At 38.2% G+C, this 72,089-nt stretch overlaps 1 protein-coding gene across 1 annotated transcript; it reads right to left on the bottom strand.

The window, feature by feature from the left end:
* Positions 1 to 49,815: 49,815 nt before the first annotated feature.
* Positions 49,816 to 52,859, bottom strand: LOC128648059 (kinesin-like protein KIF17). The gene is given in 1 exon segment (XM_053700740.1): positions 49,816 to 52,859. A coding segment is annotated over 1 exon segment (2,430 nt). The 5' UTR covers positions 52,817 to 52,859; the 3' UTR covers positions 49,816 to 50,386.
* Between the last annotated feature and the right edge of the window lie 19,230 nt (positions 52,860 to 72,089).

Raw genomic sequence — 72,089 nt, 5'->3', positions numbered from 1 at the left:
GGCACTAAAAACTACTGCTGTATTTCACCTCCAAATATGGACCCCACTGAGATCCAGAATGAATTTAACAATATCCATAAAAAACTGGATTATTTGGCTCGTGGGTTAACAGAAGTGCAAGCAGAAACTACCACTTTAAGAGCTTTAATAAAAGACTGTTTAACCCCTAAACCACCTGAGATACCAGAACCACAGGTTCAACCCCCTACACCCTTTACTGGCAAAAGATCCACTTTTAGGGATTTCAAAAATGCTTGCAATTTATCTCTCTCAAACCTCGCACATATCATACAGAAAGAATAAAAGTTTGTACAACGATTTCATACCTCTCAGGAGAACCCCGAACCTGGGCAAACAGGTTTTTTGAATCTAATAACCCAATTCTAGATTCCCTACAGGATTTTTTCTCAGCCATGTCTGATTTGTATGAGGACACCCACACCCAGATAATAGCAGAAACCAAACTTCGTTCCCTAAAACAGGGAAAACGAACCGTGGAGGAATATACCACAGACTTTCAGATGTGGGCAACCGATTCCCAATGGAATGAGGTCAGTCTCCATAACCAGTTCTGATTGGGATTATCGGAAACATTAAAAGATGAACTTTTCCGACTTGACATGGTTGAAAGCCTATCTGGTTTAATAAAGTTAAGCACTACGCTGGACAGAAGAATCAGAGAAAGAAAGCCTGAAAAGGGAAATTTTTATACCAATCCAAAACATTACTATACCTCCAGCCTACATCAAGAGAAAAGTACAATAAGTTCCACACCCATGGAAATAGGAGCAATTAGGGGTCCGCTAACCCCTGAAGAAAAAACGAGACAGCGCTTGTCAAATCTGTGCCTATACTGCGCAAATAAAGACCATGCTGTATCTGTTGGATAAACAAAAAAGGGGTAAGAGTTTAGATCATATACACAGTGACAACAAAGCAAACCAATTAACTACTTCTCGCTCTTTACAGTGGGATCAAAACAACCTTCAGACTAAAGCACTTATTGACTCAGGGGCTTCAGGGGTGTACATTAACACTGATTATGTTGTAGCTAATAAAATACCCACAGTGTGCAAACAAAGACCTGTGTATGTTAAATTAATTGATGGATCTTTAGTACAGAGAGGTCCTATAACACACCACACCATACCACTATTGATTTCAACCACCACCGGTCATACAGAATATTTATCTTTTGATATAATACCAATTGCCATGCATACAATAATATTAGGATACACATGGTTAAAGACACACAACCCCTCTATAGACTGGTCACTCCACAAGATTTCACTAAATTCAAAATATTGCCAAAACACATGCTACCCTCATTGTGTCATAGCAAATATTCAAACAATACCAGAGGTTTATCAGGATTTGGTGGATGTGTTTAATTTAAAGGAGGCTGACAATCTTCCTCCTCATAGGATATTTGACTGCCCTATAGATATTATCCCTGGCTCTCAAATACCTCATGGAAGAATCTATCCCATGTCTCAAAAAGAACTTAAAGACTTACGTATATATTTAGATGAAAATTTAAAAAAAGGTTTCATCACACATTCTACCTCACCCGCAGCCGCTGGCATATTTTTTGTCAAAAACAAAGATGGCACATTAAGGCCAATTATTGACTATAGAGCACTAAATAGTATAACAGTAAAAAATCGTTATCCTTTACCCTTAATTCCCGAATTATTGGAAAGACTCACTGACGCCACCATTTTCACAAAACTTGATATGAAAGGTGCCTATAATTTAATCAGAATAAAGGAAGGGGATGAGTGGAAGACCATGTTCCGAACTAGATACGGTTTCTACCAATATAATGTGATGCCTTTCGGCCTATGTAATGCCCCGGCAACCTTTCAGCATTTTATTAATGAAATATTCCATGATTTGACTGACATATGTCATCATATATTTAGACAATATTTTGATTTACTCCAAAACCCTATCTGACCATGAAAAACATTTTCGTTGGGTCCTTACAAGACTCCAAGAACATAAATTATACGCTAAACAAGAAAAGTGCATTTTCCATGCTAACCAAATAAAATTCTTAGGTTACATTATAACACCCAATAAGATTCAAATGGATCCTGATAAGATTACCACTATCTTAGACTGGCCGACACCAACAACAGTAAGGGCATTACAGAGGTTTCTAGGATTCGCAAACTTTTACAGAAAGTTTATTGACAATTTCTCTTCCATAGTAAAACCCCTCACACAGTTAACAAGCAGTAAAACCAAATACATATGTACAGATGAGACTCATAAAGCTTTTTTTACACTAAAGAAACATTTCACTACTGCATCAGTACTAACTCTACCAGATTACCAACTACCTTTTGTTTTAGAGGTTGATGCCTCCAATTCTGGGATAGGTGCTGTTTTGTCCCAACACAACAAACATACAAATCTCCTTCATCCCATAGCTTTTTACTCTATAACCTATTTACCTGCTGAAAGAAACTACAGTATAGGTGATAAAGAATTATTAGCTATAAAAAAATCATTGGAACATTGGAGACACCTGCTAGAGGGCACTAAAGAGCCCTTTTTGATCTATACTGATCATAAAAATTTAGAGTACCTTAAGAAAAACAAGACTCTCTCAGCTCGCCAAGTCCGCTGGTCATTATTTTTGGACCGTTTTAATTTCCACTTAACATATAAGCCAGGCACCTTTAATATTAAAGCAGACACTTTATCTAGACAACATGACAATCAATCAAATATTAATGTACCAACTCCGATAATAGCAGAGAATAAGATAATAGCAACACTCACTACATTTGAAACAGAAGTGTTAACCGCTCTCACTAATGACACTAACATACCGATATCATGCACTAAGGATCCGTTAACCGGATTATTTTATCACAAAGATAAATTATATATTACAAAACCCATTAGAAAAAAATTCTATCATATACTCATGATAATGTCTTGTCAGGACATACAGGCATACAGAAAATGATTGAACTTACAAAGAGGTATTTTTGGTGGCCACAAATGGAACAATCCATTAATGACTATGTTTCATATTGTGATGTTTGTGTACGTAATAAACTAGAACACAAAAAACCAATTGGTCTATTAGCATCTATACCAATACCTGATAAACCCTGGACGACCATCTCAATGGATTTCATTGTTAATCTACCCAAGTCACAACGATACAATACAATATTTGTTGAGGTAGATCATCTAACTAAACTTGCTCATTTCACCCCGTTAAAAGCCCTACCCTCAGCATTGATTACAGCTAGGACCTTTATAGATTCTATAGTGTGCCTTCATGGGTTGCCCAAAATCATAATCTCTGACCGCGGAACCCAGTTTACTTCCACTTTCTGGCGATCCTTATGCAAGCTTTTGAAAATTGATACTAAGTATTCAACTGCATTTCATCCTCAAACCAATGGATTAACAGAGAGGCTAAATCAGACATTGGAACAATACCTCAGGTGTTATATAACTCATTTACAGGATGATTGGGTCACTTATTTACCGATGGCTGAATTCTCCTACAACAACTCTATCTCATCATCCCCAAAAATGACACCGTTCTATGCAACATATGGTTATCACCCGATATCCATCACTCTATTGAACACTACAGTTAATTCCCCAAGTGCTACAGATTATTTCTAATCTTTACATCAGAGACTGGACATTTTAAAAACCGATCTTACTGAGGCAAAGGATAGACAAAATCACTATTATGATCAAAAACACAGACAAACACCTGAATATAAAATCGGGGATCTTATTCTTCTCTCCACTAAACAACTCAAATTACAACTGCCAAGTAAAAAACTGGCTAATCAGTTTATAGATCCATTCCCCATTAATAAAGTCATAAATGCGAATGCAGTTAGACTGACCTTACCAAAGGATTTTAGAATACATAGCTCATTTCATGTTTCTTTGTTGAAGCCGTATAAGTCTGATCCCCAAAGACAGACCCAGGACCCACCACCCTCAGTACTTCTCGATAATCAGGAAGAATTTGAAGTGGAGAAGATACTTGACTCCCGTTTGCGATGGCGTCGTTTGGAGTATCTCATTAAATGGAAGGGTTATGGTCCGGAGGAGAACTCCTGGCAACTTCACTCGGAGGTTCATGCTCCTGATCTACTGAGACATTTTCATCGCACGTATCCTCTTAAGCCTCACCTGGGATCTCCAGGGGTGGTCCCTTGAGGGGGGGGGATGTGAAATACCTTTAAGGTATATCCCTCCCACCTATTTCCTCTCCTTATAAAAGCTCGATCTGGACACCTTCTAGCTGCCTGATAATTGTTGTTGAAATATTAGTTTAATCCTATTCTGGTTTATCTAGCCTTTTCTCCCTTGATTCAGGTCCTAAACTCTAAGTCTCTCTCTCAGGAATAAGCCTCCTCATTTGCTGATCGACACTCGCTACTTTGGATCTCATACCTATTTGCTTTCCAACCTGCTGAATTTACTCATCGCGGTATCCGTGACCGCAAATCACCCAGCGCTTAGCAGAGACAAGCCATCACCGGAAGTGAGTCACACTCACACGGACTGCTCCGACACACACGCTCCAAGACGGTCTGTAGGTTCACTGGCATTAAGGTCTGTTCTCAGCTTGCCTTAGGATTGCCAAGGGTAAGCTCTTTTCTTTGCACCAAATCTCATCACAGTATTTAATTTCATAGCAGCAATCAGATCTGACAGCTTGATTCTATCGGAAGGGACTTGTAAATACTTATTGTAAATATCGGCTAAACTTTTAAGTGTGTGAGTGTGTGAAGAAGGCTGATTGTTTGTACTTCAGCAAGGTATTACTGAAACTATTGCAACTTCTCAATTAATATCATCCTCACGATACTGGGGCTCTCTTATTTAACATTACGGCAGTTAGAGCTGTAAAACCTACCTATACTAAAACCTTTTTAAAGGTACAGGCCTCACAATTGGTCTAACTACCTTAACACATTTAACAGTCCAAAATCAGCTCACTGTCAGTCTTACTCTTAGTTGGAGACCCATCCATAAGGGGAGACTTTGCAAAAGAGCAACAAATAACTAAAGAGACACATTTTAAACACTTATAAATTAAGGTGTAACAGGATAGGAGAATGTATAACTCACCTGTTTAATAGTGTAAAGAAAAATTGTTATGTTGTGCGGTGGTAACGCCACCAACAAACTCTGCTCCTAACCCCTTCCCCCAAACAAGAGGGTGTGTATAGTTGTGGACAATCCTAGACTAGCATGGGCCCCGTCTGACATATGGGGGGTTCTTAATGTTAAGACTTGCAGCATATTATTGTGTAATTCTGTGCACATCTTTATATTCCCACACAGATGTATTCCTATGATGTTATTATATGGAGTTAACCAAAGATAGGTATTTCATGTTATGTTTTAATTATTTGTACTGTATATATCCATATGCCTGTTTTATATGTATACATTTTATGTTGTTGATGTCTTGTTACCCTGGTGATCAAATGAAATGGACGCTCACACACAGCTGTAATAAAAGTTCAATTTTAAGACTGACCTTCTTGTTCCTTTGTTCAGTTAAATCACAATATAATTGTCCTTTTTGGTCACTTATAAAATTGAACTTTTATTGATATAAATTAAAATAATAAAGAACCCATATAAAAACACAAATCTAAAATATCAAACTGTCAATTAAAATTAATTGACTTATAATACATAGTAATAATAATTCACTGGTAGGCCTAAATGAGTATAATATACAGGGAGTGCAGAATTATTAGGCAAATGAGTATTTTGACCACATCATCCTCTTTATGCATGTTGTCTTACTCCAAGCTGTATAGGCTCAAAAGCCTACTACCAATTAAGCATATTAGGTGATGTGCATCTCTGTAATGAGAAGGGGTGTGGTCTAATGGCATCAACACCCTATATCAGGCAACTTCCTTTCCTTTGGCAAAATGGGTCAAAAGAAGGACTTGACAGGCTCAGAAAAGTAAAAAATAGTGAGATACCTTGCAGAGGGATGCAGCACTCTTAAAATTGCAAAGCTTCTGAAGCGTGATCATCGAACAATCAAGCGTTTCATTCAAAATAGTCAACAGGGTCGCAAGAAGCGTGTGGAAAAACCAAGGCGCAAAATAACTGCCCATGAACTGAGAAAAGTCAAGCGTGCAGCTGCCAAGATGCCACTTGCCACCAGTTTGGCCATATTTCAGAGCTGCAACATCACTGGAGTGCCCAAAAGCACAAGGTGTGCAATACTCAGAGACATGGCCAAGGTAAGAAAGGCTGAAAGACGACCACCACTGAACAAGACACACAAGCTGAAACGTCAAGACTGGGCCAAGAAATATCTCAAGACTGATTTTTCTAAGGTTTTATGGACTGATGAAATGAGAGTGAGTCTTGATGGGCCAGATGGATGGGCCCGTGGCTGGATTGGTAAAGGGCAGAGAGCTCCAGTCCGACTCAGACGCCAGCAAGGTGGAGGTGGAGTACTGGTTTGGGCTGGTATCATCAAAGATGAGCTTGTGGGGCCTTTTCGGGTTGAGGATGGAGTCAAGCTCAACTCCCAGTCCTGCTGCCAGTTTCTGGAAGACACCTTCTTCAAGCAGTGGTACAGGAAGAAGTCTGCATCCTTCTAGAAAAACATGATTTTCATGCAGGACAATGCTCCATCACACGCGTCCAAGTACTCCACAGTGTGGCTGGCAAGAAAGGATATAAAAGAAGAAAATCTAATGACATGGCCTCCTTGTTGACCTGATCTGAACCCCATTGAGAACCTGTGGTCCATCATCAAATGTGAGATTTACAAGGAGGGAAAACAGTACACCTCTCTGAACAGTGTCTGGGAGGCTGTGGTTGCTGCTGCACGCAATATGGTGAACAGATAAAAACACTGACAGAATCCATGGATGGCAGGCTTTTGAGTGTCCTTGCAAAGAAAGGTGGCTATATTGGTCACTGATTTGTTTTTGTTTTGTTTTTGAATGTCAGAAATGTATATTTGTGAATGTTGAGATGTTATATTGGTTTCACTGGTAAAAATAAATAATTGAAATGGGTATATATTTGTTTTTTGTTAAGTTGCCTAATAATTATGCACAGTAATAGTCACCTGCACACACAGATATCCCCCTAAAATAGCTATAACTAAAAACAAACTAAAAACTACTTCCAAAACTATTCAGCTTTGATATTAATGAGTTTTTTTTGTTCATTGAGAACATGGTTGTTGTTCAATAATAAAATTAATCCTCAAAAATACAACTTGCCTAATAATTCTGCACTCCCTGTATGATGGAACATAAAATAGTTGATGACATAGGTCTTAACTGTAAGTAGACACTGGTCTCGAGCAGTAATACCTAGGATTGGGATTCTATGAGGAGCATATATATCTGCTCTCAATACAGTAGTGTTATAAGGGCAGAGATATGTTCTAATATAGATGCGTAATATGCAAAAAAGTACCCACTGTTGTTCTATATTCTCAGTATGGTAAAGAGGAGGTGATTGCAGAGAGGACAATATAATGGTATGTATTAAGCAGTAGTAAAAAACGAATGCGGTAGTATTATTATCTATAATGCTGTCTTCTTAGGCACAGAAGTACTTGCTGCAGGATGTACAATACTAGCAATGTATAATAAAGGTATATAGGCTATTAGTTGCTTAAAGATTAAGCGGTTACGCTAGTGTCAAGGACACTGCTCGCTGCTGCTCAGAGTGGCAGGTGAGATCAATAGCAAGTGAAATGGTTAGAGATGCTACCCTCAGATATATACGTATGTTATGATAGAAAACAAGTGTAATAATATTTTTCATGCGTTTTATCATTAGCGATTTCACATGTAGGTGTCTCACTGCCCGTCACAGAAATAATGTTGACTGTATATGTAAATTTGCTTTCTATATGGCAATGTGTTGCCAAATATATCTATAATATCAAGTATCACTCAGTCTGCTTTTAACCAAGCTTTTAACATAATACATTAGATGGTAGAATACCATATGACAATGTTAAATTCTGGGGGTTAAACGGTAATTCGCTAGTGTCAATGACACTGCCCGTTGTAAATTGGAGATTGTGATGTAACAATTATACCAGTTATATTTGATGTGGCTATGCCACCATTTCTTAATGATGTAAACAATAACCCTGAGTAATGCCAGTTACATCCCAGTTATATATAGTGTGGCTATGCCACCAAGATAATTATACTAGGCACTTCTCCGGTTTCTAAGATTGCTAGAAGCACATGAAGATTTGCTAATTAAAACAAGGAAGCTAGATTCTCACTCCCCTAACATGTTTCACTGAACTGCTTTTTTAAAGGTGGAGCCGCCGCCTTCTTGCTCACTTTTTATAGGGTAAGGGTCGGCAGACGTCTTACAGGTTGGATGAATAGGATTGGCCGCACAGCGGCGTGGGGGGGGGGGGGGGTTGTTATACATCACACTGATTGCTGATTGGTTCAAAATGTGTGTGTGGGGGGTGTATACTACGATTGTGTTATCTATATCAACAGTTCCGAATTTCTTAAGCTTTATGATCAGGAAAAGTATATTGTACAAGTGTGATCTTTACTGTGGATATAAAGGAATGACTAATTGTAGTATGTTGGAATATTTTACCTTATGTATAAAGTTATATACTTCATTATTTGATACTTGGAGTATGCTGCTTTCTACAAGGGAGGCATATTACTAAAGGGTAATCTTTCCTATAAATTAGGAGACGTAATATAAATGATGGATAGGTTGTCATATGTTCTATGACTATGGGAGGTTAGTTGGGATGTTATTATATACATATTATTATTAGATGGTTGTGGGAGAGTACGTTGCATAAAGTTAATATGGATAGAAAGACAAATTAAATGGTAAAAAAAATTAAACATCAAATGAAAGAATGGTAATGGAAGAAAAAAAATGTAAAGAGTGTTGTGTCATTAATAACTGTTGCCTAGTGATTCAATGTGTAAAAACATGTGGAGAATGCTAAGTCTCCTGCTGAGTGGTGGTGACACTTTATGAAATGGGTAGTAAGTTATATCCAGTTGGGATATAAGTGAAATACAGGCAGTGTGGTTGGCGTGACATACAGGTATAGTGATTACGAATACATATTTATAATGGCGTGACATACAGGCATAGTGATTACAAATACATGTTTGTAATGTACATAAACTAAGTGCTCATAACAGAGACTATCTCAGTGGGTGATAATGAGTGAATATTTCTAAACAAGAAACCACAAACAAAAGTGGATAATTATACTAATGGAGATAAAATAAAATAAACCTTCTATTTCCCATATAGGCTTATCTTGCTTAATTTTTAATGATAACCTCTATTTTTGAAGGGGATAAACCCTAAATATATTGATCATAAAAAGCAGAAGTAGTTGTTTTGTTCGTTCATTCCTCTAGGGTATACAGAGTTAATAAGATAAATCTACTTGCATTCTGCTTGAAGTAGTGCTTTTTCTAGGTTTCCACCTCTAATACCTAGACTTATTTTCTCTACCCCCATGCATTGGAGATTATTAGGATTGGATTGATGATGTTAAAGAAAATGGGAGGCCACAGAGGTAATATTTTTGCCATTTTCTTTATCTGTGACTGCATTTTTAATATTTCTTATGTGCTCTTGCAGTTTCACCCGTAATTTTCTACTTGCCATTCCTACGTAGATTTTGGGGTATTTGCACTTGAGAACATAAATTACTCCTTCGGTCTAACAGCTGATGTCATTTTGAAATTTGTGCTGTTTATTGAATCGGTCACAGACTGTTTTGGTTTTAATTATATGTGGGCACATGGAACATGTCCCACATAGGAAAGACCCAGGATTAAATGCAGTTCGAGTTTTGGGAAGATAAAAGTGACTGCTTGAGAATATATCTTTGATGTTCTTAGTACATTGGTAACCTACTTCTACTTTAGTGCCAACTACAGATTTAAGATCCGGATTGGTTAGGAGAATATTCCAGTGTTTGTTCAAAATCTGAACAACAAGATGTATTTGGGGGCTATATATTAAAATTAGCCTAGTTTTGGTGTCAGTTTTTTTCTCCTTTTTTTAAGTAACGTTTGTCTGTTCGTGTTCAGGGCTCTTGATTTTGCTTTTTTTATACTTTGCCTACTATAGCCTCTTTCTAGTAGTCTCTTTTCCATGTCTTTAGTTTGTTGGATGAAGAATTCTTCATTGCTGCAGTTTCTGCGGATTCTTAAAAATTCTCCTGTGGGGAGAGATTGTATTGTTCCAGGAGCATGTGAACTATTTTGATGTAATAGGCTATTAGTAGAAGTCTTCTTACGGTATAGATCTGTAGAGATCTTGCCATCTTGATCTTTTAATATTTTTAAATCCAGGAATTCTATTTGAGTTTGTCTGTAGGTATATGTTAATTTGATGTTAAGATTGTTGTCATTCAGATTATTAAGGAAGGATTCTAGGTCTTCTTTTATACTCTCCCATAAAAAAGAATATCATCAATGTATCTAATCCACATTGGTATTTTGTCCATTTCGCTGGTATTTGAATCAGAAAAGATCACCTTTCTTTCCCACCACCCAAGGGTCCATGGGTAACAAAGATAAAAGGACAATACAATATCAGACACCAGACAAAATTTAACAAACAAATACAGAGGGAATTGGGTGCCCCGTTCCCATGGGAACTTACAATCTAAATGGATAGAAGGGTGAGAAACAGGAGGTGGGGACTGCAAAGGTGCGAATGATGTTAGTGTGGAGTTAGATAAGGGCAACTATTAGGCAAGTGGAATTCATTAGTTACTGATTTGGTGATAGGCTTCCCTGAACAAGAAGGTCTTTAGGAAATGTTTAAAGGAGGAAAGGTTGGGGGAAAGTCTAACAGCTCGAGGAAGTGCATTCCAGAGTGTTGGTGCCGTACATGAGAAGTACTGTAGGTTAGCATGGGAGGAGGTTATGGTAGAAGAAGCAAGGAGTAGATCCTTGTTGGATCTTAGGGAACGGGCTGGAGTATATTTGTTGATGAGTAGGGGGGGCTGCATTGCTGCATTGGTAAGGGCTTTGTAGGTCAGAGTGAGAATTTTGAATTTAATTCTGCTGTGAATGGGGAGCCAGTGAAGGGACTCATAGAGGGGTGCAGAGGATACAGAGCATCAGGAGAGATAGATTAGCCTAGCAGAGACATTTAGGATGGATTGAAGGGGGGGAGAGGCGGGAGAGAGGAAGGCCAGTTAGTAGGTTGTTACAGTAGTCAAGCTGGAAAATTACTAGGCAATGGATTAGCTGTTTAGTAGTTTCAGCACTCAGAAAAGGACGAATTTTGGAGATATTGAGTAGGTGGTTGCAACAGGATGAAGAGAGTGATTGGATGTGTGGTATGAAGGACAGATTGAAGTCAAGTGTAACTCCTAGGGAGCAGACTTGGGGTGATGGGGAGATGGTGTAGTGTCACCAACAGTGATAGTAAAGTTAGAAACTGGAGTAGAATTAGATGGGGGGATAAGAAGAAGTTCAGTCTTGGACATGTTCATTTTTAGGTGGTGAGAGGCCATCCAGGAAGAAATGCCAGATAAGCAGTCGCTGATGTGGGAAAGGACAGAAGGAGAGAGTGCAGGGGTGGATAGGTAGATCTGAGTATCATCAGCATAGAGGTGATAGTTGAAGCCATAGCTACTGATAGGTTTACCCAGTGAGGAAGTATAAATAGAGAAGAGTAGAGGGCCTAGAACAGAGACTTGAGGTACTCTAACAGACAGAAACAATGGAGAGGAGGAGTTGCCAGCAAATGAGACAGAAAAGGACCTATTAGAGAGATAATAGTGGATCCAGAAGAGGGCAATGTCACAGAGCCCAAGGGAGCTGAGAGTCTGTAGGAGGAGGCGATGGTCAACAGTGTCAAAGGCAGCAGACAGGTCAAGTAAGATAAGTATTGAATAGTGGCCATTGTTTTTAGCAGAAAGAAGATCGTTAGTTAGTAACCTTGGTGAGGGCAGTCTCAGTTGACTGTTGGGGACAAAAGCCAGATTGCAAGGGGTCAAGCAATGAGTTGGAGGATAGGAAGTGTGTTAGGCGATCAAAAACTAGTTTTTCCAGGAATTTAGACGCTAGCGGAAGCAGTGATATGGGTCGGTAGTTTGCAGGAGAATTGGGGTAGAGGGAGGGTTTTTTGAGTATGGGGGTGACCTTTGCCTGTTTGAAGGATGATGGAAATGATCTAGTAGTAAGGGATCAGTTGAATATGTGAGTGAGAGCTGGGGTGAGGGTAGAAGACAGAGAAGGTATTAGATGTGAAGGGAAAGGATCAAGTGGGCAGGTAGTGAGGTGTGAGAAAGATATTAGGGAACTCACTTCATTCTCAGTAGATGGGGGAAGGTACTGAGAGTGGTGGAGTGGGTGATCGGGGGCGGAGATGGAACGTTGCAGTCTTGTGGTGGGATGTTACTTTGGATGGTAAGTGTTTTGTTGAAAAAGTAGTCTGTCAAGTCTTGAGCACTAAAAGCAGATGAAGGGGGTCGTGCAGGTGGATAGAGGAGAGTGTTGAAAATGGAGAACAGACTTTAGGGTTTGAGGAGTAAGAAGATATGAGAGAAGAGAAGTAGTAGAATGAATTCAAGTAGTTGTAATATAAAGTAGTTGAATGAGATTTAATACGGGAAAATGCAAGGTTCTACAATTTGGAAGTAAAAATAAGCAGGCAATGTATTTTTTAAATAGGATAATACTTAGCCAAACAGAGTAGAAAAGGGATTTAGGAGTAGAAATAGATAACAAGCTAAAGATGGGTGTACAATGCAGGGCTTGATTCAAGGGAGGAAAATCATAATTCTGTCACTATATAAAGCCCTGGTAAGACCTCACCTTGAATATGGAGTGCAGTTCTGGGGACCGATCACAAAACAAGATATTGCAGAACTAGAAAAAGTTCAGAGAAGGACCACAAAGCTAATAATGGGATTGGCAAATTTAACCTATGAGGAGAGGCTAGCCAAACTGGGTCTGTTTTCTTTAGAAAAAAAGGTGCTTGAGAGGTGACATGATTACTTTATATAAATATATTCAAGGCCCATATACAGAGATGGCAGAAGCTCTGTTTATTCCAAGAAAATGGTTTCTGGCAAGAGGTCACAACTTAAGGTTGGAGGAAAGGAGATTTAATCTCCTGCAACGGAAACGTTTTTTCACTGTGGAACTCATTACCAAAGGAGGTAGTGTATGCATTGGCTACATTGCATTGGATGCATTGGATACATTTAAAAATAGTCTGGATACATTTCTGTATATAAACAAAGTTCATATGATTACTAGTATTAAATGGGTCACCTTTTAGTGGGGTTATTTAAGCTTAACTGGAGCTTTTTGTAAGTATTTTAGATATGTATAGGTTGAACTCGATGGACTTCGATCTTTTTTCAACCTTATCTACTATGTTACTATGTTATGTATGTAGTCATGTGTGGGATTTTCCTGAGATCTTTATTCTAAGAAGAATTGAACTACCTTTAAACCGAAGTTATGTTGGATGGAGGTATAAAGAGACTTCACATCCGCTGTTACTAACCAAGTGGTTTTGTTAACTGTAATGTTTTCCAATCTATGGAGTACCTCTATGGTATCTTTCGCAACAAATTCTCTGAGACGTTAATCTACGTATTGGCTGGCCCGTTCTGTTAGGCAATAGTTCCCTGATACAATGGGCCTTCCCGATGGCATATCAATGTTTTTATACAAGAATTATACTCAGTACTCACCACAGTGCTGCTTATGAAGACACCATGCTGCCTATTGACATCTGCTGAAGAAATGCACACTACATCAAGCTAACCCTACTCTCTCTCTTCTGCTTTCAGGAACGTGAATAGAGTCCCTGTCAATCTGCAAAGTATTCACAGCACTCTGGTGTTTTTTCCTCTCCTGTAACTCTCTTTTGGTACGTGAATAGAGTCCCTATCAATCTGCCAAGTATTCACTGCACTCTGGTGTTTTTTCCTCTCCTGTAACTCTCTTTTGGTACATGAATAGAGTCCCTGTCAATCTGCCAAATATTCACTGCACTCTGGTGTTTTTTCCTCTCCTGTAACTCTCTTTTGGTACGTGAATAGAGTCCCTGTCAATCTGCCAAGTATTCACTGCACTCTGGTGCTTTTTCCTCTCCTCTAACTCTCTTTTGGTACGTGAATAGAGTCCCTGTCAATCTGCAAAATATTTACTGCACTCTGGTGTTTTTTCCTCTCTTGTAACTCTCTTTTGGTATGTGAATAGAGACCCTGTCAATCTGCAAAGTATTCACTGCACTCTGGTGTTTTTTCCTCTCTTGTAACTCTATTTTGGTATGGGAATAGAGTGCCTGTCAATCTGCAAAGTATTCCCTGCACTGTGGTGTTTTTTCCTCTCTTGTAACTCTCTTTTGGTATGTGAATAGAGTCCCTGTCAATCTGCCAAGTATTCACTGCACTTTGGTGTTTTTTCCTCTCCTGTAACTCTCTTTTGGTACATGAATAGAGTCCCTGTAAATCTGCAAAGTATTCAGTTCACTCTGGTGTTTTTTCCTCTCCTGTAACTCTCTTTTGGTATGTGTATATTTATATAGAGCAAATGATTTTAGGTTGCTAATTTAGTCCTACATTTGTTGTACTGTTATCCAATGTCTTACTTCTAATGTTTTGTTAATTACCATGTGATGTTCAATCCTTATCAATGATTGCTATTATTCTAAAATTTATGCCATAGTTTTAACCTTCTCCAAATTTGATTGTCTGTTTACTTAACTCACCCTGACCAGACCAGAATCTAACTTTTAAATTGGCCCTTCATTTGTCTCTGATTTATCAATCAAGTAATTTAGTGGACACAGCTGACTTCCCTGCCTATATATTTTAACATCAGCTTGGGATGTGCATTGCTACAACAACATATGTTCACATTTTTGAAGTGAACATTTTATAAGTCAGTCATTAACAATAGAATTATACAAGAATTATACAAAGATTAGGCAAGGGGCAAGACACAAGGCAAGTACTTATGTAATATTTTGTTTTATATACCTCATTGTTTCCTTATGCAATTGCTACTGTAATATTGTGTCTTATGTGTTTAATTGGTTCCCACTTTTGTAAAAATGCTCAATATGTTCACATTCCTTTTTGCTGCCTCTTGTCTCTATAACAAACTACATTATTCAATTACTCCCTCTCCACCTGCACTGTTCATTAGCCCATCTCTCTTAAACTCACCTTACTTTTGTACTCATGAACTTTACCTATTCCTAAACAATCTCTCTCCCCCCTGCACCTCGTCTTAAAAACAGTCTCATTACTGCAAATCTGTATCTCATCTCATGTCACTCTCCCTCTTGCTTTTACTAGCCGCTGGTAACATCTCCCCTAATCCTGGTCCCCAACAGCTGCCTAGCCATGCATATCCATGTGTACTGTCCCATAGACTCAGAAAACAAAACTTAGCCAACCTTACTCACATTCCTCTTGTTAGTATATGGCTGGGGTATAATACAATATATTTAATAATTATTCTTTAAAATAAACCCCCAATAAAATGCATATACAAAACAATTAAAATTAATGTAAATTCCTAAATTCTTTATATTGGTTAAAATGTATAGACATATTGAATTATATTTATAGGAACCAGGTTATGAATCAAACTATACATGTTTATGCTGCTATAATATGCTATACAAGGATCATAAAAATTACCTTATTCACAATAATCTCCCAAATCAAAGTTGCATTTAAATATCACAATGAGATGCCAAGGTATGATTTGTTAACTTCCAGACAAATATACTTAAGCTATTTAGCCCACAAATGATTCTATATAACTCTAATTAAAACACCAGAAGTTATATATGTTATTTGTACAAACAACCAACTCCTATACCAATTTATCTAAACTGAAATAAATTCTAAATTATCTACAATTAAGACAAATTCTAATATATATATATATATATATATTTGCAAAAATAAATTACTTAGCATACAAAATACAAGCTTAAAACTATACAAGACTGTGAATATGAGTTTAAAATACAAAGCACCCTTTTAAATTTATTAACTGCAATTTGACTATAGTATTAGAATACCTTTGTCTAAAATATTAAAAACATAGAACAGTCATACATCACCCAAATAAACAAATCAATGTTTCAGCTTCCAGAGTTTCTTGTCATCTATGGAGGGTTTACTCACGATGTGCACAGGTATAGACTTCAGGAATTGTTAATCTTTCTTTGTTCAAGAAAGTGACCCCAAAAATGGCAGAGAATATGCTTGGCAACAAAGCCTATGTATGTTCTCTCCAAAAGTTAATGGTTCTTTTAGTCTGTCCTTTGTCAGTGAGTCTGGACCGTTATTCCAAGAATAAAGAATTCCTCCCCCGTTTCTTTAATCATTCCCACAAGATTTTGATAGGCCCTTCGGAAGCTTGTCTCTGATTGGTTACTGGGAAATTTCATTTTCAACAGCCAAATGTCTTTTGGCTGTAATACTGGATTTTGGCCATCAGGGGCAGCAGACAGAGACAAAATGTTTCATTCAAATATTGCTGCAGTTCAATTATCTAATCTATAAAATGTCTATCAAATACACTATTTTCTTTATATTAATAAACCTGTCTGGTCATATTTTTAATATACATGGATCATATTTTGTCATTTTTTCTGATTATTTTAATATGAAACATCAGTATTATTTTTAACATCATATTATTATTATCTTAAAATCCATTTAAAGTTGCATTTGTTTATTTTCTTATATTCTTGTAAAAACACAGCATTTTTCACATTCAGTACACCTCTTTCTGAGTGCATAGATTGATGCCCATGACCAACATTCATAGGACATCCTACTGACTGCAAAACAAAGAAATAATTGTTAAAAATGTCAAACATTCATATATCTATTTGCAGTATTTATCAAGCTCAGCAAATACTTATCTAATATGTTACTATTAGTCCCTCTTTCTTAGGTTTTCAGCTTCCAATATTACCCTTCTTAGGCATAGACAATCTCCCAGATTCATGTGTCTGAATATACATGTTCATTTGAGTATCTTAAACTTATGAAAATTAGACATAATTCCTTTATCTGAGATATAGTTTCCCATGTGATGTAGGTAATTTGAGTTCAGATGCCTTATGTATATTTAGATCTCAGCAGGGACAATTTAACACTTTGTAGATGTTTGTAGATTCAACCATTCCTACAGATGGACCGTCTATTCCCCACAGGGGGCCTGTGAGTTCATTATCCATTTTGGGCAGGAAAATCCATATATGAACCTACACATCTGAGAGTTTCAAAATGCTAATATTTACTTTGAAGTAACTGCCTGATGTCAGGTTAGGTAAAGTCCAGAAGAAGACCCAAATGCTAGGGCAAACTAAAACAACACCCTTGCACTCTGAGTTTAATCCAGGACGTGACCCCACGACAACTTCTATAAAACAAGGTACTCACAATATGGAGCAGTGTTGGTCTGAGTCCTCAGGAAAGTTTGAGGGTTAATCACAAGCGGGGTCAAAAATGCAGAGTTTGGCAACTTGTTATCAGGCAGTTTGAGAGTTAAACACAGTGTAGTCAGTAATGCAGAGTTTGGCAACAGGTTATCAGGCAGTTTGAATGGTTAAGCACAAGCGTGGTCAATAATGCAGAGTTTGGCAACTTGTTATCAGGCAGTTTGAGGGTAAAACATGGCGTAGTCAATAATGCAGAGTTTGGCAACAGGTTATCAGGCAGTTTGAGGGTTAAACACAGCGTAGTCAGTAATGCAGAGTTTGGCAACAGGTTATCAGGCAGTTTGAGGGTTAAACACAGTGTAGTCAGTAATGCAGCGTTTGGCAACAGGTGATCAGGCAGTTTGAGGGTTAAACACAGCGTAGTCAGTAATGCAGAGTTTGGCAACAGGTGATCAGACAGATTGAGGGTTAAACACAAGAGAGGTCATCCAAGCAAAGGTTCAGGAACTAACTGAATACTTTCAAAGATACTGAGTACTCACAACAGCCACGGGGTTAACAACAAACGGGCACCAGAGGAACAGGAAGACTGGAATAAGAAGCCTAGTCCTGACATCAGCTGAAGGAGACGGCTCAGCAGAGCGAGACGTTGCCAGGCAACCAGGCACGCGAGGTGAACCGCCGGAACTCCCGGCGGCCGAGTGTGACAGTGCCCCCTCCTCAAGGACCCCTCCGGGGGACCTGACCAGGCCTGGCAGGATATTTCATGTGAAAAGACTTGACAAGAGCAGGAGCATGAACATGAGAGGCAGGTTCCCAAGATCGTTTAGAGATAGGGTAACCCTTCCAATGGACCAGGTAGTACAACTGATTGCCCCGTAGCTTGGAATCCAGAATCTGACTGACCTCGAACTCCGAAGTACCCTCTATGGAAAGTGGAGGAGGTGGTTTACTTTTGATGGAGTACCGGTTGTAGATGACTGGCTTGAGTAGGGATATATGAAACACAGGGTGGATCTTGAGGGTCTTGGGTAAGGCCAGGCGGTATGCTGAAGAACAAACTTTGGAAACAATTCGAAAAGGTCCTATGTACTTGGGACCCAATTTTGTACAAGGTTGTTTTATACATATGAATCTAGTGGATAAAAATACCCTGTCTCCAGTGCGAAGTAAAGGAGCCTCTCACCTTCTGCGATCAGCATGTTTCTTTTGTTTTATGGAAGAAGAGAGTAAATTTTGACGAATATGTTGCCAATGGTTACTGAGATTTTTTACAATGCGATCTGCTCCAGGAACTTCAGTAGAACTGGTAATCATAGGAAAAGTTTTAGGTTCAAAGCCATAAGCTGCCTTGAAGGGTGAGGTCTGTAAGGAGAAATTGTAGCATGAGTTGTGAGCTAATTCCGCTAAAGGCAATAACTGAGACCAGTTGGGGTGGTAATGGTTTACATAGTGTCTGAGAATAGATTCCAAGGATTGATTTACACGCTCGGTCTGTCCGTTGGATTGAGGATGATGTGCAGTAGAAAGAGAAATGTTGATTCCAAAGTGCTTACAAAAAGACCTCCAAAATTTGGAAACGAATTGAACTCCACGATCAGACAGAATGTCAATGGGAAATCCATGTAATCAGGATATATGCAGAACAAAAAGTTCAGAAAGTTTTCGAACCGAAGGCAAACCAGGAAGAGGAATGAAATGAGCAGACTTGGAGAATCGGTCCACCACTACCCAAATGGTCGTATTTCCAGTAGAAACAGGAAGATCCGTAACAAAGTCCATGGATAAATGGGACCAAGGGTAATGAGGAACAGGAAGAGGGTGTAACAAACCAAACGGTAGATGAGTAGATTGTTTATTCAATGCACAATACCTTCAATCTTCATCTGCAAATATGCTGCTTAAGTTTCCACAGTGTATTGGTTACTCCAGGATGACCTGCTGATATGTTGTCATGAGCCCAACGTAAAAGCCTAAGATGTAATCCTCTGGGTACATACAGGATACCAGAAGGAAGTTTGTAAGAGGATGGTACCCGGTTTTGAGCAGAACGTAAAGCCTGTACTGGAAAAGAGGATACTTGAGCCAAAACTCTGACTGGACATAGTATGGGTTCATAATCCAGCGGAGTAGACTCTGAAGATTGAATTTGCCTGCATAATGTATCTGCCTTGGAATTCTTGGAACCAGGAACATAGGAAAGTAAAAAATTAAACCTGGAAAAGAACAAGGCCCACCGAGCCTGACGAGGATTGAGGCGTTTAGCTGTAAGGAGGTATAGGAGATTCTTGTGGTCTGTCAGAATGAAAAATGGTTGACTAGTACCCTCCAACCAATGTCTCCACTCATCCAAAGCTAGTTTTATAGCCAATAGTTCTTTATTGCCCACATCATAGTGTAACTCGGCAGGATTGAATTTTTTAGAAAAGAACGCCACTGGATGTATCTTGCTGGTAGACGGGTTTCGTTGGGAGAAAACAGCTCCGGCAGCAATAGAGGAAACATCCACCTCCAAGATAAACTGGAGATCAAGAACGGGATGACTGAGGAGAGGTGCAGAAGAAAATGCTGAGTTCAGCGTTTCAAAAGCCTGTACTGCCGAATTAGACCAGTTCCTACAATCTTTTACCTTCTTAGTGAGAGAAGTGAGAGGAGATGTGATGTCAGCAAAGTTCTTTATAAACGTTCTATAGTTATTGGCAAAGCCAAGAAACCTCTGTAGGGATTTGAGGCTGGTTGGTCTGGGCCAGTCCTTGATAGCCGAAAGTTTAGTAGGATCCATCTCAAAACCAGATTCTGAAATAATATAACCCAAGAAGGGAATGGAACTCTGATGGAAAGAGCATTTCTCTAATTCAACGAAAAGGGAGTTATCACGTAATCTTTGAAGCACAAGTTTTACATGGTGAACATGTTCCTGTAATGTTCTGGAATAGATCAGAATGTCATCAAGATAAATGATATCAAATTGATTTAGATAATCTCTGAAGATTTCATTAACAAAGTGCTGAAATACTGCTGGTGCATTGCACAATCCAAAAGGCATTACAAGATACTCGTAGTGACCAAATCTAGTGTTAAATGCCATCTTCCATTCATCTCCCTTACGAATTCTGACCAAATTGTAGGCCCCACAGAGATCCAACTTGGAGAAAATAGAAGCACCTTGGAGACGATCAAATAGCTCAGGGATGAGCGGAAGAGGGTAACTGTTTTTGACAGTAATCTGATTCAAGGCCCGATAATCAATACAGGGACTAAGTCCTCCATTTTTTTTCCCAATGAAGAAAAACCCCACACCCACAGGTGAAGAGGAAGGAGAGACATTTTCTTGATGAGAGAGAAGATAGTTCCTTCCCTTAGGTAGAGGAGCCCCATAATACAGATCGATAGGACAGTCAAAAATCCGGTGAGGAGGTAACGTCTCAGCCTCCTTTTTTTAAAAAGCATCACAAAAGGCATGATAGTGATTAGGCAACGAATCAGGAACTTCCAACATAGCCACAACAGGACAGGATGGTTTAGAGGGATTTTGCAGGCAATGCTTAAAACAGGTAGTTCCCCAGGAAATAAGCTCTCCTTTAGACCATGAGAATACTGGATCATGAAGCTGCAACCAAGGTAACCCCAAAATCAACGGTATGTGGGGGGAAGAGATGACATCAAAATGAATAATTTCAGAGTGGAGTATGCCCACATATAAAAGAAGAGGAATAGTAGAATGTTGAATAATTGCTAGTTTTAAATGGGTCACCTTTTAGTGGGATTATTAAGTCTTAACTGGAGCTTTTTGTAAGTATTTTAGATTTGTATAGGTTAAACTCGATGGACTTCGGTTCTTTTTCAACCTCATCCACTATGTTACTATGATCTGAAAAAAAGAATTGTTGCTCTACATAAAGATGGCCTAGGCTATAAGAAGATTACCAAGACCCAGAAACTGAGCTGCAGCACGATGGGCAAGACCTTACAGCGGTTTCCAAAGGACAGGTTCCACTCACAACAGGCCTCGCCATAGTCGACCAAAGAACTTTAGTGCACATGCTCAGCATCATATCCAGAGGTTGTCTTAGGGAAATAGACGTATGAGTGCTGCCAGCATTGCTGCAGAGGTTGAAGGGGTGGGGAATCAGCATGTCAGTGCTCAGACCATACGCCACACACTGCCTCAAATTGGTCTGCATGGCAGTCATCTCAGAAGGAAACCTCTTCTAAAGATGATGCACAAGAAAGCCAGCAAACAGTTAGCTGAAGACAAGCAGACAAAGGACATGGATTAGTGGAACCATGTCCTGTGGTCCGATGAAACTAAGATAAACTTATTTGGTTCCCATTGTTTTCTAGCGTGTGGTGGCAACCAGTTGAGGAGTACAAAGACAAGTGTGTTTTGCCTACAGTCAAACATGATGGTGGTAGTGTCATGCATTAGTGCTGCCGGCACTGGGGAGCTATAGTTCACTGAGGGAACCATGAATGCCAACATGTACTGTAACATACTGACGCAGAGCAGACCTTCGGAGACTGGGCAATAGGGCAGTATTCCAACATAACAACCCCAAACAAACCTCGAAGATGACCACTGCTTTGATAAAAAAGCTGAGGGTAAAGGTGATGGACTGGCCAAGCATGTCTCCAGAACTAAACACTATTGAGCATCTGTGACGCATCCTCAAACAGAAGGTCTCTAACATCCACCAGCTCTGTGATGTTATAATGGAGGAGTGGAAGAGGACTCCAGTGGCAACCTGTGAAGCTCTGGTGAACTCCATGCCCAAGAGGGTTAAGGCAGTGCTGGAAAATAATGGTGGCCACACAAAATTTTTACACTTAGGGCCCAATTTTGACATTTCCACTTAGGGGTGTACTCACTTTTGTTGCCAACGGTTTAGACATTAATGGCTGTGTGTTGAGTTATTTTGAGGGGACAGCAAATTTACACTGTTATACAGGCTGTACACTCACTACTTTACATTGTAGCAAAGTGTCATTTCTTCAGTGTTGTCACATGAAAAGATATAATAAAATATTTACAAAAATGTAAGGGGTGTACTCACTTTTGTGAGATACTGTATATATCTATATGATTATATATAGCTATATATATATACAGATAAATATATGAATATCTATTTAAAAATACATAGAACATACTCCCTTGAAGAACATTGGAATGTGAAATATTTACAGTGCACTGTAAGCACTTTATTAATTTTACACGTTTTCAGCTGCTTAAAGGGACATTATACACTAGATTTTTCTTTGCATAATTGTTTTGTAGATGATCCATTTATATAGCCCATCTGGGTGTGTTTTTGTAAAAATGTATAGTTTTGCTTATTTTTAAATAACACTGTGCTGATTTTCCGACTCCTAACCAAGCCCCAAAGTTTTAGATGTATACTCATGTATACCAACTTCAGACTGCTTCTGTTCGTATAATGGGTCTTTTCATATGCAAGGGAGGGTGGAGGTTCTGCTATCAAGCCCCCTTTCAGTGGGTGTCCCAGGTTTATCTCATTAACAGTGTTAAATTGGGAGCTTTTAAGTAAGTTTTTAAAAGGTTTTACACTGGATTTTTATATCAGTATCTGTGCATTATTCATTATAGTAGTGTCTATTACATGCAGTTAAATGAAAATTGGTGTATACTGTCCCTTTAACTTCAAAGTGCTCCAATGCACTTATATGTATGTCTATATATGTATACATATGTGTTTGTGTGTTTTATATATGTCTGTAAATAGATGTATACAAGAATGAAGATATTCACCACATGTAAAAATAAAATCCAAACTTTATTCTTCTGTCATTCAAATTGACACTCCAATAAAAACAGGATAGCATGGAAGTGGCAGCAACAAACAACACTCAGCAAGATGGTGTGGCACTAATTGCTTACGCGTTTCAGCCCGAAAGCCGTAATCATGGCCTGCAGTACCTAGAGTCACACCTGTTAAAATAATGTATAATACCATTTTATTTGTCCAACAAAAACACACCTCTTGCTGTATCTGAAGCTATCTCTTGTTTAACACGCTCACACACAATTACTCATATTATCCTAAATTCACTATACAGAATAGAATAAATTTAACTAATTACAAATAAATAAATAAATACAGTAACACTGTGACATTTGAGAAATGAGAACAATGTGAATACCTAACAGTTGCTGTATATACGGTTTGAACAATCTAATATGTATAATGCAGGGCAGAAGCTTTGTGTTATTATTAGAGATTCTAAATGGCTAAAACTCTTAACTATTGCATCTGCTCAGAAAGATCAGAGCTGATAATAATATTGATAATTCATACTTAGCTAATGGAACACACTTAGTACCGTGAACACACTATGCCTGTCAGTAACTGTGTACATTTTCAATATACAGGCCCTTCAATGTGTTATAGTATGTGTTATAAGCTTGTATAATGTGGCTATTCCCAGAGAACCTTAAGTAAAACAGGCTTATACAAAAGGTTATTACCAAGGGAGATAGCTGGTTTACTTAGTACAAGTTCTTTTTATAACACTTTACAAAATCAAAATAAAGTGAATAAAACAGATGAAATGAAGCCTTTGTATATTTTACACAGTTGTAAAGAGTTGTGTTCTTTTAAGATAGAAGGCAGCAAACAAGCAGCTTATTGGTATTGTCTGAGAAAAGCAGAATTTTATAGCAAAGTCTCTTTATAGTTAAGCTTAGAAATGAGAAACTGATTTGCAGTCTGCAGTGTCCATATATCAAGAGGTATCAGGTTACAGCAGGCAGAGTGTGTGATGCAGAGAGAAGGAGAGAGCCAGATTTAACCAGTTGTGAGCACTTTAACAGTTTGTATGTCAGCAGAACTTTGGATAAGAATATATACAGCTAGAGACAATTGTATATAAAATTAATGATACTTGCGAGTGAGTTTAGAACTGCAGAGAGCGAAGTTGGCACTGAGTCAAAATGGATCACAGCAGGGAAGATGTTCTTATTTCCTGGTAGAGGTAAACACTCAGTAATGGAGCTGGCTGGAAAATCAGACTGCAGAGTTAACACAGACTTGCAAGAGTTGCTGCCAAAGACTGTTCCTTGAAGTGTAAAGCAGCAGGAAATGCTTCTTAGGTTTAGAAGCTGGAGAAATGACAACAAGGATTTCCTTTAACAGGTATAAAAGCAGGATCTGTAGATTTTAGCTTTAGAGCTTGAAGCAGAGTGGGAACTACAAACTTCAATTATCAAGCAAAGCACAGGTGTACTGAACACACCTTTAAAGGGAGGTGAAGGAGTGGGTTGGTCTTAGTTCTTAAAGCTACAGGAATATGACAGATCCCCCCTTTCAGGGGCGCCCCCTTCCCGGCTCCAAACCTGGTTTGTCAGGATGTAGACGATGGAAGGATGTGAGCAATTGGGGAGCATGTAAGTCCCTAAGGGGTATCCAAGAATCCTCCTCATGACCATACCCTTTCCAATGTACTAGATACTCAATTGTTCTACCCCGGCGGCGCGAATGCAGAATTGATTCCACTTCGAATTCCGTTTGATCTTCTATCAGCTGAGGAGAGTCCTCGATGACTTGAGGAATATTAACATCAGATCCTTGATAGGGTTTAAGTAGAGAAACATGGAAGGATGTATCCTGTAAGATACAGGTAGATCAAGAATCGCTGCATTAGAGTTGATCATTCTCTTTATCTTGAACGGACCTATGAACTGGTTAGCCAGTTTTTTGCTTGGTACCTTTAATTTGAGGTTTTTTGTTGAGAGCCAAACTCTATCGCCAACTGAGTATTGAGGTGGAGTTAGATGTTTTTTTATCAAAATAACTCTTTTGGGTACATTTAGATTTCTCTAAGTGAATCTTTAGGGAAGTCAAAGTTTGTTTCAAATTAGAGACATAATCCAGAGCATAAGGTGATTTTGAGGTGGAGATGAAGTTGGGTACAGTGGTTGGATGGTAACCATAAGTGGCAAAGAAGGGTGAGACTTTAGTAGAAGAGTTGATGGAGTTGTTGTATGCGAACTCTGCAAGCGGTAACCATTCAACCCAGTCATCCTGGTTCTGTGAGATATAACACCTTAAGTATTGCTCCAAAGTCTGATTCAGTCTTTCAGTAAGGCCATTAGATTGGGGATGAAATGCTGTTGTCATTCTAGAGGAGATTCTTAACAATTTACATAGTGCCTTCCAAAACCTGGATGTGAATTGAGTCCCTCGATCAGTGACTATAGAGGTCGGTAAACCATGGAGTTTCACAATGTGATCAAAGAATGTTTTAGCTGTTGTGATAGCGTTTGGAATTCTCTTAAGAGGTATGAAATGAGAGAGTTTAGTAAGATGATCTATAACCACTAATATGGTTGTGAATGAATTAGATGGTGGTAATTCGACTATGAAGTCCATTCCAATCATGGTCCAAGGGACTTCAGGTATAGGTAATGGTTTTAGTAAACCAAAAGGTCTGTGGTGTTCTTTTTTGCAAGCTGCACATACATGACAATCTGACACAAAGGTAACTACATCTTGTCTTAAACCAGGCCACCAGTAATTCCTTGTTAATAAATCCTGTGTTTTAGTGATTCCAGGATGACCGGACATAGGGTTCGTATGATGTAGATGTAGGATCTCCTTCCTTACAGAAGGAGGAACGTATAACAAATTGTTGTAGAAGTATAAACCTGAAGTGGTGTCCTTTACGCAGCATGATGGAATGGTAGAATCTTTTAGTAAAGCTAATAAAATGTCTTTTTGTAGGCTAGAAGTTACAGCTATAAACTTGGTTGACGGTATAACTGTTTGTTGTTCTTCCTTTTCATTATGTTTAATGAAAGAACGGGAAAGAGCATCAGCTTGGATGTTCCTTGAACCTGGTCTATATGTGATCTGAAAGTTAAATCGGTCCAGGAATAAAGACCATCGGACTTGTCTTGATGACAAGGTCTTGTTTTTTTCTAAGATATTGTAAATTCTTATGATCTGTAAGAACTGTAAAAGGTTTGAGTGTCCCTTCCAGTAGGTGTCTCCAGTGTTCCAGGGCACATTTGATAGCTAGAAGTTCCAGGTCCCCAACGGAGTAATTCCTTTCAGCTATAGACAGGAGTCGAGAGTAAAAGGCTACGGGATGTAGGACTGAAGTATCGGTTTGTTGTTGGGAGAGAATAGCACCAATACCAACAGTGGAAGCATCAACATCTAACACAAATTGAAATTCTGGATTAGGAAGCTGTAGGATAGGAGCTGAAGTAAAACATTCTTTTAAGTGCTCAAAAGCTTGTTGGGCTTCTACAGTCCAAACGAGTCGATTCTTACCGGTTAACTTAGTTAGAGGTTGGACAATGGATGAAAATCCTTTGATGAATCTCCTATAAAAATTAGAGAAGCCTAGAAACCTCTGAAGTGATTTCACAGAGGTAGGTACAGGCCATTTGAGTATGGATGTAACCTTCTCTGGATCCATGTTTACACCGTTAGGGGAAATTATGTAACCCAAAAATGTTATTGTCTTTACATGGAATACACATTTCTCAGCCTTGGCGTATAGCTGATGTTCTCTTAATCTAGACAAAACCCATCTTACATGTTTTACATGATCAGTTAGATTTTTGGAGTATATCAAAATATTGTCTAGATATATTACAACACACACATCCATTAAGTCTTTGAAAATATCGTTTATGAAAAATTGAAATGTGGCCGGAGCATTAGTTAAGCCGAATGGCATAACATTATATTGAAAGAGACCATAACGGGTTCTAAATGCTGTTTTCCATTCGTCACCGCTTTTTATCCTGATTAAATTGTATGCTCCCTTCAAATCTAGTTTGGTAAAGATGGTTGCATCTGTTAATCGTTCAAGTAATTCAGGTATTAAAGGAAGTGGATACCTATTTTTAATCGTAATAGAGTTTAATGCTCTGTAGTCAATGATTGGGCGTAAGGTCCCATCTTTATTTGTGACAAAGAATATGCCCGCTGCTGCAGGAGAGGTTGAGGTAGAAATAAAACCTTTCCTTAGATTATCGTCTAGGTACTCTCTGAGAAATTTTAATTCTTTTTGAGAGAGTGGAAAAATTCGGCCGAACGGTATGATAGACCCAGGTTTAGTATCAATGGGGCAATCATAAGGTCTGTGTGGAGGTAGATTTTCGGCTTCCTTAAGGTCGAATACATCTGAAAAGTCTGAATACTGCAATGGTATATGAGGGTGTAGAGTTTTGATTTCCACACAGGGAAAACAGGTAGCAGAACAGTATGGGGAAGAGAAAGTTACTGTGTTACTGCTCCAGTCTATTTGAGGGTTGTGTTTTCTTAACCAAGGATAACCCAATATTAAGGGGTGTAGTGAGCTAGGAATGATATCAAACGTAATGTATTCTGTATGACCCATGTTACAAGAGACAAGTAAAGGAACAGTATGGTGTGTGATTGGGCCTTTTAAATAAGTAGAGCCATCAATAACCTTCACATAGATAGGGGTTTGCTTTTGCACACAAGGTATTTTATTAGTATCTACAAGGGTTTTGTCAATGAAGCTTCCATAAGCTCCAGAATCTATCAGCGCCTCAGTCTTGAGAAGATGCTGGTCCCACTGTAAAGACAATGTGAAAGTTAATTGTGATTCATGAATGTTATCAGTATTTGGGTTAACTATAAGAATCTTACCCCTTTTTTGCCGGTTCAGAATAGGGCAGGAAGAGACACTGTGTTCTTTATTCCCACAGTACATACAGAGGTTTGAAATCCTCCTTCTCTGTTTCTCTTCTTGGGATAATGGTCCTCGGATGGCCCCAATTTCCATGGGCACAGGGGCTGTGGAGGTCTTTTCAGAATGAGAGGGTGTAAACCTTTTGAGGTAAGTTTCTGGGTGTTGTTTTTCAGCTCTCCTCTCTCTGTATCGTCTGTCCATGGCTATGCATATCTTTATGAGGGATTCCATGGTGTCTGGAGGTTCAATGCGAGAGATCTCATCCTTAAGATGTTCAGAGAGACCTAAACGGAATTGGTTTTTTAGACTTACAGTATTCCACTGTGAATCTGTAGCCCAGAGCTGAAAATCTGCCACATAGTCCTCAACTGGACGTTTGCCTTGCTTCAGGGTGCGCAAATTTGTTTCTGCGGTTAACTGGGTGTTGCAATCCTCATATAAGACAGCCATCTCCTTAAAAAATTCACTGATAGAATTCAAAATAGGATCATCAGTTTCATAAAACTTATCAGCCCACGAACGGGGATCTCCAGTTAGATAAGAGATGGTAGTACAAACCTTGATCTTGTCAGTATAATATGTCCTGGGCTTCATGGAAAACATCAGCATGCATGCATTTCTGAATTCACGAAAGCGTGTTCTTTCACCAGAAAAAATGTGTGGAGGGTTAACCTGTGGTTCAGGGTGATCAGCCTCTTTCCTTGAAAAGAAATCATTCATTAACCTCTTCAGGGTGTGGTTTTCATTTTTAACTTCAGTCAAACCTTGTGCTAAAATTTCAACTTTCTGGTTTAAGGAAGCTATTTCAATTGCCATTGAGGCAGGATCCATGATTTTTTTATATACAAGCTTTAAACTATAATGTATATATGTTAGTAAATTTCTTTATGGCTTGATAATTCTGTTATAAGCTTGTATAATGTGGCTATTCCCAGAGAACCTTAAGTAAAACAGGCTTATACAAAAGGTTATTACCAAGGGAGATAGCTGGTTTACTTAGTACAAGTTCTTTTTATAACACTTTACAAAATCAAAATAAAGTGAATAAAACAGATGAAATGAAGCCTTTGTATATTTTACACAGTTGTAAAGAGTTGTGTTCTTTTAAGATAGAAGGCAGCAAACAAGCAGCTTATTGGTATTGTCTGAGAAAAGCAGAATTTTATAGCAAAGTCTCTTTATAGTTAAGCTTAGAAATGAGAAACTGATTTGCAGTCTGCAGTGTCCATATATCAAGAGGTATCAGGTTACAGCAGGCAGAGTGTGTGATGCAGAGAGAAGGAGAGAGCCAGATTTAACCAGTTGTGAGCACTTTAACAGTTTGTATGTCAGCAGAACTTTGGATAAGAATATATACAGCTAGAGACAATTGTATATAAAATTAATGATACTTGCGAGTGAGTTTAGAACTGCAGAGAGCGAAGTTGGCACTGAGTCAAAATGGATCACAGCAGGGAAGATGTTCTTATTTCCTGGTAGAGGTAAACACTCAGTAGTGGAGATGGCTGGAAAATCAGACTGCAGAGTTAACACAGACTTGCAAGAGTTGCTGCCAAAGACTGTTCCTTGAAGTGTAAAGCAGCAGGAAATGCTTCTTAGGTTTAGAAGCTGGAGAAATGACAACAAGGATTTCCTTTAACAGGTATAAAAGCAGGATCTGTAGATTTTAGCTTTAGAGCTTGAAGCAGAGTGGGAACTACAAACTTCAATTATCAAGCAAAGCACAGGTGTACTGAACACACCTTTAAAGGGAGGTGAAGGAGTGGGTTGGTCTTAGTTCTTAAAGCTACAGGAATATGACAGTATGTGTATTAATATTCTTGCTGGATATCACAGGATCATTATTCCCATATATTCATAATGTCATATTTAGAGTTGAGACCTTTAGGGATCCTAGTCCCCAGTTCAAAAATCCAATATGCCTCTCTCTTCTCCAAGATAATATCCATGTTACCCCCTCTTTTAGGTTTACTAATCATTTCAATTGCACACCACAAGAAAAAGGCAAGATCACCTCCATGAAAAGTGCCAAAGTGTTGCGCTATGGGTGTAGAAGACCTTGTAGTCTTAAAGGAGGATACATGTTCCCTTATCCTCGTGTTTACATCTCTCGAGGTGAGTCAAACATATTGGACCCTGCACTGGGCACATTCGATGAGATATACCACATATTTTGATGTACAGTTCATACATGATTTAATATTGTACACCTTTCCTGTTGCAAAACTAGAAAATGTAGTGGTAATTTTAACAAAATCGCAGGGTTTGCACTTAGAATGACCACATTTGAACATGACTAAATGTTTCATCCATGAACTTGCCGATGTTTGTATGGTAGGGGATAAGATAGCATCTCAAACCTTTGTCTACAGTTGTCACCAATTTATCATCAGCCTTTAGAATATCAAAGTGTTTGGGCAGAACCTTGAGCAACGTGGATACCTACGAGAACACTAAGTTGAACCGGTGAAGAAGCGAGTGCATTGTGAATAGGTAATTTGAGATACCGCTGCCCGCTGCAAGAGTCCGGTAAGCAAGGCTATAAAGCTAGTGGGGTTACCCATTTGCCTGTTGAATGTAAACCTATAACTGTGTTCCCATACAAACTTACCCCTGTGATTTGACGGATCCAGGCAGAGTAAACATCTTTGAATTTGCACTACACACCCTCACCTTTATCGGATGTGACATGGACTTTGTTTTTATGTCCTAATAGTCTATATTACACTATTGCACTTAATGGACTGCCATTATCCAGAGTTTTGCTCTTGTTTAGTATTTGTAAATAGATATATACACATATAATTACACACACACACACACATATATATATATATATATATATATATATAAACATACATATTTAGACATGTATACGTATCTCTGTTAAAGCCCTTTGCCTGCCTTTTGTTTTCTTCCAACACTTGAGACCTCTTATCGTTGAGCCCTTATAACTTTTCATTGCAATTGTTTTAAATATTTTTTATTACATAGCGTTATTATGAGTGTAACTAGACTTTTAAATGTATTTTTTAAGTTTTTTATACATCTTTTTTAACGAGCGCAAGTTAACCAGAGCTCTGAAGTCGCAATATCCGACACCTGTTATTAAAGTTCCCGTGTTTTAAATCTAATTTTTAAAAACCGGGCACTTTAGCATCAAAATTTACATTCACTTTAAATTCAATTGTGCTCAAGCAAACGCATTTTACTTTCATCTTGTAATATGTGCTACTTCCAACGTATGCAAAGAGTAACAGTTAGTGCACCACTCGTAATCTAGCCCAATATTGTCAAATATCTCTTATTATAAGTCATAACAGCATAAAACAAAATATTATATATACATCTATAAGCCTTTAACTTACATCAGACTCCCAGATTATTATTATTATTATACTATGAAGAGCCAACATATTCCGCAGCGCTGTCCATTGATACAATTCATTTAAATAAAACAATAATATAAAACTTGTAAGAGACAGGACAAAATTTACAAACACATACAGAAGGCATTGAGGACCCTATTCCTGTGGAAACTTACAATCTAGATGGGTATGAGGTTGAGAAACAGGATGTGAGGACTGCAAGATTGAGAAAGATGTTAATGCAGAGTTAGATGAGGGAAATGTTGTTAGGTAAGAGAAATTAATTTATTATTGAGTTAGGTGGTAGGCTTCTCTGAACAGAAAAGTCTTCAGAAGAAAAGAATAAAAATTAGGGCAAAGCCTGACAGCACGAGAGAGAGTGTTCCAGAGGGTAGGTGCTGCACGACAGAGGTCCTGCAGTCTAGAATGAGAAAAGGTGATAGACGCAGAGATGCAAGGAGCAGGTCATTCTTGGATCTTAGTGGGCGGTCTGGAATATACTTGTTGATTAGAGAGGATAGGTAGAGGGGGGCGGTGTTGGTGAGCGCTTTGTATGCAAGGGTGAGAATTTTGAATTTAATTCTGCTGTGTATGGGGAGCCAATGAAGGGATTCGCAGAGAGGTGCAGCAGATACAGAGCGACGCGAAAGGTAGATCAGCCTGGCAGAGGCATTTAGGATGGATTGAAGGGGGGAGAGTCAGGAAAGAGGAAGGCCAGTAAGTAGGTTATTGCAGTAGTCAAGTCGGGAAATAACAAGGGAGTGGATTATTTGCTTTGTGGTGTTAGCACACAGAAAAGGTTGAATCTTGGAAATATTGTGTAGATGGTTGCGGCAGGATGTAGAAAGCGATTGGATATGGGGCACGAAGGATAGATTTGAGTCAAGTGTAACTCCGAGGCAGCAGACTTGGAGACATGGTGATACCGTCAACAGGGATAGAGAAGTTGGCGTAGAGCTTGAGGGGGGGATAAGAAGGAGTTCAGTCTTAGACATGTTAATCTTTAGGTGGTGAGAGAGGCCATCCAGGAAGAAATACCAGATAAGCAGTCGCTGACATGAGAAAAGACAGAGGGAGAGAGAGCAGGGGTGGAGAGGTAGATTTGGGTGTCGTCAGCATAGAGGTAATATTTGATTAGTTTACCCAGCGAAGAAGTATAAATGGAGAAGAGTAGAGGACCCAGAACAGATCCTTGAGGTACTCCAACAAACAGAGGCATTGGAGAGGAGGAGTTGCCGGCAAATGACATAGAAAAAAGACCTGTGAGAAAGATAGGAGTGAATCCAGGAAAGAGCAGTGTCACAGAGGCCAAAAGAGCTAAGGGTCTGTAGGAGGAGGGGGTGGTCAACTGTGACAAAGGCAGCTGACAGATCAAGTAAGATGTGTATAGAGTAGTGGCCAATATTTTTAGCAGAGAGAAGATCATTAGTAACTTTGGTAAGGGCAGTCTCAGTTGAGTGTTTGGGGCGGAATCTGGATTGCAGGGTGTCAAGCAAGGAGTTGGCAGACAGGAAGTGGTTTAGGCAATTGTAAACTAGTTTTTCAAGGAGTTTTGATGTTATTGGAAGCAGTGATATGGGGCGGTAGCTTTCAGGAGAATTTGGGTCAAGGGAGGGTTTTTTGAGTATGGGAGTGACTTTTGCGTGTTTGAAAGAAGATGGGAATGAACCAGTAGAGAGAGATAGGTTGAAGATGTGGGTAAGAGCAGGAGTGAGGGTGGAAGATAGGGAGGGTATTAGATGGGAAGGGATAGGGTCGAGCTGGCAGGTAGTGAGGCGTGAGGAAGATAGTAAGGAAGAAACTTCTTTCTCAGTGGCTGGATGGAAGATGCAGAGGGAGTAACTGGGCCTGTTGATGGAATATTGCAGGTTGGTGATGGGATGTTGCTTCGGATAGTACGTGTTTTGTTTAAAAAGTAGTCTGCCAGGTCTTGAGCACTAAAGACAGATGGGGGGTGGAGCAGGTGGGTAGAGGAGAGAGTTAAAGGTAGAGAAGAGTCGTTTAGGGTTTGAGGAAAGAGTAGATATGAGGGAAGAGAAGTAGGTTTGTTTGGCTAAGTGAAGGGTAGAAGTGTATGAACGAAGAATAAACTTATAGTGTATTAAATCAGGTTCAGAGTGAGTTTTCCTCCAGACATGCTCAGCAGTACGGGAGCATTTTTGCAAATAGCATGTTTGCTGAGAGTTCCAGGGCTGTAACTGACAGGGTGATATTTTGCGCAGTTGGGGAGGGGCAAGTGTGTCTAGTGCAGAGGAAAGAGTTTTGTTATAGTGGGCTGTTGTGAGATCAGGGCAGGTTAAAATGGAAGTGTGAGGGAGGAGATCATGAATGATTTTTGAAAATTGGAGTGGATCCACGGCATGTAGATTTCTACAGGTGGGGGGGGCGGGATGGAGAAGTGGGTTTAGCTGTTGCATTAATATTATAGGTGACCAGGTGATGGTCTGAAATGGGAAAAGGGTGACAGGTGAGGTCAGATATAGAAAAGAGGTAGGAAAATACCAGGTCGATGGAGTGTCCATCACGGTGGGTAGGGAATAGGGGGATTGTGAGAGACCAAAGGAGGATGTGAGTGAAAAAAGTTTAGAGGCAGCAAGGGCAGACGGGTTGTCAATGGGACTGTTGAAGTCCCCAAGAATTAGGGTTGGTGAGAAAGAGCTAAATGCCCTTTTAAGGGCAATGCCCATACAAATGCCCTTTTCAGGGCAATGGGGAGCTTAGGTTTTTTAGATAGGCTTTTTATTTGGGGGGGTTGGTTGGGTGGGTGGTGGGTTTTACTGTTGGGGGGTGTTTGTATTTATTTTTACAGGTAAAAGAGCTGATTTCTTTTGAGGTAATGCCCCGAAAAAAGGCCCTTTTAAGGGCCATTGGTAGTTTATTGTAGGCTGGGTGGGGTTTATTTTAGGGGATCTTTTTTATTTTGATAGGGTTATTAGATTAGGTGTAATTCGTTTTTATTTTTAATATTGTGGTTTGTTTGTTTTCGTAATTTAGTGTTTTTTATTTTTTGTAACTTACCGTTTATTTTTTTTGTAATTTAGTAATTTTTAATAGTATATTTAAATAATTTGAGTAGGGTTAGGGTTTTTTAATATGTAGTTAATTTAATTGCTAGTTTAATGTAATTTTAGTATAATAGTTAGGGTAGGTTAATTAATAGTTTAATAAAATTTATTTTAATTCTACAGGTAAGTTTAAATTTATTATCAGATAGGGATGTTGTAATTTTAATGTAATGTTAGCGGGTTGTTAGGTTTAGGGGTTAATAGCTTAATTTAGTTTAAGGCGATGTGGGGGCTGGCAGTTTAGGGGTTAATAGGTTTAGTTAATGGTAGTGATGTGGGAGGCCAGAGGTTTAGGGGTTAATAACTTTATTTAGGTTGTGGTGGGGTCCGGGAGCAGCAGGATAAGGGCTAATACTTTTATTTAGTTGCGGCGGTGTTGGGGAGCGGTGGAATAGGAGTTAATAATTTTATTTAGGTTGCGGCGATGTCGGACGGCAGATTAGCGGTGTTTAGACTCGGGGCTTATGTTAGGGTGTCAGGTGTAAACATAACTGGTTTTCTACAATAGAAATCAATGGGATATCTGGCAGCATCGAATATAAGCTTTCGCTGCTTTCAGACTCCCATTGATTATGGCATCCGCGGCCTCCAAGCCAGGTATGCTGGTCCGGAATAGCCTTGAGCGTACCGGTTAACTATTTGATAACTTTTAAAAAGTGTCAAATAGTGCCGAATGTGTAATGACGTATGCATCGATCTGTGTCGGATTGAGACTGGCGGATACGTCACAGATTTCAACTTTTGCAGGTCTGCAGGCTTTGATAACTAGGTCGAATCAAGCTCGCCACAATAACGCTGCAGAATTCCAGCGTATTTGCGGTTGGCGGCTTGATAAATATCCCCCTTTAACTTACATCAGACTCCCAGATTTGCAAGCACTAACTCTTCATCCTTCAACTACCTCTTACCCAGGTGTTTTCCTTAATATATAACATCTGCCACTAATAATCCAGGATATAGAAACTACTTCAAATTCACAGTCTCTGTACTGACACATTCTGCTACACTTTTCTAAACCTCATTTGCTCACTCATCACGCAGTTGTATTCCTTAGTCTAGTTAGAGAGATAGTTAGATAGGAGCGCCAAAGGAGGCAAGGCCAAGGGTTAAGGGAATGGTTGGTTTAATGTAATCAGGATTGGAATTAGTCCTGTGTGAAGTTAGACTATAGAGGTTGAAATAGTCCTATCTTATGTGTTAATAGATTCATTAAATGCGTGAAGTCCAAGCGTATATACCCTTAGACTGGGGGTTGTGGTAACATTCACTAATTAGAGTGCAAGTTTAAAATCAAAATTGTATGTATATTACAGTGAAGAATTGCTCGAGAAATCAATGAGTGGCACAGAAAATACGTTTTCAAATAAAATAACAGAATTTAATATCAGTTATATACAAAAATATGGATCCATATCGATATTGGTATTACCTTAAAAACAATATTTCGGTATTACCCTAAAACATTTTTAATGAGTGAAGTCTATCTGACAAGATCTTCACACATACAAGAAAGGGGGGGAGCGTAACACGTTGTCAGGTTATTCTCTAATAAATAAACCTGCTTGATGTGTAAGTGTGCAGGAGTAGAGAATTGACAATGATTAAAACATACATATGATAATGGAGTGGGCTGAAATTTATCAATAAATAGTATAAACCCTAATATTGGGAAATTACCCTATAAGCAATATACTTTTGGAAAATCAGCATGTAAGCAATATACTTTGGGAGATCAGCATATAAGCACTGTAATATGTTGTAACAATTATATAACAACTGTATAACAGATGCTAGATATTCTAATTGAGATAACAGTATGAAAATAGCAGTATAAAAAACAGATATAATGTGGGAAAGTAACGTGATCTCCAGAAAAAATGGTGACAATCCAAATTGGTGGGAAATAGTTCAATCCGTGAAAAACATGAAATCCAAAGATTGTGCAAAGAAAATTAAATCCACACAAAATCGTATTTAAAAATATATAGTTCCTTCAAAAATGGTGATGTCTCAAAAAACGGAAAAAATAGCTAGTGTGTGCACAAACTAGTGAACGTGATCACTGAAAAAACATATAAAAAAATAGAGAAACTTTAAAATACTTTAAAAAACTTCAGAGAGCTTGTTATTCTCAAAAAATAGTCTGCAATCAGCTTCCTGATAGCAAAGGTCCCTGAGATGGCAAAAAACAATAGTTCAGAAAATGAGAATAAAAAACAAAGTTCGATTAAAAATAAAACAAAAATAGAAGAAAGTGCCTGGGGAATCCTCAAAACCTGTAAACAAAAGATAACAACATAGTGTGATATTGCTATTAATATCCAATAGTTAAAAGGAATAATGCTCACCATATACTTGTCAACGCGTTTCGGCCTGCAATAGAGGCCTTTCTCAAGACTCTATTGCAGGCCGAAATGCGTTGACAAGTATATGGTGAGCATTATTCCTTTTAACTATTGGATATTAATAGCAATATCACACTATGTTGTTATCTTTTGTTTACAGGTTTTGAGGATTCCCCAGGCACTTTCTTCTATTTTTGTTTTATTTTTAATCGAACTTTGTTTTTTATTCTCATTTTCTGAACTATTGTTTTTTTGCCATCTCAGGGACCTTTGCTATCAGGAAGCTGATTGCAGTCTATTTTTTGAGAATAACAAGCTCTCTGAAGTTTTTTAAAGTATTTTAAAGTTTCTCTATTTTTTTATATGTTTTTTCAGTGATCACGTTCACTAGTTTGTGCACACACTGGCTATTTTTTCCGTTTTTTGAGACATCACCATTTTTGAAGGAACTATATATTTTTAAATACGATTTTGTGTGGATTTAATTTTCTTTGCACAATCTTTGGATTTCATGTTTTTCACGGATTGAACTATTTCCCACCAATTTGGATTGTCACCATTTTTTCTGGAGATCACGTTACTTTCCCACATTATATCTGTTTTTTATACTGCTATTTTCATACTGTTATCTCAATTAGAATATCTAGCATCTGTTATACAGTTGTTATATAATTGTTACAACATATTACAGTGCTTATATGCTGATCCCCCAAAGTATATTGCTTACATCCTGATTTTCCAAAAGTATATTGCTTATAGGGTAATTTCCCAATATTAGGGTTTATACTATTTATTGACAAATTTCAGCCCACTCCATTATCATATGTATGTTTTAATCATTGTCAATTCTCTACTCCTGCACACTTACACATCAAGCAGGTTTATTTATTAGAGAATAACCTGACAACGTGTTACGCTCCCCCCCCTTTCTTGTATGTGTGAAGATCTTGTCAGATAGACTTCACTCATTAAAAATGTTTTAGGGTAATACCGAAATATTGTTTTTAAGGTAATACCAATATCGATATGGATCCATATTTTTGTATATAACTGATATTAAATTCTGTTATTTTATTTGAAAACGTATTTTCTGTGCCACTCATTCATTTCTCGAGCAATTCTTCAATGTAATATACATACAATTTTGATTTTAAACTTGCACTCTAATTAGTGAATGTTACCACAACCCCCAGTCTAAGGGTATATACGCTTGGACTTCACGCATTTAATGAATCTATTAACACATAAGATAGGACTATTTCAACCTCTATAGTCTAACTTCACACAGGACTAATTCCAATCCTGATTACATTAAACCAACCATTCCCTTAACCCTTGGCCTTGCCTCCTTTGGCGCTCCTATCTAACTATCTCTCTAACTATACTGCACACCGCGGGTATTTGGGGACCCGCCTTAGACAGGAGCTATAGGTCGTCCCATACACAAGCGCTGCAAGAAAAACAAGTCTGCTCTGTATTCCTTAGTCTTTCAAATCCCTATGTTCTTCACTTTGAAGAAAATTTTATTTTTGGTTTAAAAAAACATAATATATATATATATATATATATATATATATATATATATATAAATATTTTTTTAAATAAAAAGAACATTTTATCCTTTTTAAAAATAAAAATAAATATATCCTATATATGTATATAGAAATATATATTTAAAAATATATATATTTGTTTTCTAAGTGAAAACATAGGGATTTCAAGTATTTATATTTAAAAAATGTTAAAACATAAAAATGTATTTAAAATTATATTGCAAATTTCAAGATGTAGGACACCACATATATTTACAGTATGTGTGCATACATACATAGATACACATATACATACAGAGAGAGAGAGTTAAAAATGCAAACATTTTCTTCTAAGTTAAGAACAAATTTTAAACTTAGAGAACAAAAAAAAATAAAACATTAAATTTGTTTAAAAATTTATATTTGATATATCAAGGTGTTTGAATGGGAAGGGTTCAAATATATATATATATATATATATATATATATATATATATATATATATATATATATGACAGTCAGGCTGGATTTGCACTCACATCTCAAAAGAAACAGCAACTGCCAGGGTGTCAGGAAAAATTAATTATATCCAATATAGTAAATATCCACACTCACTGGACTTGTGTCAATTGTGATATTTATTATAGTCATGATAGGATAGGCTAGATTATAAGCCTTATTTTAGGGACTTGGTTCCCAGATACAGTGATTAATGCAGATTATGTGGAACATAATGCCATTGATGATATGCAGCATGACTTATACTTTGTACAGTGATCGAGATGCAGAGTGTTGATCCTATTTTTGGGGATAGCTCATCCCTTAGCACTGCGGTTATATGCTGGATTATATATTGGTTTGATTGTTCAGAATTTTTTCTTTTTTTTAATTATTTTCTTTGCATTTTTGTTCTCTTTATCTCCTTTTTTTTTAAAAAAAACAAGTCCTCTCTATGCACTATATAAGCGGTCCTACTGTTTGGAGTTGGTGATATACTGCAATTGCGATATGGTAAAAGTCAGCATTACTACTTTATGTTTGTTGACACAATAGATTTTTTGAAGGAGGGGCTTGTGGTGAGTGAATGACTCACATCAATAGCAGGTATAATGTAATGATCACATGACAGGGGTTCCCCCTGTTGCTTGTTGCTGCTATGCTGGGTTTTGGTGCACTCACTTCTAGCTATGTAGGTAAGAAAATATATGCAATGCTTTTCCGTTTTTAGCCCTTAATTAATCATACTGCTATGGTTCTGTGTTTGCTGCACTTTCCATTTGTCTTTAGATGTCTGTTCACTTGGTAATGATGTTTGATAATTGCAATTGCATATCTATTCTACCTTCATGGGGCATGGTCCTGTCTGTGGTGATTTGTAAGCTATTATCTGACAATATGAACATGAGTATTTACTTAAAGGGGCAGTAAACCTAGAAAATAATGTTATATAATTCTGCACATAGTGCAGAATTATATAACATTATCTTAGCCAAACTTTATTCAACATAATATTGCCGGTGAAATTTGATTAAAAAAAGAGGGTTTTTCAGACCGCCGCTCTTGCTCTACTGAGTGGGTCTGGTTTTCTCCCTGAGCGCATCTGGGCAGCTGTCTAGTCACTCAATTGCGCCATTACACTCAATGCAGCTCGCTCCCGCTATCAGACAGAGCAGGAGCGAGCTGCATTGAGTATAATGGCGCGATCGGGCCGGGCTGTAACTAGACAGCTGCCCAGATGCGCTCAGGGGGAAAACCAGATCCACTCAGTAGAGCAAGAGCGGTGGTCTGAAAAACCCTCTTTTTTTTAATCAAATTTAACTGGCAATATTATGTTTAATAAAGTTTGGCACTATGTGCAGAATTATATAACTTTATTTTCTAGGTTTACTGCCCCTTTAAGATGTATATATGCTACATGGTACTGTGTTTTTAATCTAGACAATGCATATCTTTTTAAAGGATCAATTTTAGGTGTTTTATTATTCACATGTTTTTGCTATATGAGCACATTGCTTATTAATGTTACTTTTATTATTGTCACTTTTTTATATATTTATATGTCACATGCTGCACGTTATGCCATTGATGATTTTTTGAATATGCACCATTACTATGGTAACCATTTTTGGAGTAATTTTGTGTTGGGGGTTGGGGCTTATGAAGGAATTTCTTGTTTGTTTTTTCACTTGATTTGGTTGGTCTGAAGAAGGGGCATTGTTGCTCCGAAACGTCACTATAATAAATATCACAATTGACACAAGTCCAGTGAGTGCGGATCTTTACTATATATTATATAAATATATATATATATATATATATATACACACCCTGTTCCAAATTATTATGCAAATTCTATTTCAGTGTCACAAAGATTAAATTTTTTTTTTTCCAGTTTAACTCATGGATGGCATTGTGTCTCAGGGCTCTTTTGATCACTGAAAACAATCTCGGACACCTGTGATAATTAGATTGCCAGGTGAGTCCAATTAAAGGAAAAACTACTAAAGGAGGGTGTTCCACATTATTAAGCAGAGCACCATTTTCAAGCAATATGGGGAAGAAAAAGGATCTCTCTGCTGCCAAAAAGAGTGAAATAGTTCAATGCCTTGGACGAGGTATGAAAACATTAGATATTTCACGAAAACGTAAGCTTGATCATCGCACTATTAAGAGATTTGTGGCTGATTCAGAGCACAGACGGGTTTGTGCAGATAAAGGCACATTGAGGAAGATTTCTGCCAGATCCATGCATCGGATCAAGAGAGCAGCTGCTAAAATACCATTACATAGCAGCAAACAGATATTTGAAGCTGCTGGTGCCTCTGGAGTCCCACGGACATCAAGGTGTAGAGTCCTCCGGAGTCTTGCAACTGTGCATAAACCTTCCATTCGGCCACCACTAACCAATGCTCACAAGCAGAAACGGCTGCATTGAGCAGAAAAATACATGAAGACTCATTTTCAAACAGTCCTGTTCACTGATGAGTGCCGTGCAACCCTGGATGGTCCAGATGGATGGAGTAGTGGATGGTTGGTGGATGGCCACACTGTTCCAACAAGGCTGTGATGTCAGCAAGGCGGTGGTGGAGTCATGTTTTGGGCCGGAATCATGGGAAGAGAGCTGGTCTCCGAAGGTGTAAAGATGACCTCTGCAAAGTATGTGGAGTTCCTGACTGACCACTTCCTTCCCTGGTACAGAAGGAAGAACTATGCTTTCCATAATAAAATCATCTTCATGCATGACAATGCACGATTTCATGTTGCAAAGAATACCTCTGCATCAATGGCTGCTATGGGGATAAAAGGAGAGAAAGTAATGGTGTGGCCTCCATCCTCCCCTGACCTCAATCCTATTGAGAACCTTTGGAGCATCCTCAAGCAAAAGATCTATGAGGATGGGAGGCAGTTTACATCGAAACAGCAGCTCTGGGAGGCTATTCTGACATCTTGCAAACAAATTCAAGCAGAAACTGTCCAAAAACTCACAAGTTCAATGGATGCAAGACTTGTGAAGCTGCTATCAAATAAGGGGTCTTATGTTAAAATGTAACGTGACCTGTTAAAATGTTTAAAAAGTTAAAATGTTGTTCAAAGTTTGATTGAAATAGCTTTTGATTTCAGTAAATAAACAAATGACAATTTTCAGTTTTTAACAACCTATAAAGTGTTTTGAAACTTACTGTGCGTAATAATTTGGAACAGTGCATTGTAAGTTTTTTATTTTGAAAAAAAACCTGTTATCAATAGGAGGTTTGTTCAATAAAATTTGAATTGTACTCTTAATAGTTGATAACATGAGAATTATGCTGACTGTTGTTTACATCAATTATTTAGGTAAATGAGAAAGATATCATTGGCATAATAATTTGGAATAGGGTGTATATAGATATATATATATATATATGTACACATATAAACACATGTATGCATGTCACATATATATATTCACACATACAATTATATAAACTTTTGTGCCCTTTCCAGTCAAACACCTTGACATATACCATATCCCTTTAAAAATCCTCTTTATACATTAGTTTCATTAATAAACTTATATTTTAGAAAAAAATATGTACAGTATCTATCTGAGTGTAATAGTTTATTTAAATATGTTTTCCATCGCCTAGATTTAGAATTTGGCATTAGCCGTCAAAAGCAGCGTTAAGGGGTCCTAACGCTGCTTTTTACCGCCCGCTGGTATTTAGAGTCAGCCAGGAAAGGGTCTAACGCTCACTTCCTTACCGCGACTCTAGGCTACCGCAGATCCCCTTACGCCAATTGTGTATCCTATCTTTTCTATGGGATCTGCCTAACGCTGGTATTTGGAGTCTTGGAAGAAGTGAGCGGTAGACCCTCTACAGACAAGACTCCTACCTCCAAAAAAAGTCAGTAGTTAAGAGCTTTATGGTCTAACGCCGGAATATAAAGCTCTTAACTACTGTGCTACAAAGTACACTAACACCCATAAACTATCTATGAAACCCTAAACCGAGGCCCCCCCACATCACCGCCACTATAATAAACATTTTTAACCCCTAATCTGCTGACCGGATACACCGCTGCCACCTACATTATAGCTATGAACCCCTAATCTGCTGCCCCTAACATTGCCAACACCTATATTATATTTATTAACCCCTAATCTGCATCAGCCAATCAGATTTTTTCTACCTTAATTCCGATTGGCTGATAGAATCCTATCAGCCAATCGGAATTGAAGGGACGCCATATTGGATGACATCCCTTAAAGGAACCTTCATTCTTCGGGAAGTCGTCGGTTGAAGAGGATGGCTCCGCGTCAGCTCCTTTGAAGATGGCTCCGCTCTGCTCCGGATGGATGAAGATTGAAAACGCCACCTGGATGAAGACTTCTACCGGATGGAGGACCTCTTCTTGCCCCGCTTGGATGAAGACTTCAACCGGATGAAGGACCTCTTCTTGCCCCGCTTGGATTAAGACTTCTACCGGATGAAGGACCTCCTCTGCGCACCTTGGATGAAGAATTCGGCTCGGCTGGGTGAAGACGACTCAAGGTAGGATGATCTTCAGGGGGTTAGCGATAGGTTTTTTTAAGGGGGGATCGGGTGGGTTTTAGAGTAGGGGTGTGTGGGTGGTGGGTTGTAATGTTCGGGGGGGTATTGTATTTTTATTTTCAGGTAAGAGAGCTGATTACTTTGGGGCAATGTCCCACAAAAAGCCCTTTTAAGGGCTGGTAAAAGAGCTGATTACTTTTGTAATTTAGGATAGGGTAGGGCATTTTTTTATTTTGGGGGGCTTTTTTATTTTATTAGGGGGCTTAGATTAGGTGTAATTAGTTTAAACTTCTTGTAATTTTTTTTATTTTTTGTAATTTAGTGTTTGTTTTTTTGTATTATAGATTAGTTTATTTAATTGTATATAGTTTAGCTAATTGTAGGTAATTTATTTAATTAATTTAATGATAGTGTAGTGTTAGGTGTATTTGTAACTTAGGTTAGGATTTATTTTACAGGTAATTTTGTACTTATTTTAACTAGGTAGCTATTAAATAGTTATTAACTATTTAATAGCTATTGTACCTAGTTAAAATAAATACAAAGTTGCCTGTAAAATAAATACAACCCACCACCCACATACCCCTAATCTAACCCAAACCCCCCTTAAATAAACCTAATACTAAGCCCCTGAAGATCTTCCTACCTTATCTTCACCACGCCGGGTATCACCGATCTGTCCACTGGAAACTCTGAAGTCTTCATCCAAGCCCAAGCTGGGGCTGAAGAGATCCATCATCGGGCTGAAGTCTTGATCCAAGCGTGGGCTGAAGAGGTCCATCATCGAGCTGAAGTCTTGATCCAAGCGCAGGCTGAAGAGGTCCATCATCGGGCTGAAGTCTTGATCCAAGTGCGGGCTGAAGAGATCCATCATCCGGCTGAAGCCAATCGGATTGAACTTGAATCTAATTGGCTGATTCCATCAGCCAATCAGAATTTTCCTACCTTAATTCCGATTGGCTGATAGAATCCTATCAGCCAATCGGAATTCGAGGGACGCCATCTTGGATGACGTCCCTTAAAGGAACCGTCATTCGTCGGGAAGTCGTCGGGCAGGATGGATGTTCCACGTCGGCGGGATGAAGATGGATCCGGAAGAAAGAAGATTGAAGATGCCGCTTGATAGAAGACTTCAGCCGGATGATGGATCCGCGCTTGGATCAAGACTTCAGCCCGATGATGGATCTCTTCAGCCTAGTGTTAGGTTTATTTAAGGGGGGTTTGGGTTAGATTAGGGGTATGTGGGTGGTGGGTTGTAATGTTGGGGGGGGGTATTGTATGTTTTTTTTTACAGGAAAAAGAGCAGAATTCTTTGGGGCATGCCCCGCAAAAGGCCCTTTTAAGGGCTGGTAAGGTAAAAGAGCTTTTCTATTTGTATTTTAGAATAGGGTAGGGAATTTTTTTTATTTTGGGGGGTTTTGTTATTTTATTAGGGGGGCTTAGAGTAGGTGTAATTAGCTTTAATGTTTGTAAATTATTTTTTTATTTTTTGTAACTTAGCTTTTTTTATTTTTTGTACTTTAGTTAGTTTATTTAATTGTATTTATTTGTAGGTATTTGTATGTAATTAATTTATTGAGTGTAGTGTTAGGTTTAATTGTAGATAATTGTAGGTATTTTATTTAATTAATTTATTGATAGTGTAGTGTTAGGTTTAATTGTAACTTAGGTTAGGATTTATTTTACAGGTAATTTTGTAATTATTTTAACTAGGTAGCTATTAAATAGTTATTAACTAAATAGTTAATAACTATTTAATAGCTACCTAGTTAAAATAAACCCTAATATAGCTACAATATAACGAATAATTACATTGTAGCTATTTTAGGATTAATATTTATTTTACAGGCAACTTTGTATTTATTTTAACCAGATACAATAGCTATTAAATAATAGCTATTGTATCTGGTTAAAATAAATACAAAGTTGCCTGTAAAATAAATATAAATCCTAAAATAGCTACAATATAACTATTAGTTATATTGTAGCTATATTAAGGTTTATTTTCTAGGTAAGTATTTCGTTTTAAATAGGATTAATTTATTTAATTTTAGGAATATTATTTCGTTTAATTAAAATTATATTTAACTTAGGGGGTGTTAGGGTTAGGGTTAGAGTTAGGTTTAGGGGTTAATAATTTTATTATAGTAGCGGCGATGTTGCGGGCGGGAGATTAGGGGTTAATAATTGTAGGTAGGTGGCGGCGATGTTAGGGAGGGCAGATTAGGGGTTAATACTATTTATTATAGTGTTTGCGAGGCGGGAGTGCGGCGGTTTAGGGGTTAATACATTTATTATAGTGGCGGCGAGGTCCGGTCGGCAGATTAGGGGTTAATAAGTGTAGGTAAGGTAGCGGCGATGTTGGGGGGCAGATTAGGGGTTAATAAATATAATATAGGTGTCGGCGATGTTGGGGGCAGCAGATTAGGGGTTCATAGGGATAATGTAGGTTGCGGCGGTGTCCGGTCAGCAGATTAGGGGTTAATAATAAAATGCAGGTGTCAGCGATAGCAGGGCGGCAGATTAGGGGTTAATAAGTGTAAGGTTAGGGGTATTTAGACTCGGGTTCATGTTAGGGTGTTAGGTGTAGACTTAGAGAGTGTTTCCCCATAGGAAACAATGGGGCTGCGTTAGGAGCTGAACGCTGCTTTTTTGCAGGTGTTAGGTTTTTTTCAGCCCAAACTGCCCCATTGTTTCCTATGGGGATATCGTGCACGAGCACGCTTTGCCAGCTCACCACTACCGTAAGTAACGCTGGTATTGAAGGTTGAAGTGGAGCTAAATTAGGCTCAACGCACCCTTTTCTGAGCATAACGCAGCCACTCAGACAACTCTAAATACCAGCGTTGTCTTAAGGGTGCGCTGGAAAAAAAAGCAGCGTTAGCTACGCGGGTCTTTACCAACAAAACTCTAAATCTAGGCGCATGTGTTTCTTTAAACTTTTATTCAAATCCTACTTCATGTTTCAAGTCGTGCTAACTTTTTCATCTTGTAAAATAAGGGATTTTCATTGAAAGTACAATTAAAGGGACATTAAACCCAAATTTTTTCTTTCATGATTTAGAAAGAGCAAGCAATTTTAAACAACTTTCTAATTTACTTCTATCTAAGTTTGTGTCATTCTCTTGATATCCTTTTCTGAAAAGCATATCTAGATAGGCTCAGTAGTTGCTGATTGGAGGTTGCACATAGATGCCTTGTGTGATTGGCTCTCTCATGTGAATTTCTATTTCTTCAACAAAGAATATCTAAAGAATGAAACAAATTAGATAATAGAAGTAAATTGGTATGTTATTTGAAATAGTGTTGTCTACCTGAATCATGAAACAATAATTTTGGGCTTAGTCTCCCTTTAAGGCATGTGTGCTGCACTAAAAGTGGTCTGGTAATTCTTCATTACCATGGACTTGTAATACCAATTTGTGCACTAATGCTAGCATGGTCCAGCAATGTTAATGGCGCAACCCTTTGTAAACAGGGGGCCTTTCTTATTATATTACTTTTTTTCCACTTCAGTTTCTCTAATATTATGTCTGTCACTTTTTTGTGTGTTTTTCACTGATTATGAAAACATAGCAGAATAAGTCCAGCAGTATTTAAGAGATGGGGGACAGTTAAAAAGGTATGTATTAATTGTTGATTAAAGTAAAACGTTTACTCACAGCATAACAAAATTAACAGCAGAGTGCATCCAGAATTACAATCCTATGCAATTCATGCTAAATACAGTTGGACTTATTATGCTATGTTTCCTTTGTATTTGTACTGAGCTGTGGGGGAGTTCTAAGACTAGTTTAGCCTAAAGTCCACAAGCCATTGTCCTTAATGGATAATAGCTTGTGGGACTGGATTGGGCATCCGAACATAAAATAAAATGCTAAATGCAAACAAGGTACCAAGTTATAGTCCAAAAGTTCATGCTGCAGACTGAGATGCTAAAAATGTCTAAAAGTGTCTAGATGAGTAAATTGTCCATGAGCGAGTGGATTGTCACAATCTTGTTGTAACAAACAATGTGCTTACCAGGGGGTGAAACACATTGATTTGCATTTGCTATTGTATGTGATGAGGTCTAGGGGCATATCTATCAAGCTCCATATGGAGCTTGAAGCCCCGTGTTTGGCTCGCCAGAAACACCAGTTATAAAGCAGCGGTCTAAAGACACTTCTTCAGTATAAACTTCCACAATACCTCTTTGGCTTCTATACCAATGTCTCAAAATTAATAAATAGTTATTTTTCTAGCAAATATAAAAACTCATTTGGTCTCAAGTACTACATCTTGAATGGTGATACACACACACACACACACACACACATAATAATATCCTAGACATCCAAGACATATATCAGCTGTGATAATTCAGCGGTGGAATTATTAGGGATTCAATGTTGTGTTAAAGGGCAAAACCATGGACTTCATGCAGACTAAATATATCTGTTGAATTCACATATATATACTATGTGAAACTGCCCATACCTCAACAAACACTATACTTACAGTGAAGTAGGGTGGTGGAAGCATCATAATGAGGGGGTGCTACTCATAAGCAGAGCCTGGAAATCTTGTGAGAATTAAAGAATGCATGGAAAAATAGAGGGCATTAAATACTGCAGAAAAACATTTTTCACACTCTTCAATTTTATGTTCTGGTTCCATAGATCAACGACAACTTTATTTTTTACTTCTTGCCTAAAAAACCCATTATAGCATTTCAGTCACAGCCATAAATTACAGCTTGTATTCCCCTCATAACAAGCCTCTAAAGAACAATATTTTTTGTTTAATTTTTTTTTTCTATTGGACTGTAGGGGGTTACACATATTCTTTACCGTTTCGCATAATATAAGCCTGAGTACCATACTGAAAATGTTTACAGCCACTACTCAGACATTTGTGACTTGACATGTTAAATTATATGATTTTAAATAATATTGTTAAATTACAAGATATAATTGTATTTACTGTCATATGCTAATTCCTGTATTACAGCTATATTGTGAAGTCCTACAGTGGATGTAGTTTTCAACAATTGAAATAAAAGTATTCTTTTTCATGATTTACTATTGGCATGTGCTACATCTGGGACACATTTTTATCAGTCCTGAGGGAATTAGTCTTGGATTAAGAGAAAAAGATGTAAATTGTCAATGTAATCCTTTGGAGAAATGTTACTGCCTTGAGCATTGCATCTCAATGATTTTATGTCACAGAAAGGATTTATATTTCTATTTCTTGACCTATTTTAAGTTTATTGGGCTATTTATTATTAGAAAATGTACTCTAATGTTGACCCTGCAGATACACTATCAAGATCATTTATAAAAATGAAGATTCTGCCACAAACACTTGATAAAAACTTCTTAAAGTTAATGTTAAAGCAACCCATGAAATAATGTTTAGAAGAAAATATATATTAATTCTTAAATATGTTTAAATGTTTTTTTTATTATTATACAAAACCCTAAAAGGTTCTTTAAGTATCTAAGAATCTAAGAAGATCAATATAGGTACAGAAAAATGCGTTGAGGGTAGCATGGTTAACAATGACAGGGAGAAGGCTGAGGTACTAAACCATTTATTTTTCTTCAGTATACACAAGAGAGGAACCAATGGACAATACTTTGGAAAAAACTACAACATGCCAGCCCATACCATTAACTGGGTTATGTATAGAGGATATTAGGAAAAAAACTGGATAATATTAAGGTAAATAAAACTCCAGCCCCAGATGGAATACACCCAAGGGTGTTATGGGAACGTATCACTGTTATAGACAAACCTCTACTCTTAATTTTTCAAGACTCATTATGCTCAGGCATGGTATCCCAGGATTGGCATAAATCTGATGTGGTGCCACTCTTCAAAAAGGGAAGCAGGGATGATCCAGGAAGCTATAGACCAGTTAGTCTGACATCAATAGTGGGGAAGATACTTGAAGGGATTATAAAGTTTTATATTGATAGTTTAAAGAGTTCAAATAAGCATGGTTTTATGAGAAATAGATCATGTCAAACTAGTCTAATTAGATTCTACAAGGAAGTAAAAATATAGATAAAGGGGAATCAGTTGATGTGATATTCTTAGATTTTGCAAAGGCATTTGATACAGTGCCACGTGAGAGATTCATGCACAAAATTAAGAAACTGGGAATAGCTGAAAAATTTAGCTCATGGATTAATAACTGGATAAAAGATAGGGAGCAACGAGTAGTAGTAAATGGATCATACTCAGATTGGACAAAGGTAATCAGTGGAGTCCCCCAGGGATCAGTACTGGGCCCTGTTCTTTTTAATATTTTTTTTTTTTTTTTTGACCATAAGGCAGTTTATTGTGCAAATGTAACAACTTGTGATATGGCATTATGGTTAAAGAACAAAAAGTCTGGTGGGTGTTTTACCATATGATAAAACTACCAGATCCTCTGCAGTCAGTTAACAATCCACAACGTTTTGGACCAGTGAATATACTGGTGAAATCCTTACATTTACTTTATACAGTAAGTTCAAAAATGTTTTCAGGATAGGACCTATACTAAAATTGCCATACGCATGGAACAACAATACACAACAGCAGTACAGTGAGTACTTAGAATGGCACCCACCTAAGGCAGTGGAATTGCATTTCTAGAGATTGTGGCTGGAAATGCTGGAATTATAGAACTGAATGTTCTGAATTCAAATTAAAGAGTTGTTCACAAATAGACATCTTCTGAACGTGCTACTTTAGAAGATCCATTCAACATATTTTGGAAAGATCTTGGATTTATTTCTGACAAATGGCAGTCTCTGTTTTCAGAAACAGTTAAAAACCAGAAAAATATACTTTTTTGAAGGCATGTTGCTTAGAGAGCAAGTGTCTGTTCCTATGCAGTGGTCAAAATGGCTCAACGCCAGTTGGGTACTTGTTCTTCTTGCGTTTGCTTTTGGCTGTAGGAGTGGTGAGTTCTAGTGACTCAAGGCGAAAAGGCCGAGGTAGGGGCATGTCCATCCCTTGAATAGGTGAAACAGAGCTTATGCTTGTAGTCAAGACTGGAGATGTGTTGATAGGGCCACCATATGCTTGGGAGGTGCTATGCAAAGCAATACTTTTCATGGGATCAGCACTCAAGATCTGGCTGGCTCGCTTTGATTTAAAGTAATTGCTGGCTATGTTTTTGCTGTCACTTCGGCTGAGCATTAATTTGTAACGATCCTCTTCCATCTGATACTCTCCATTTTCTACAGGAGACATCTTCTTTGGCTTAGTCTGTGGCAGACCCGGAGCCGTGGGGAGACTGGTTTTCTGAATGACAATCTCTGGCATCTTCCAGCTTCCACTATCTTCATCCCATGAAGCCTCTCTTCGGATTTTGTCCAGGTTGCTGTAGCTGCAATCCCGTCGTATGAGTGGTTGGATCTGATCGAGCATCTGCTGGGACAAGATTAGTTCTCTTTCCTGCCGGCGGATGGTGGTCAAGTAATCGTTCCTTTCATGTTCAAATTCAGACTGCAGGTCAGCAATTTCAATCTCAGCAGCTTTCAGCTTTTTGTGCATCTTCTCCAGGAGACGGTTCTTAGCCTGTAGCTCCTCCTGAATGGACTCATAGACATTTAAGAGGATGCACTCACTGCTTTCTTCATCCGTATTCTGGAGAGCATCCAGCAGCTCCTTCTTTCTCTCATCTGCGTACCGTTTCCTGCTTTTTTGCTTCTCTTTCAGGGCTTTGTTCTTAGCTTGTTCTCCACCGACTACCTGCTGCTCAAGCATCTGCAGCCTGGCAAGGACTTGCTGGGGGCTGTCAGTCCTTGAGGTAGCAGCCTCCTCAGCAACACCCAGTTCTTCAGGGACAAAATCAGTCCCATTAGTCTCCCGTTTTATACTTCGCAAATGCACTGCTGTCTGTGGTTGTGTAGTTTCTGGCTGGAGTAATGGCGCTTCATCTGGATCTGATGAACCTGGAATGACAGCAACTGCTTTTTTCTTAAGATCCTCTTCCAGAGTACTCAGATGGAGGTCATAAGAGTTACGTAAATTGTTTATATCCTCCTCCAATCGGACCCGAGATTTCTGTTCTTCCTCATAGTCTGCCTTCAGTCGGGCAAACTTCTCCTCATATTCCCGCCTGATCATTTGTTTTTCAGTCTCTGCATCAATTTCATTGGCATATACTTGGGGCTGTGTTTCTTTTATTGACAATCTATCAAATGCTGGCAGGTCTTCAGCTTGTGAAGTCAGCAGGGCCTTCAGCTTCTTAATCTCCTCCTGGTACTCCCTCAGGAGGGCATCCTTTGGATCCTCATTGATACGTGGTTTGTTCTTGATGTTCTTGGCTCGGTTAGCATATCGCAGGGTGCTGAGGGTCTCGTCATAGTTGTTGTCAGCAGGGGATAGGCATGCCACCATGAGAGTTTTGGTGTTCCCTCCAAGTGAGTCTTGGAGAAGACGGGTCAGCTTGGAGTCTCTGTAAGGGATGTGTTAGGATTTTCCATCCACTAGAGCAGAAATAACATTACCCAGTGCTGAGAGGGATAGATTTATTTTGGTGGCCTCTTTCAGACGATCTCCTGTTGCTCCAGTTTTAGACTGCCTCTCGCTGCCGGCTAGATCAACCAAGTTGAGCTTCCCAGCCCGCAGGTGATCTTTCCCATTTTCATCAGTGGTACACATTTCTATGTTGATGATGAAGATGGAGTGTGAACGAGAGGAGTCTTTGTTCATCAAGGTATATCCCACAGATCTGTTTCTCCAGCCTGTCTCCATTATTTTCTCACACTCAGTGACACTATGCACGGTGTGCTGTGACAAAGCTTTCACATACACGCCTTTCTCTGGGTGCTCCTTCAGTTCCATTTTTTGCTTTGTGTCCTCTCCTAGCAGATCTCGAATCTCTTCGTTGTAGATCTCCAAGTATGAAGCTCGGACGAGAAACTTGGTGTTTTCTGCACACTGTATACTTTCAAAAATATGTTCAAATGCCCTGGGAATGATTCCTCTCTGGGTAGGAGGGTCTGGGATTCCCTGCATGCTGAAGGATTTACCACTGCCTGTCTGCCCATAGGCAAAGATGGTACCATTGTATCCTTCTGTGACACCCTCAACCAAAGGGTACGCAATCTCATTGTAAATCTGCTCTGTACAATGGTTCACGTAGTATGCGCCATCAAATGTGAACTGTTTTGGGGTCTCCTCATCTTCCACTGGCTTTCTGATAAAGCACTGACCCCGACTACTGTCTATTGTGACCACAGCTTGGCAGTTCATTTCTTTCTCTCTGTCGTTCATGGGCCGGCATCGCACAACCACTTTCACAGACTCTGAGGCCATTATTACTCCCGCCGCTCCGCGGGTATCACCGTCTTGGGCCTCAGTCCAGATGTTTCCCCTCTTTTTAATATTTTTATAAATGACTTGGAGCAAGGATTAAATAGCAACATCTCTATTTTTGCAGATGATACTAAGTTAAGTAAGGTCATTAGGTCAGAGCAGGATGAACTTTTGTTACAAAGGGATCTGCAAAAATTAGAAGTATGGGCAGGTAAATGGAAAATGAGATTTAATACAGGTAAATGCAAGGTTCTACATTTTGGAAGTAAAAATAAGCAGGCAATGTATGGGACCAGACTTAGCCAAACAAAGGAGGAAAGGGATTTGGGAGTAGTAATAGATAACAAGCTAAATATGGGTGCACAATGCAGGGCAGCGGCTACAAAGGCTAATAAGATACTAGCATGTATTAAGAGGCATTGATTCAAGGGAGGAAAGCATAATTCTGTTACTATATAAATCCCTGGTAAGGCTTCACCTTGAGTATGGAGTGCAGTTCTGGGGACCGATCACAAAAAAGATATTGCAGAACTAGAAAAAGTTCATAGAAGGGTTACAAATCTAATAGGGGAATGGATAATTTAAGATATGAGGAGAGGCTAGACAAACTGGGTTGGTTTTCTTAACAAAAAAGGTGCTTGAGAGGTGACATGATTACTTTATATAAATATATTCAAGGCCCATATACAGAGATGGCAGAAGCTCTGTTTATTCCAAGAAAATTGTTTGTGACAAGAGGTCACAATTTAATGTTAGAGGAAAGGAGATTTAATCTCCTGCAATGGAAAAAATTTTTTCACTGTAAGAGCAATACAATTGTGGAACTCATTACCAAAGGAGGTAGTGAATGCCAATACCCTAGATACATTTATAAATTGTTTGGATACATTTCTGTCTAGAAACAAAATTCATGGATATGATTGCTAGTATTAAATGGGTTACCTTTTAGTGGGATTATTTAAGATTAACTGGAGTTTTTTGTAAGTATTTTAGATTTGTATAGGTGGACCTCGATGGACTTTGGTCTTTTTTCAACTTCATCTACTATGTTACTATGTTAAATATGTTATATTTAAGTATGGGTAGGGCATTTTGTTCACCAGAATAATAGAACTGTAAATACGAAATTGGAATAAATCAATTATCTGAAACTTAACATCTAGGGATCTATTTATTAAGCAATGAATGCTGCATCGATGCATCATCTTTTCAGGTCAGCTTGAAATGGAAATTAAGAAGCAAGGCCAACAGTGAGCAGGGGGCGGCATTGCACAAGCATTTCAGCAGAAATGCTTGTGCAATGTTAAATGCAAACAGAGTATGCTGTCTGCATTTAGCGAGGTCGAGCGGACATGATTCACAACAGAGAATAATGTCCGCTTGACCATTAATAAATCTACCCCGTAGATTGTAAATCAGTGAACTAATCTTTAAAGATCTTAAGAGGTTAATACAACAGTGCGACTCTTGGCAGGGCCCTCTACCCGTTTGATCCCTATAAATTTTTCCTTGTATTCCGCCTATGTTTTTAGCGCTGCGGAATCTGTTGGCACTCTACAAATAACCAATAATAATAATAAGAAATATCTATAGTATATTTCTATCTCTAGCTACAGTATCTATCTATCTATCTATCTATCTATCTATCTATCCATCCATCCATCCATCTCTCTATCTCTATCTACACTATCTATCTATCTCTCTCTATCTACAGTATCTATCTGTCTATCTATCTATCTATTCATCCATCTATCTATTCATCCATCTATCTATCTCTATCTACACTATCTATCTGTCTGTCTGTCTATCTATCTATCTATCTTCTATCATCTCTCTATCTATCTGTCGTGATCACTCAGCTGATCGCTCTTCCTTCTTCCCTCTTCTGCGCTACGCTTCGTTGCCTAGCAACTCTGTACTGAGCCGTCCCTCTCTGCTGACGTCAGAACGGCTTCTTATTCCAGCGTCTTCTCTCCTCCGGTGCCTGTTTGTTCTCCTTCGTGGCTAAGTGAGTACTTATATTTTTGAATCCTTGATATCTGAACTTTTGCTTGTTAGACCTCGAATCTGCGTATCCCTACCTGCCTGATATTACACGTTGCTGGACATTGCTTGCTTGATTACTCTATTGGTTAACCCCTACCTGCCTGATTACACATTGCCGGACATTGCTAAGTGTGACTACTCTATTGGTTAACCCCTATCTGCCTGATTACACATTGCTGGACATTGCTTGCTTGATTACTCTATTGGTTAACCCCTACCTGCCTGATTACACGTTGCCGGACATTGCTAAGTGTGACTACTCTATTGGTTAACTCCTACCTGCCTGATTACACGTTGCTGGACATTGCTTGCTTGATTACTCTATTGGTTAACCCCTACCTGCCTGATTACACGTTGCTGGACATTGCTTGCTTGATTACTCTTTTGGTTAATCCCTATCTGCATGAAATCTCATCGCCTGATCCTGCTGAGCCAACTTCCACCCTATTTCAGTGAGTACTTGTTATACTGAAGCTGTCGTGGGGTCAGGTCCTGGTTTACACTCACAGTGCTAGGGTGTAATTAACCTCATTCTAGCATTTGGGTCTGGCTCTGGACTTTTCCTATCCTGACACTATCTATCTATCTATCTATCTATCTATCTATCTATCTATCATCTATCTATCTATCTATCTATCTATCTATCTATCTATCTACAGCATCTATCTATCTATCTATCTATCAATATCTACAGTATCTATCTATCTATCTATCTCTACAGTATCTATCTACAATTAATTAGGAAATAGGTGCTGAGTATACTATTAATCTACAATTGCCTAAATTATATACAGAAACATAGTAAAAAAGCACAGTTTGTAACACCCTGTTGTCTGCTATAGACACAGTAATTGAGAGTGTATATTATAGTTGCATGGTAGTAATACAATTATTATATGCACATATGTTTATACAGTTTAGCAGCATATACATAAAACTATCTCTTAAAGTAAAACAAAATACCATTAGCCCTTTGGTTAACAGAGAAGCTAAATGTTAAAAGAACATTGTTCACTAGATTTTTCTTTGCATAAATGTTTTCTAGATTATCTATTTATATAGCCTATCTGGGAGTGTTTTTGTAACAATGTATAGTTTTGCTTATTTTTTTTTTTTGTTGAAATAATTTTTATTGAGAGTTTTATGTTTAAAGTACAATTTTACATGTTGCATGTCTGTATGAAATAAATATGACATGACAAAAAACATGATAAAACATTAAACTTATAGCATAGATATAACAAGTTTCTTGTCATCTTTGATCCTCTTCTTTACGATCTGTTCCAAGAATTACATCTCTCAATATTCAAATAACTGGGAGGCATATAATTACATCTCTACAGAAATATGACAGTCAATTCAGTAAATTGTCACATGTAGATATTAACTCAACAATTAATACTGCATAAAGAAACATAGGAAAATAATAATAAAAAGAACAACTTTGAGTCCACAATTATTGTTTCTGATATAAAGAAGTCTCACAATTATTGTTTCTGATATAAAGAAGTCTCAAATTTCAAGACAAGCAGTGGATCATTACTTCTATTACACATAAAATAGGGAATTCCAACCCATACATATAATTCAAAAGTCGAACTTGACAAAGAATAGTGCTTTTAATTTTTAAACCTCATTTCTTTCCTCCTCCACCCTGCTAATCCTACGTTCCCTATCCTCCGTGTACATAATCCAAGGTTCCCATATAACTAGGAAACTATCTTTTTGGTTTAAATCTCAGCGGCCAGACTTTCCATTTGATAGAAGAGGGCAATCTTGCGTTCAATTATAATATAATGTGGTACCTCAGATTTCCAATATTTGGCAATACAGAGTCTAGCTGCAGTGCATATAAAATGTACTAACTTATTTTGTTTATAGGTAATCCCTTTCTATGGAAAGTGTAGTAGGGCTTGTTCATGGTATATCCATCCGGTCCTGGGGCCTTATTTATTTTAATATCTTTTATGGCCGAAAGTACCTCCTGTACAGTTATTGGAGTATTTAAGCTGTCTAAATCTTCTGATGAGATTTTGGGAATTGGACAGTCCCTAAGAAATTAATCTATATGCCCTTATAGCATAAGCTTTTGAGGAATGAGACATGGTAAATTGTAGAGTTTATGATATTATTCAGCAAACATATTGGCTATGCGTTGTGGGTCATTGGTAAGGGTATTGTCAGATAATTGTAACTGTGGGATTGTGGTTATCCTAGTCAAATCTTTAAGCTTATTTGCCAGCATCCTGTCGGGTTTGTTTGCATAAATGTAGTAGTGTGTGTCTATAATTTTAATGGAGCGGACTGCATTATCGTTTAGTAATTTATTTAGTTCCACATTTTTCCGTTTAAGGATGCGATCTGTGGATTTACTGTGTTGTAAGATTAGTTTTTCCTTATTTGTTCAATCTCAGCTCGTAAAGCATTTACTTTCAAATTTTGGAGTTTAGTCTTTATAATGGATTCTTTAATTAATAAACCTCTCGCATATGCTTTCATTTGCACCCCAAATCATGATCAGACCAAGGGCAATTTAAAATGGATGATTTTATTAATAAAGAGATAAGAGTCTGAATTAATAGAATATAGTCGATTCTAGAAAATGTCTGATGAACTGGAGAGAAGAACGTATAGTCTCTTTCAGTTCTATTCTTGGCCCGCTAACTGTCCGTCAAGTTGTGGTCGAGCATAAGATCATGTAATAGTCTTAGTTTAGTCCGTTGTGTACTCTTTTGTTCCTCCTTGTCACCGATCTAGCAAGTCTAATATCAGCTACTGTATTGAAGTCCCCCCCAGTATGACCTTGTATTGTTTCCATTGTGATAAATGTCTACTCACTTGGGGGGGGGGGGGGGATGGTCTGGTAATTATTTGGAGCATACATATTTCCAATAATAACTGGGGTGTCATGAATATAGCCCTTAACACAAAGATATTGTCCATCTTTATCCCTTATGATTTCTTCCTCCTTAAAGTTCAAAGAGGAGTGAAGCAGTATGGATACCCCACAATGTTATTTGGATGCTGTTGCGTGATATTGAATGGGATACAGTTTATCCCAATATTTTCCTAAAGGTGCATATTTTCCTGAAGGAGTAAGTACTATGTGGGCATTTATAGTTTTATAATCTGTTAGGACTTTTTTTCTTTTGATATTTGAATTTAACCCCTTGACATTATAGGAGACAAGTCAAGTCCAAAAAAAACTTTCATGTTTCAAATAGGGCATGTAATTTTAAACACCTTTCCAATTTACTTTTATCACCAATTTTGCTTTGTTATTTTGGTATTCTTAGTTGAAAGCTAGACCTAGGAAGGCTCATATGATAATTTCTAAGACCTTGGAGGCCACCTCTAATCGCATGCTTTTGTATTTGCTTTTCACAGCAGGGGATAGCTAGTTCAGGTAATCCCTATAGATAACATTGTGAGCATGCCCGTGGATTGTGGCAGACACTGCATTAATTGGCTAAAATGAAAGTAAAAAGAAAAAAAATAAAGAAATAAAATGTCATGTGATCAGGGGGCTGTCAGAAGATGTTTAGATACAAGTTAATCACAGAGGTAAAAAGTGTATTATTATAACTGTGTTGGTTATGCAAAACTGGGGAATGGGTAATAAAGGGATTATCTATCTTTTAAAACAACGAAAATTCTGGTGTTGACTGTCCCTTTAATAGTCATGACTAAGGTTAGTTATGTGCGCCATGGCTGTAGTATCAAGGCCTGGTTTCACTATCCCCTTCAACCCAATTAAAAGGGTGTGCTTGACATCCCAAAGAAGTGTGACCAAAAGACTACTTAGGTATACCCATTGTATTTGTTGTGGATCACTAAACATGTAAATATAACAATTATATAACTGGGTGTGTTTAGAAACAACAACATTAACAAACACATAACAATAAGAACATCAACTGAAAAAAAGCACATCTAGCAGTTAACTTAGCCTGTATCACAGTATAATCTTGTAGTAGTACAAATATAAATTAACTAGTGTTGGGGGGGGGGGGGGGGGAATTGGGCAAGGGGGAGAGAGAGAAAAAAGAGTAGTATAGGTTTTAAGTCTTTCCATTTGTGAAGTGTGATGGGGCAAGGTCTGTAAAAATTTGTAGTCTATGCCCTTCGAAGGTAAGGTGTTGAGATGATCTAATTCACTGCAGGATCTGTTCCTTAATATGGTAGTAATGCATTTTGATAATGATGTCTCTTTCCCAGTTAGGCTGTGGTGGCCTAGCCAGAGATCTATGAGCTCTATCCATCAGGAAAAATTAAGTGTCAGTAGTAGGCAGAACTTGCTGGAATAGCTTTAGTAGAGTCTCAGGAAAATTCGTGTAGGACTCAGATAAGTTACGAATATGGAGAATAGACCCCCTAGACCTATTCTCAAGGTATTCTATTTGATCCTCCAATCTGCGTATGTAATCAGATTGATCCTGGATAGCTGTTTGGATCTGGGGGATCTCTTCTGCAATCTCATCCAGCTTTTCTTAAATATCTGATGTTCTGCCCCCTATTTATTGAATATCCTGTCTGAGTTCTGATATGGCAGATTTAAGTTCAGCCTGGAATAAGGTTTAAATCTGGGACAGCAGCTCTTACACCTAGATTTAGAGTTTTGCGTTAGCCGTCAAAACCAGCGTTAGGGGCTCCTAACGCTGGTTTTGGGCTACCGCTGGTATTTAGAGTTGTGTAGGTAAGGGTCTAACGCTAACTTTCCAGCCGCGACTTTTTCATACCGCAGATCCCCCTACGCCATTTGCGTATCCTATCTTTTCAATGGGATCTTTCTAACGCCGGTATTTAGAGTCTTGGCTGGAGTGAGAGTTAGAACTCTAATGACAAAACTCCAGCCGCAGAAAAAAGTCAGGAGTTAAGAGCTTTTTTGGGCTAACGTCGGTTCATAAAGCTCTTAACTACTGTGCTCTAAAGTACACTAACACCCATAAACTACCTATGCACCCCTAAACCGAGGCCCCCCACATTGCCGCCACTCTTTTAAATTCTTTTAACCCCTAATCTGCCGACCGCACACCGCCGCCACCTACATTATCCCTATGTACCCCTAATCTGCTGCCCCTAACACCGCCGACCCCTATATTATATTTGATATATGATGTGACCGCACCACCCTTTTTAGAAAATATGCTCAGGCACGGGATAAAGTCCGGTCACAGACTATATAATAAATAAAAATCAGAGATCCCAGCCAATGAGTCTTAGAATAAAGAAGTTTTTATTCTTCAACAAAGGATATGATCAGAGTGATTTTCACACTATGCAATTATAACAAACATCGGGGAAACATCTGATGTAAGTTCACTCAGATCCACACATACCCCATCCACCAAACACATCCGTGTCCAACAATCAGCACAACTTATGAAAAAAGAAAACATCAGAAAATAAAAATAGTATCCAAAGTGAAAACTTCACTGACACTCCCAGGGCGTCCCCAGGGAGTGAAACTAGACACCACCAAATCAGGACTGTATTAAAGTTAGAACCATTGAGAGTGTCAGCTAGATCCGTAACTCTGTAATATTATATGAACCAAGAGTGTCTCGTAATGTTGCGGATACTCCTAAAACAAGAGTGTCTCGTTATGTTACAAATATTCCAACTGTAGCAATGTGTGATCACTTGAAAACATAAGCAAATATCTTGTTGCCAATCTACGAAAGCAGTCACAGGAAACACAACATGTTACAGTATTTGTAATCCATAATGGTTAATTCTGGTAACGACCTCAATGACAAATCTTGTAGTTATAATAATGTTACGGTTCAAATGTCCCTTTAACCTGACATGCTTCTGGCCATGTAATGTATAGTGGGGAGCTGTAAGCGTAATTTCGGGCCAAACACACACTCTCTTGAAACTTCACTCACGGTATCCTACACTACATCATATGTGTAATTCCTTACTGAAGAGGATACAGTATATTCCACAGTTAACTTCTACCCAAGCTGCGAGTATCTCATACCCTCATGGCAGCTTGTGGCCTTTGATGTGTTGGAAACAGAGAAAATGCATAAACAGCAATGTTACCTCCTTCAGCGTATGTGTGCTTTTCTAGGTAATACCGTGAGGCTCGGTTCTCGCCGTCTATCTTCAGTGTGGTAATTGGGACCCTCCAATATAGAATTCTAGTCTCACCTCACAATTTCTATGGCTCAGACAGCAGGATAAGCAGGTCTCTGTGGTGGCGTCTAATCGTTCCGACGCGCGTTTCGGGACTCCGCCCCTTTCTCAAGGAATTTACAGGTACTGGTGGGGAGGTGCAATTTAAACAAAATCGTATGTATCCCTATTGGTTAATCGCATACACACCTCCACTCTGACATCACGCTATACACATGCATTTTTGTTATCATTGCTTAGTTAGAAAACGAATATATCTAAGACTCACGAATGGCTATTAGTTACAGCCGAATGAACATTATCGAAGTTGAACAACCACTGCACTGTTAATACCGCAAAAAAGTGCCAATGCACGACACATTCCAAGACAAAACTCGCATATCCCACCGAATATGTAATCAAAACGAAACAAATGCACGGTGAATGCTTAAAAAATTTTTTAACAACCGTTCACAGTAATTCTCAATTTCAGCTCTATGATAGCTATCATCAATCGCAACCTGTCACTAGTATTCTGCACACAGGATGCCAGTAAGGGCTGACTTATATTTAATGTCATATGTGGTGGCTCAGCATCGGGGATCCCTATACCGGATACCCTACTTAAAAACAGATTAAAAAATAAACCTCTTCAAAATTAAAGTTAGAGTTGAACTGAAATATATCTCCCACACAGAAAGACGTATCACACGGGTCTCAAAAGAATTCTTTCTTACCTTATTTAGTATTGATTCACGACATCATATTTTATTTGACAAATGAGTCACACAGAAGAAATTCATCCCTATACGGTCAATAATATTTTCAGGATAGATAGTGGATTTCCAGCTACTTCTATACATAGGGAACTGTACGTCATGTATAATATTTGATTGTCACAAGACCATATCAAACCTATCCTCCGTCTCGTCATGAGTCACGAACGTATTAATTGTTTGATCTTGGGATCCAAGGTGGCAGTGTTTTAATCCATTCCTTCTTCTCTTCCATTATTCATATCTTAAAGAAGAACACATTCTATTGATACCTACAGGAATGTGAGAAAGCAACTCACTACTTAGAGACTGAGAGCATTATGGCTCAAATAAAGTTTCCCCAGGAAATGTCTCTATTAAGGCCTTTAGGGACCATGGTATCTAATTGCCTGATCCATTGTGCTTCTTTGCGAAATAATATTTTTTGTCTGTCCCCTCCTCTACGTAAGGGGGGGACTCCATCAATGACTTGAAAATGTAACTGACTCTTGTTGTGTGCCAATCGAGTAAAATGATGGGCCAGAGGTGCATCTTCGTCATCCTTGCCTATGGCTGCTTTGCATTGACGTATCCTATCACGGACAGTCTGCGTAGTCTCTCCTACATATGCCAGGCCACATGGGCACTTAATGATATAAATGACATATTTAGAATTGCAGGAGAACCTTCCCTTAATTGGAATCCTTTTGCCTGAAAGAGGATGGGTGATGTGATCCCCTTGTAACATGGAATGACAAAGAGCACAATTCATACAGGAAAAAGAGCCTTTCATAGTGGCTGTAATGGGTTTTCTCATGGTACCCCAATCAGCCCGTATAAGTTCATCTTTCAAGTTTCTATTTCTCCTAAAAGAAAATAATGGAGTCTCATTGAAGATCTTACCCACGTGTATATCCTCTCTTAACAGGTGCCAGTGTTGTAGTATTATCCTTTTGAAGATTTTACTATGTGATCCAAAATGGCTCACAAAGGGCACCGAAAAATTTTTGGATTCACGAGTGGTCTTACTCAGTAGGCTAGCCCTGTCAATATTCAATACTTTATTCATATTCTCTTCCAGAATTTGCATTGGATAACCTCTATCTAAGAATTTTTTAGACATTTCATCCAATCTCTGTAGGTAAATTACTGGATCATCCACAATCCTTTTGGTCCGCAGAAGCTGGCCTAATGGAAGGTTTTTGATCAGAGAGGGGGGATGGAAACTTTCATACCGTAAGGTGTTATTCCTATCCGTTTCTTTAGAGAATAAATCACTTCTGAGTTTGTGATCTACAATCGATATCATAGTGTCTAAAAAGCTTACTTCAGACTTGCTTGCTTCTATGGTAAACTTTAAAGATTCATGTGCCGAATTGAGTTTTGATACAAATTGTGTCAAACCATCGTCACTGCCAGTCCAAATAAAGAAGATATCATCTATGTAACGATACCAGCCCAAAATGGACTTCTTGTAACCTTCATCCCTGTAGACCACATCCTCCTCGAACTTCCCTACAAAGAGGTTTGCATAAGTAGGTGCTACATTTGAGCCCATAGCCGTGCCTTGTTTTTGGACATAGAATGTATCTTCAAATAGGAAAATTTTTTCATAAAGAATGATCTTGAAAAGATCTTTGATGAGCCTTCTTTCACTCGGGGAATATAGGTTGTCCTTGTCTAAGAAATAGAATATTCCCTCGATTCCTAACTCATGAGTAATCGAAGTATATAGGCTGGCTATATCCATTGTTACAAGCTGGCTATTCGCAGGAACTACCAGCGATGATATTTTGCACAAAAAGTCAGTCGTATCCTGTAGATACGAACTTAAATAGCCTAACAAAGGTCTAATGAGTTGATCCAAGAATACTGCAATCGGTTGAAACATTGAATCAGTGCCTGCGACAATGGGTTGACCCGGAGGGTCAAGGAGTTTTTTATGTATCTTGGGTAATACATAAAACACCGGTATAATCGGATGCTCTTTAATCAGGAATTTCGCCTGTTTCTTTGTAATGATGTCAGAGGCTAAAGATTCCTCAACTATCTTACTGATTTTGCTTTTTACCCTCAATGTGGGGTCAGCCGTCAATTTAGCATAATTCTCTGTGTCTTGTAATTGGCGGAGGACCTCCTCCTTATATTTATTTTTATGCATAATAACAAGGGCACCGCCCTTGTCGGCAGGCTTAAGGATCAAATCCTCATTTTTCTGAATTGATTCAAGTGCTAACTTCTCTTGTCTAGAAATATTAGACTTAATTTTTGTACAAAAATTTCTTTTGAATTTTTCAAAATCCTTTTTTATTAAAGTAATGTATGCTTCAACTGAAGCATTAGTATGAGGAGGATTGAAAGTGCTTTTAGGTTTAATATTTCGTACATGAAATTGAAATGGACTGGTAGACTCAGCTTTGTTTATTTCCTCTTTATTCGCAAAAAAGCTCTTTAGTCTGAGATTCCTAAAGAAACGATGCAGGTCACATTCTAATGCAAAAAAGTCTGGGGTAGTAGTTGGGACAAAAGATAATCCCTTTTGTAATACCCCTAAAATTGCCTCACTGATCTCAACCCCTGATATATTCACTACTAAACTCTCTGCTCCCTCCGATTCTGTCGGGTTGAGATCTGATATGTAGTGTCTCCTGTGTTTCCTCCCCCCCCTCCTCTTCCTCTTCTTCGATTCCTTGTGCCACGTCCTCTTAAGGGAAAAGGGACTGAAGAATCACTGAAATCACTGTCAGATGAGGACTCACCCGGGAAATTATATAATTGTGCCCCTCTTCTAAACCTTCTAAAAGGTGTGAAGTCTGGATTCCGCCATCTATAGACTTTGTTATTTTGGTAATCAGTAAGATCTCTCTGAAATTTCTTGTATTTCTTACTTTCTAGACTTTTTTTAAAAGTAGAAAGATCACTGTCCAATTTGGATTTAAAATTGCTGAAATCTGTTTCAGTCTTTAACTCCTTGAGAGACAATTCCACTTTGTCAATCTCCTGCTGCATTTTAGGTAGTTCCTTCTGTATATACTCAATTGTCAAAATTAAGATATCATAGGAGCATTTATTTAAAATGCCCTCAAATTTGTCACAGTACTCTGAATTCTCCCTAAATAGTGTGGGATGAAGGTGACTTCTGAGACCCCTTGGAATACGCTTCTGTCTGAAGTATTCTGCTAAGGTAACCGAATGCAACTCATATACAATTTTTTGCTTAATCATCTGCTCTAAACTCGGCGGTTCCTTAACATCAGGTTCATTGTTCAAAAAATTTCTATTGCCAACACATAAGGTAGCTATTCGTGAGGCATCCAAATCTGAGTAAGCAAACATCTTAGTCCCCTCCATCGTACTCATCACACGTGGGTGTGCACGTCACGGACCAAATTATTATATGAGATATGATGTGACCGCACCACCCTTTTTAGAAAATATGCTCAGACACGGGATAAAGTCCGGTCACAGACTATATAATAAATAAAAATCAGAGATCCCAGCCAATGAGTCTTAGAATAAAGAAGTTTTTATTCTTCAACAAAGGATATGATCAGAGTGATTTTCACACTATGCAATTATAACAAACATCGGGGAAACATCTGATGTAAGTTCACTCAGATCCACACATACCCCATCCACCAAACACATCCGTGTCCAACAATCAGCACAACTTATGAAAAAAGAAAACATCAGAAAATAAAAATAGTATCCAAAGTGAAAACTTCACTGACACTCCCAGGGCGTCCCCAGGGAGTGAAACTAGACACCACCAAATCAGGACTGTATTAAAGTTAGAACCATTGAGAGTGTCCGCTAGATCCGTAACTCTGTAATATTATATGAACCAAGAGTGTCTCGTAATGTTGCGGATACTCCTAAAACAAGAGTGTCTCATTATGTTACAAATATTCCAACTGTAGCAATGTGTGATCACTTGAAAACATAAGCAAATATCTTGTTGCCAATCTACGAAAGCAGTCACAGGAAACACAACATGTTACAGTATTTGTAATCCATAATGGTTAATTCTGGTAACGACCTCAATGACAAATCTTCTAGTTATAATAATGTTACGGTTCAAATGTCCCTTTAACCTGACATGCTTCTGGCCATGTAATGTATAGTGGGGAGCTGTAAGCGTAATTTCGGGCCAAACACACACTCTCTTGAAACTTCACTCACGGTATCCTACACTACATCATATGTGTAATTCCTTACTGAAGAGGATACAGTATATTCCACAGTTAACTTCTACCCAAGCTGCGAGTATCTCATACCCTCATGGCAGCTTGTGGCCTTTGATGTGTTGGAAACAGAGAAAATGCATAAACAGCAATGTTACCTCCTTCAGCGTATGTGTGCTTTTCTAGGTAATACCGTGAGGCTCGGTTCTCTCCGTCTATCTTCAGTGTGGTAATTGGGACCCTCCAATATAGAATTCTAGTCTCACCTCACAATTTCTATGGCTCAGACAGCAGGATAAGCAGGTCTCTGTGGTGGCGTCTAATCGTTCCGACGCGCATTTCGGGACTCCTCCCCTTTCTCAAGGAATTTACAGGTACTGGTGGGGAGGTGCAATTTAAACAAAATCGTATGTATCCCTATTGGTTAATCGCATACACACCTCCACTCTGACATCACGCTATACACATGCATTTTTGTTATCATTGCTTAGTTAGAAAACAAATATATCTAAGACTCACGAATGGCTATTAGTTACAGCCGAATGAACATTATCGAAGTTGATAATAGAGATTTTTTGAACAATGAACCTGATGTTAAGGAACCGCCGAGTTTAGAGCAGATGATTAAGCAAAAAATTGTATATGAGTTGCATTCGGTTACCTTAGCAGAATACTTCAGACAGAAGCGTATTCCAAGGGGTCTCAGAAGTCACCTTCATCCCACACTATTTAGGGAGAATTCAGAGTACTGTGACAAATTTGAGGGCATTTTAAATAAATGCTCCTATGATATCTTAATTTTGACAATTGAGTATATACAGAAGGAACTACCTAAAATGCAGCAGGAGATTGACAAAGTGGAATTGTCTCTCAAGGAGTTAAAGACTGAAACAGATTTCAGCAATTTTAAATCCAAATTGGACAGTGATCTTTCTACTTTTAAAAAAAGTCTACAAAGTAAGAAATACAAGAAATTTCAGAGAGATCTTACTGATTACCAAAATAACAAAGTCTATAGATGGCGGAATCCAGACTTCACACCTTTTAGAAGGTTTAGAAGAGGGGCACAATTATATAATTTCCCGGGTGAGTCCTCATCTGACAGTGATTTCAGTGATTCTTCAGTCCCTTTTCCCTTAAGAGAACGTGGCACAAGGAATCGAAGAAGAGGAAGAGGAGGGGGGGGAGGAAACACAGGAGACACTACATATCAGATCTCAACCCGACAGAATCGGAGGGAGCAGATAGTTTAGTAGTGAATATATCAGGGATTGAGATCAGTGAGGCAATTTTAGGGGTATTACAAAAGGGATTATCTTTTGTCCCAACTACTACCCCAGACTTTTTTGCATTAGAATGTGACCTCCATCGTTTCTTTAGGAATCTCAGACTAAAGAGCTTTTTTGCGAATAAAGAGGAAATAAACAAAGCTGAGTCTACCAGTCCATTTCAATTTCATGTACGAAATATTAAACCTAAAAGCACTTTCAATCCTCCTCATACTAATGCTTCAGTTGAAGCATACATTACTTTAATAAAAAAGGATTTTGAAAAATTCAAAAGAAATTTTCGTACAAAAATTAAGTCTAATATTTCTAGACAAGAGAAGTTAGCACTTGAATCAATTCAGAAAAATGAGGATTTGATCCTTAAGCCTGCCGACAAGGGCGGTGCCCTTGTTATTATGCATAAAAATAAATATAAGGAGGAGGTCCTCCGCCAATTACAAGACACAGAGAATTATGCTAAATTGACGGCTGACCCCACATTGAGGGTAAAAAGCAAAATCAGTAAGATAGTTGAGGAATCTTTAGCCTCTGACATCATTACAAAGAAACAGGCGAAATTCCTGATTAAAGAGCATCCGATTATACCGGTGTTTTATGTATTACCCAAGATACATAAAAAACTCCTTGACCCTCCGGGTCGACCCATTGTCGCAGGCACTGATTCAATGTTTCAACCGATTGCAGTATTCTTGGATCAACTCATTAGACCTTTGTTAGGCTATTTAAGTTCGTATCTACAGGATACGACTGACTTTTTGTGCAAAATATCATCGCTGGTAGTTCCCGCGAATAGCCAGCTTTTAACAATGGATATAGCCAGCCTATATACTTTGATTCCTCATGAGTTAGGAATCGAGGGAATATTCTATTTCTTAGACAAGGACAACCTATATTCCCCGAGTGAAAGAAGGCTCATCAAAGATCTTTTCAAGATCATGCTTTATGAAAAATTTTTCCTATTTGAAGATACATTCTATGTCCAAAAACAAGGCACGGCTATGGGCTCAAATGTAGCACCTACTTATGCGAACCTCTTTGTAGGGAAGTTCGAGGAGGATGTGGTCTACAGGGATGAAGGTTACAAGAAGTCCATTTTGGGCTGGTATCGTTACATAGATGATATCTTCTTTATTTGGACTGGCAGTGACGATGGTTTGACACAATTTGTATCAAAACTCAATTCGGCACATGAATCTTTAAAGTTTACCATAGAAGCAAGCAAGTCTGAAGTAAGCTTTTTAGACACTATGATATCGATTGTAGATCACAAACTCAGAAGTGATTTATTCTCTAAAGAAATGGATAGGAATAACACCTTACGGTATGAAAGTTTCCATCCCCCCTCTCTGATCAAAAACCTTCCATTAGGCCAGCTTCTGCGGACCAAAAGGATTGTGGATGATCCAGTAATTTGCCTACAGAGATTGGATGAAATGTCTAAAAAAATCTTAGATAGAGGTTATCCAATGCAAATTCTGGAAGAGAATATGAATAAAGTATTGAATATTGACAGGGCTAGCCTACTGAGTAAGACCACTCGTGAATCCAAAAATTTTCGGTGCCCTTTGTGAGCCATTTTGGATCACATAGTAAAATCTTCAAAAGGATAATACTACAACACTGGCACCTGTTAAGAGAGGATATACACGTGGGTAAGATCTTCAATGAGACTCCATTATTTTCTTTTAGGAGAAATAGAAACTTGAAAGATGAACGTATACGGGCTGATTGGGGTACCATGAGAAAACCCATTACAGCCACTAAGAAAGGCTCTTTTTCCTGTATGAATTGTGCTCTTTGTTATTCCATGTTACAAGGGGATCACATCACCCATCCTCTTTCAGGCAAAAGGATTCCAATTAAGGGAAGGTTCTCCTGCAATTCTAAATATGTCATATATGTCATTAAGTGCCCATGTGGCCTGGCATATGTAGGAGAGACTACGCAGACTGTCCGTGATAGGATACATCAACACAAAGCAGCCATAGGCAAGGATGATGAAGATGCACCTGTGGCCCATCATTTTACTCAATTGGCACACAACAAGAGTCAGTTACGTTTTCAAGTCATTGATGGAGTCCCCCCCTTATGTAGAGGAGGGGACAGACAAAAAATATTATTTCGCAAAGAAGCACAATGAATCAGGCAATTAGATACCATGGTCCCTAAAGGCCTTAATAGAGACATTTCCTGGGGAAACTTTATTTGAGCCATAATGCTCTCAGTCTCTAAGTAGTGAGTTGCTTTCTCACATTCCTGTAGGTATCAATAGAATGTGTTCTTCTTTAAGATATGAATAATGGAAGAGAAGAAGGAATGGATTAAAACACTGCCACCTTGGATCCCAAGATCAAACAATTAATACGTTCGTGACTCATGACGAGACGGAGGATAGGTTTGATATGGTCTTGTGACAATCAAATATTATACATGACGTACAGTTCCCTATGTATAGAAGTAGCTGGAAATCCACTATCTATCCTGAAAATATTATTGACCGTATAGGGATGAATTTCTTCTGTGTGACTCATTTGTCAAATAAAATATGATGTCGTGAATCAATACTAAATAAGGTAAGAAAGAATTCTTTTGAGACCCGTGTGATACGTCTTTCTGTGTGGGAGATATATTTCAGTTCAACTCTAACTTTAATTTTGAAGAGGTTTATTTTTTAATCTGTTTTTAAGTAGGGTATCCGGTATAGGGATCCCCGATGCTGAGCCACCACATATGACATTAAATATAAGTCAGCCCTTACTGGCATCCTGTGTGCAGAATACTAGTGACAGGTTGCGATTGATGATAGCTATCATAGAGCTGAAATTGAGAATTACTGTGAACGGTTGTTAAAAAAAAAATTTAAGCATTCACCTTGCATTTGTTTCGTTTTGATTACATATTCGGTGGGATATGCGAGTTTTGTCTTGGAATGTGTCGTGCATTGGCACTTTTTTGCGGTATTAACAGTGCGGTGGTTGTTCAACTTCGATAATGTTCATTCGGCTGTTAGGTTAAAGGGACATTTGAACCGTAACATTATTATAACTACAAGATTTGTCATTGAGGTCGTTACCAGAATTAACCATTATGGATTACAAATACTGTAACATGTTGTGTTTCCTGTGACTGCTTTCGTAGATTGGCAACAAGATATTTGCTTATGTTTTCAAGTGATCACACATTGCTACAGTTGGAATATTTGTAACATAACGAGACACTCTTGTTTTAGGAGTATCCGCAACATTACGAGACACTCTTGGTTCATATAATATTACAGAGTTACGGATCTAGCGGACACTCTCAATGGTTCTAACTTTAATACAGTCCTGATTTGGTGGTGTCTAGTTTCACTCCCTGGGGACGCCCTGGGAGTGTCAGTGAAGTTTTCACTTTGGATACTATTTTTATTTTCTGATGTTTTCTTTTTTCATAAGTTGTGCTGATTGTTGGACACGGATGTGTTTGGTGGATGGGGTATGTGTGGATCTGAGTGAACTTACATGAGATGTTTCCCCGATGTTTGTTATAATTGCATAGTGTGAAAATCACTCTGATCATATCCTTTGTTGAAGAATAAAAACTTCTTTATTCTAAGACTCATTGGCTGGGATCTCTGATTTTTATCCTATATTATATTTATTAACCCCTAATCTGCCACCCCCAACGTCGCCGCCACCTACCTACAATTATTAACCCCTAATCTGCCGACCGGACCTCACTGCTACTATAATAAAGTTATTAACCCCTAATCCGCCTCACTCCCGCCTCAATAACCCTATAATAAATAGTATTAACCCCTAATCTGCCCTCCCTAACATCACCAACACCTAACTTCAAGTATTAACCCCTAATCTGCTGACCGGACCTCACCGCTACTCTAATAAATTTATTAACCCCTAAAGCTAAGTCTAACCCTAACACTAACACCCCCTTAAGTCAAATATAATTTATATCTAACGAAATAAATTAACTCTTATTAAATAAATTATTCCTATTTAAAGCTAAATACTTACCTGTAAAATAAACCCTAATATAGCTACAATATAACGAATAATTACATTGTAGCTATTTTAGGATTAATATTTATTTTACAGGCAACTTTGTATTTATTTTAACCAGATACAATAGCTATTATTTAATAGCTATTGTATCTGGTTAAAATAAATACAAAGTTGCCTGTAAAATAAATATTAATCCTAAAATAGCTACAATGTAATTATTCGTTATATTGTAGCTATATTAGGGTTTATTTTAACTAGGTAGCTATTAAATAGTTATTAACTATTTAGTTAATAACTATTTAATAGCTACCTAGTTAAAATAATTACAAAATTACCTGTAAAATAAATCCTAACCTAAGTTACAATTAAACCTAACACTACACTATCAATAAATTAATTAAATAAAATACCTACAATTATCTACAATTAAACCTAACACTACACTATCAATAAATTAATTACATACAAATACCTACAAATAAATACAATTAAATAAACTAACTAAAGTACAAAAAATAAAAAAAAGCTAAGTTACAAAAAATAAAAAAATAATTTACAAACATTAGAAAAAGATTACAACAATTTTAAGCTAATTACACCTACTCTAAGCCCCCTAATAAAATAACAAAGCCCCCCAAAATAAAAAAAATCCCTACCCTATTCTAAAATACAAATAGAAAAGCTCTTTTACCTTACCAGCCCTTAAAAGTGCCTTTTGCGGGGCATGCCCCAAAGAATTCTGCTCTTTTGCCTGTAAAAAATAACATACAATACCCCCCCCCCAACATTACAACCCACCACCCACATACCCCTAATCTAACCCAAACCCCCCTTAAATAAACCTAACACTAGGCTGAAGAGATCCATCATCGGGC

The sequence above is a fragment of the Bombina bombina genome, chromosome 2 (assembly GCF_027579735.1).
Source record: "Bombina bombina isolate aBomBom1 chromosome 2, aBomBom1.pri, whole genome shotgun sequence".
In the NCBI taxonomy this organism is placed as follows: domain Eukaryota; kingdom Metazoa; phylum Chordata; class Amphibia; order Anura; family Bombinatoridae; genus Bombina; species Bombina bombina.
This window is presented reverse-complemented; position numbering and strand designations above follow the sequence as displayed.